The 65,936-nt window shown below is 33.3% G+C and overlaps 2 protein-coding genes across 10 annotated transcripts; both read right to left on the bottom strand.

Moving 5' to 3' along the window:
* Window positions 1-11,899: 11,899 nt before the first annotated feature.
* Window positions 11,900-12,370, bottom strand: LOC108364889 (lysozyme P). The gene has a single exon (XM_017618758.1). The coding sequence runs from the start codon at window positions 12,368-12,370 to the stop codon at window positions 11,900-11,902; it is 471 nt and encodes a 156-aa protein (XP_017474247.1).
* Window positions 12,371-25,072: 12,702 nt separating this feature from the next.
* LOC108364886 (major facilitator superfamily domain-containing protein 6) lies at window positions 25,073-55,090 on the bottom strand. 9 transcript variants are annotated; one of them, XM_017618755.1, is made up of 7 exons: window positions 49,107-49,117; window positions 41,863-41,869; window positions 38,003-38,068; window positions 37,536-37,905; window positions 37,317-37,462; window positions 37,076-37,240; window positions 25,073-26,475 (listed from the first exon to the last, which is right to left on the bottom strand). In XM_017618755.1, the coding sequence occupies exons 4-7, from the start codon at window positions 37,594-37,596 to the stop codon at window positions 25,198-25,200; spliced, it is 1,650 nt and encodes a 549-aa protein (XP_017474244.1). In that variant the 5' UTR covers window positions 37,597-37,905; window positions 38,003-38,068; window positions 41,863-41,869; window positions 49,107-49,117; the 3' UTR covers window positions 25,073-25,197. The 9 variants fall into 9 exon arrangements, with proteins under 9 accessions (XP_017474244.1, XP_017474243.1, XP_017474240.1 ...); XM_017618754.1 differs by lacking the exons at window positions 41,863-41,869; window positions 49,107-49,117 and adding an exon at window positions 54,992-55,090; XM_017618751.1 differs by lacking the exons at window positions 41,863-41,869; window positions 49,107-49,117 and adding an exon at window positions 54,903-55,083.
* Window positions 55,091-65,936: the final 10,846 nt, after the last annotated feature.

Below are 65,936 nucleotides of genomic sequence, written 5' to 3'. Positions count from 1 at the left end.
ATTTTCAGTCAAAAAGGTTTATAATAACGATCGGTTAGACAAAAGTGTCCATCATATAATTATCTATTAAAACTGTTATGACAATTTCTTCCGAAGAATTAGCATTTCTGAGATATAGCGATTAAAAAAGTTGTTCTCCATAATATGTACAATTTCTACTATTCGTGAGGTAGTATACTTGGCGGCTTTTTATAACATGGTTTCCCCGGTAGGCCTATTATTGTAGCCCTGTTTAACTAAGATTGAATGAATAAAAATATTACCATTGGAAGTGATGAAAGCGGTGTAAATCAAAAGTAATTGGAGAAAACTCTTCTTTACTATAGTTTACAAGAACATCACTTGGTATCTATAATATTCAGCTTAATTCGAATATGTACTCAAAATATAAGAAACGAGTATATTTTTTGAGATATAGCCAACTTTCGGTTTTTTGTGTTGTGAAATGTTTATTGCAGTTTGTTTTCAAATAGCTGGCTAGGCTCAAACTTCTTTTTACAAACGGAAGCTTATTAAATTTGCTATCATCTATGCCAGGGATGGGCAAAGGGACTCCCAGTAGCTTTTTGCACTTAGGAGCTGGCATGGCTCATTTAGGTGCTAGATGAGGGGTGACATCAAGGGCCAGCATGAAGGGGGAAGAAGAGCGTTATACAATTTATTGTACTTTTACACCCATATTACACTGAGAACTGCTTACTTCTTCCGCAGCACTTGTCGGCTGTTTGACTGCTTTAAGAGCCAAAAATCTGCGCATCCCTGATCTTCGCAAACGATATCCTCCAACCGGGTTACTGGTTTAGGAGCTTATTATTGATTATCGACAATTTTGCATAATTAAAAAAAGAAAAAATATATAAACAAAATTTACTTCGGTATATATTAGGGATGTTAACTTTTCAGCTTTTTCCGATCCCGGGATTTTCGGTATGTCGTTATCACAATCCCGGGATCCCGGGATTTAGATATTCATAACTTTTCAACAATCTAAATCGAAAAAATGTTTCTATATTGTTTGAGAAGCTCTCCTACCATAAAATAAATAAGAAATAAATGGGTTTGATACCTACTTTTTATTTAAAGTGGCGTTTTTATTTTTTCTCTCTAACGTCAGGATTTATTTTAAAGGACTTTGTAATTTCAAAGATATGATTAATTCCAAAAATTATAAAAAAAATTCCATGCAGTGTAGAATAAAAATATGGGTACCAAATGCAGGAGGAAATTTCTTTAGAATTTAAAAAAAATAAAATTTTTTGGATTCACAAGGACGAATAGGTAATTTTTTAAGCTGATAAAGTTAGAAGGACGAAATCGAGTTTATATAAGTCCGTAACATATAACTTTTTCATAAACAAATATTGCAAAATTTCAAGGATAAAATTTTAAAAGGACATTTTCAATACTTACCAGTCTTTCTGAACCAAAAACTTGAATCTGTTTAAATTCTACAGAATTTCCTCTTTAATTTGATACCCATACTTCTTCTCTAAACACATTTCTCTGAATGTTTTAAATCATTTTTGCATTACTGACGTAATAGTGAAAAACTAAAGGCGCCATTTTACTATATTTGGCCCACCGTTTCTCGAATATATTGATATTTATGTGTAAAGTATGCTATCGCACGGTTTTATATGTATAATGAGCTAGGCATCTATAAAAAAAAATGAATTATTAAAAAAAAAAGAAATATAGCCAATACTGGTCAAGAATTATTGCCACCGGCTGCCTAGGCCCTTTATAGGTATTTAGGGAGCCCTTACAAAAATGGAAAAAACACAACTTTTACTTGCGTTTCGCTTGTTTTGAGTAGATGAAGGCAATGACTTGAGCCTTTCCGTGTTGCCGATGAAGACGGGCCGCCTAGGGTATATAACATTTCTGGCGCATAAAGGTGAAGACCCCAGGCTAGGGGGCTTCCTTTGAAAAAAATGTATTTCTGCGTTTGCGGCTTTCGGCGGCGATGAGGGATTATAACCCTTACTAAATAGAATTCTAATTTCTGTGTTGTTTGAGAATCTATTGTATTGTATCGCAATTAATGGCAATTCAACTTACTATTTTTATAAAATTAGTTATAAACAAAAGTGTGATCATGTTATAAACATTAGTGTGGGCGTAGCAATAAACATTAATTTCGGTCCACCCATTCCGACGTAGTAAGTGAAACAAAATCGGCCTTAAAGGAAAGCCAACCCATACATTTTTTTGCATATGTCGAACCGATGAGAAATTTTCACATCTCATTTATAATGGTGTTCACAACATTCGTATAATTTTCAGCTCTATGCTAATTATTATAAGCTTGCCCCTATTTTTTAGCTAACTGGACTGGGCTAAAAGCTGACAATTAAAAATTATTTTGTTATATACGAATACCTCGTTAGATTTGGAGCCGCGTACTAACTGCCGTGTTACTGATCCCAAGTTATTTACGTTTACTCCCACCCGGTCGCAAAGCCGTTTCTTGCTGTCACTAAAGAGATGGCGTGCTGAGCTACTTGAAGCTGAAGCCATCTACAGATATTAAAAAATAATAAGATTTAATAGTTTTGTATTTGTATAACTTTGTACATACTTATATCTAAACTTAAGATTTTTCAGTCAATGGCCATGTTGAGCATGTTAAAGCTTAAACAGACGTCAGCGTTGATCCGAATTAACTTGGCCTTGATCCGTATCAACTGCAGTTAATTCCCAAGTTGATCCGGATCAACGCTGCCGTTTGTTTATGGTTTTAGCCAAGTACTATCCCAGTGGGAATTAGGAGCACGTAATAATACCTTATTAGCAACTTACTCTTCACCTGGCAGTCATTACCATTTCCCTGCCGAACGTCCCTTACTTTTACAAAGGCATGGCCGCCTTATGTAAGTAGGAATTTAGAATGTACATTTGGTATCAGACATACTTCTGAGCCGCTTTACAAAGTAAGTTACGTGTAATGCAGAGAAGTCGCTCGGAGTAGTTCGGCGCTTGGAGATAACTTCGGCTGCACGTTACTTTGCAACTGACGTAACTGTGTCGTTGGAGGTGTTCATTTTGTGCTTTACTAGTAGATGACATTGGCCATGATGACAATTTTGGTACTAAAAACTGAAAGAAAACATGGCTTACCTCGTAAGGTGCTTACCTATTTTCCCAGTGGGATAGTTCAGATATCAAATTATACTTTTTAGTGTGGTAGTAGTGCACTTTACGGGAACCAGGTCAAAATGGACGCAACAAATCGAGAGTGGTATCAATCGACGCGTTTTAGCTCGAACAATAACAATCCGGGGGGGGAATTAAGATGTTTAATTAATTTAAGAGTTATTCGCAAAAAACACTTGCACTTTGCACTTTTCGCACCATGTTTTGTTGAATTTGATGCAATTAAATGGAGTAAATGAAAGTTTTTCTCTGCAAAAGGTTTTCAGCCCCCCTTCTTTGGCAACACAGAAAGGAGAATTCTACTGCCTGAGGGTTATAATCCCTAAGTGCGGCCGAAGGCCACATACGCAAAAAGGTGTTCTCTGCAAAAGGTGTTCAAGCGCCCCTTTTTGGCAACACAGAAAGGCGAATTCTACTGCCTGAGGGTTATAATCCCTAAGTGCGGCCGAAGGCCACATACGCAAAAAGGTGTTCTCTGCAAAAGGTGTTCAAGCGCCCCTTTTTGGCAACACAGAAAGGCGAATTCTACTGCCTGAGGGTTATAATCCCTAAGTGCGGCCGAAAGGCCGCCAACGCAAAAAGGAGTTGGACGCCTGGTTCCGCTAAAGTGCACTTCTACCTTTAGTGTTACACAAGTACGCCCAATACAAATTGGAAGAGAAGCTCGAACAAGAGGGGATTGTTTGGAGGCTTATATCCTGTATTTTAATACATGTTCTTTTGTAGTAATTTTTTAAACGCAGCTTTATATTTAAGACTGGTTAATGTTGTAGCAGTTGTTTTTACTTTTAGTTATCTTTGGAAGATATATGATTTACATGTATTTGTACACACATAAGGCATCATAACTTTATTTCAGGTAGGTAACATGAACTAAACTTGAAAATTTCAAAAACGTTGTACCAANTAAGGCATCATAACTTTATTCCAGGTAGGTAACATGAACTAAACTTGAAAATTTCAAAAACGTTGTACCAAATATATTTAATCATTCCAAACTGAACTAAAACACTTAATTCATATATACTCACTATTATTTGATGAATATCAAAACAATTCGAAAAATAATCACAAATTTTCAGTAGTAAACAAATCAGCTGTCAGTGTAACAGCTGTTTCGGTCCAACTGCACATAGCGCCACCTATTTGTCATTTACCGACGTACTGAATTGTCTTTACCAAATATTCGATACCCAATATTAAAAAAAATTCCGGTACCCGACACCGATTCGCTACATTAAACCTTCCCCTAATACCTACTCATCGCCTGGGTATAAGATTGTCGTATGTTAAATTCGGCAGCTTGTGGGAAATCGCGATTGAAGTTTGGATTGCAATTTCTCAAAAACGCGAAGGTAGATTTTCTCCAAGGTCTCTGAAAATGTTACTAGTTCACAAAATTCTTAAATAATTTAATTTTTAATGTTTATTGTTAATTTGTTTTGAGTTTATGAAGGGCTTTCTTTAGTAAAATTTTGTCGTAAGCGTCATTTGTCCACAATTTGGCAGCCACTGTGTATGAAATACGACAAAATGTGATCAAAATTTCTACTAAATTAACGACACTATTTACTCAATATCTCGGAAACTAAAGGAGATATACAAAAATGGCGAACACAATTTTTAAGATATTGATTAGTTTAATATGACTGCATCACCAACTAAATTTTTACTAAATTATCGAAAAAGTTGTAGTCAATATTTCGGAGACTAAAGGAGATATCTGATAACACCAATCGAAAGGCCTTATTTCAAAATATATAACTGCATATAGAACTAAAAATCATCAAAATGGCGCTAACGACAATCTTTTACCCAGGCGACGTACTGTAAATTTAAGTATGGAAAAAACGTATTTCATTGCTATTTTATACCATATCGCCTAAAAAGCATAATGCCGTTTTCCCAAAGGTGTAAATTTTTGTATCTTAAAAACGCAAGTCTGAAATGTTTACTTTGCAGACTGGTGTTCAGGAAAAATATCGTCGAAATTATATTCTTTTACAGTAGACAGCATGATACAAAACCGAAGGTAGTTTCATTACTACTATTTTTTTATTATAAAGCAGATTTTTTACATTTCTCAAAATTTTAACATTAAGCATAGCTTTGCCACATTGGAATTTTATGAGAAGGGAGATTTTTTTTAATATTTGGGATTCAATACAAGAGTAAAAAAGGCAAGTTGATGTGATCGATAATCAAATTTCGACGTTTTTCTCAAGCGTAAAAATTATTTTTGAAGAATGTCGATGTGCAGAGGATGAGGAAATAAAATAAAATCGAGTTTTTATACAATTACTTATTGTAAACCAACTAAACAAATTTACACATCGTCACCTGAAATGCAAAATGGGAAGTTGTAATTTGACGAAATCCATTATACCTAGCAATCAAAAAGTGAATTTAGAATTTTTTATAAGTTACGACTTTTTGCAGTTCAGTGACGATGATGTTACATTATTTTGCATTTCAGGTGACGATTTGTAACATGTAACAAAACATTAATCTATGTTGTAATTTTCTTAATTTCTTTGCTGAAGTTTTGCATCAGTCCTCTTTCGGATATATGTATTTGTAAACTACCTTCTTTTTTGTATTATGGTAGACAGATATTCGGAACAAAGAAAATTTATTGTATTTTGTACTGTGGAGTTTGGAATTTTTTCTGTTATTTTCAGGTATTTTTATATTTTCAGTTTTTAAAACAAGTACCTAATTTTTAAGCAAAAAACAAATCCGATTTAAGAGTACCATTAATTTCTTCATGATCCAACGATCGGCTCTAAACCAAATTGGTATGGGACGACCAAACATAGATACCTATAAAAATATGTTCCAACGAATTGATAACCTTCTCTTTTTTTGAAGTCGGTTAATAAAAAATAATAATATATAAAATAAAAAATAAAATAAAAAGTAAAAAAACTACAAATAAATCCTAAGTCTACAAATTCGTCTGTCCTGTAAGTAATATTATTCATTAGTAGGGCCCCGAATCTCATGCACTATAAAATCGAAAATATGCGCTATAAATAAGGAATATATGCAATTATATTATTTTCGTAATATTTTATTGCTGGAACAAAAAAAAAAAAAACACGCTAAAATAAGCAATAAAATATCGAAAAATATTCACTTTAAAAAGCAATTCACTTCAAATTGCAATACGTATTTATTTATGTACAAAATTTGTTTATAATCAAATATAAACATTGATAGTACAATAGTGGTTCATATGAATGGGTGGTGGGCTTAAGTGGATTGTCACCCTGGTGACAAGCAATTAGTAAGTTTGCCGATTTGATTTCCGCAACTCGTGCAACCTACAGCAATTTGGCTGCTTTAATGAATTTCAGTACGTCATACAGAGAGAATCAGTTGCACTCTGAAACATTCTCAAGGAGCGTCTTTAGCATCATCCTTGGGAGGACTGGACTAGAGTCCGACCGATCGGCATCGGGATCGGCTAATATCGGCCTTTTCTTAGCAACTTTTTTTACTTTTTCCGTTCTTCATTTCATTTTATTTACTTTTTTAATTCCTATAAAGTTTAAAATATTAATGCATTTTAGTTCCCGTCATAAATGTGCTCTCATGTTTTGTTTCCATGATGTACGTAGGAAAGACACATTTTAGAAATTATTTGCTATATTTTTTTATGAAAATATTGCTTACTTTTTAAAAAATCCGCAAATTAAAATTTCAAACTTTGTAGAACATTTCTAAAAATTCGACGAATTTTAACAAATGTTCATCAAAATTTGAATCTGTTTACTCAGATTTTTTAGAATTCTTTGATAAAGTGCAAGTTTGAAGTAGCTAGGACTCACCGTTGATTTTTGGCAATTTTTTGTTCACGCATTTTCTTCCAAACAAAGTATGTTCGACATTTTTTTTGTGTGGAGAAAATCAGCAACACCTTCCAGAAAAAAATGCCAAAAAGCCAATAGTAAGTCCTAGCTACTTAAGATTTGCACTTCCTTTAAATAAAATTGAATGGGATACAAAGCTGCATACTCCAAGAGTTTAAAGAAAATGTTTGAAATTTTTACTTACATGGTTTTTGTTAGATAACGAGCCACACTTTCATAAATAACAAATAATAAACATTAAATAAACGAAATGGAAGTAGCCAAAGAATGCTACAATTTCGTCACTGTACGTACAGTTATCCTTGAACTAATCTAGAGCACTTTGCAAGTGGACTACTCATATATGAAAACAATCGCACACTCATGGAGAAGAATTGCGGTTATTGGAAAAGCATATCTCTGGAAGTGTTCATGATAGAGCACTGGCACTTTTTATGGAGGTATCCCACACAAACCGGATTTTTCATACTGCATTTCTCCGGAAGTGTTCATGGTAGAGTACTGGAACTTGGTATTCATATACATATAAAATGAATCCGTAATTGTTCATGGTAGAGCACTCGAACATGGTATGGAGATATATGAAATCAATCACATACTCTTAGAGAAAATTGGGGCTATGTGAAAAGGGGGCATGACACCTTTCAAAGCGCTGAAACTATTACTAATCTTTGTAGGCATATATACGTTTGGTAGGTTATTTAAGACGGCAATGGAAATATGCCTTCTGATAACCACCAACCCGTAATATTAGAAGATAAATGCGTTACGGAAAATCATGAACATGAATTGTTGGTGAAAATGTTGGACCAAAATATTTCAAAACAAAAAATTTATTTATTTATTTTGAGCGGGACGAAGTTCCCCGGGTCTGATAGTTTTTCATGAAAAATAATAAATATTATTTTTTTCATAAAATTATGTGGGAGTTGTAATTCGATGAAATCCATCATATAAATCAAAAAGTGAATTTTAAATTTTTTATTAGTTATGACCAGGGAACAGATTTTATGAAAATTGCCTTTTTTCTGCTAAAGAGATAGACTACATTCGATTAAGAATTTCCATGATTTAGCTTTCCCTGATTTTTTTGCCTTTTTCAAGATATTTGCCTTTTTTTGCCTTTTATGGGCAAGGAAGAAGCCCTTATTCGTTATAATATGAAAGTCTTAAACGTTTCTTATTTATGTAAATTGGGTGCCACTTGTATCAACTCACGTCGAGCGCACGTTTAGTACATGCAAGGCATTTATTCGCAAAACTCGAATGAAAATGCTGCCAGAAAACTTCAAAACGCATATTGTGGTTCAATGTTACTACAACTATAGACGTTAAAGTTTTGTGAGTTAAAAACTCGAAAGGAGAAAATAGTCAAAGCTTCAAAGTACAAATTTTTCATATAAGTGAAACTAACACATAGCTTTTCTCTTTTTCTAGCTTTGTTCTTTTCAAAAATCAATATATTTTTTGATTATTTTTCGGCAAAATAAATATAAGCTTGTAAAATTAGGATAAGTGTAGAGTTAGTGCAGGTGAACGTAATACTTTCTTTGATCATGGATAATAGTTGCACAATTTAGGTATCATAGGTATTTAGGTAGGCAGGTATCGCTAATGTGTAGGTATGTTGAATGCATCTATCGGAGCAGTTTCCTTATATATGTATGTATGTTAAAAATAATGCCGCTGATGCGCATTTTGGGGTAGTTATCTTAAATGTGCACTTAAGCATAAAGCCAGCAAAGCAAAATATACTGTCGTTCGCTCTATTTTAAAAAGAGAGGTGCCAAATGACAGGCTTGGACCGAAGATGTGCAATAAAGTTGTATATAAAAAAAAAATTAACCTTTATTTCAAATCTACAGGTCAAGCTTTTTAATCTGACACCTCGTTTTTTTAAATCGAAGGATTCGTGCGTATATGATGGCACTGACAAGAAAAGAAAAGATAATTTACGCATTAGCAAAAAACGCATTATTTCAAAAAATGCAAAAAATGGGCAAGTTTTTTATTTTCTATTTTGGAAGCTAAAAAACCGTACTATTGAATAAAGTAATAAAAAAAACCCATATTTACATATGGGAGGTTCCATGGGAAACTGAACCCCAGTGCAAAAAATGGGCTAATTTCACCACTCACGTACCAGCATGCTGGTACAATCATAAAATTTTCAAATGGTTTATGAAGTCGCATCAGCAGCTGGTACAATCACACTACAAGAACATAAACGGTCAATCGACCACGGGCCATTTAACAAATTAAGCATATATAAAAACGTATGGAACATACAATACATATATGTATATATCAGTCTTTCTTAGTTTAAAAATTAATCTCTTACATAAATGAAAAAAAATGAAATCAAATTAAGCATATACAACTTTTTCATGCCAAGTATGAATAAATTCTCCAAAGGGCTAAAAAAGAGATAGGGGCAATTTTAAATTTATGTGGCCAAATAAAGGATGTGGTAGCTAAATCTAGCCACCATAGGACTAAAACGGCAACACTGGTCAAAACTCCTTGGACACTACTATTCACACACACGAAATAATAGCAATATTTTTCTTGACCATTTTCTTAAAACGTCCGTACTTAGCTTTATAAATTGAAATAAGCAAAATAAGCATGATCGTTAAAATTAAGCTTGNAGATAGGGGCAATTTTAAATTTATGTGGCCAAATAAAGGATGTGGTAGCTAAATCTAGCCACCATAGGACTAAAACGGCAACACTGGTCAAAACTCCTTGGACACTACTATTCACACACACGAAATAATAGCAATATTTTTCTTGACCATTTTCTTAAAACGTCCGTACTTAGCTTTATAAATTGAAATAAGCAAAATAAGCATGATCGTTAAAATTAAGCTTGGAAGCCCTGAATAAGCAAAATAAGCAATTCCAAGCAAAAGCTTATAATACAGATAACTTTTATTAATTAATAAATTTGTATGAAATAAATTATAGAACCAATGTGGTTGTTCACGCTTGCCTGGTTATCAGGTTATCTGGTTAAAAATAATTTTTGTGTAGTATATTTTATTGTGGTACAACAACAAAATGCACTGCAGAAAAATTATTTTAACCAGATAAGCTGATAACGTGGCAAGCGTGAACGACCACATTGTTTTTATCCTAATCGCTTTCTCTTTCTACAAAACAAATATTTATGTTTGTATAACAAATAAAATATATACATCAAATAGAAGCGAATTCTGTTAACAAAATTCTGGGACTTTTTAAAAAACAACTTATTGGACTTTGTACTTTTTTATTGGTTTTTGGGAGGCCATCCTAGTAAAATATATTTTAAAACTAAAAAGATCAAGTACCATTCATTTGAAATCAAAAATCATAGTCACATAAAATATTTTGACAAAATTCATAGATACATATGTGTTAGCGGTTTTTATACAAACAATTCTTATATAGGAACAAATATCGATATAAGTAGGTATCGATACTTTTAGTCCGATACTTAGAAGGTATAGATTATTTCTTTCCATGCTACTTCCAAGTACATACTCCCATGGTATCGTTTTATCCCTAGTCACACTTTTAGTGAATTACAAAATACAATAATAAAAGGCACAGATACAAAATTGAAACTTTTAATAGACAAAAGAACTAAAAGCTTGTGTGTTCCCTGTCCGATATCTTTTCACCTTCAAAATCGACGAAAAAACCCAAGTTGGCGGCGGTTGCTCCCGGCTGAATTAAGTATTGTAATATGTTGCACCATGACGTGAATTAGATTGCTGTTACACTACCTAGTTACCGACAGTTACGTTATAAAAAAAAATACTGTTACTTTACCTGTGCACTATACTTGTAGATTATAATTAGGTTTTTAAATGGCTTGTAATCTGTTTTATGCAATATGTAACATGAATTCAGTAGACTCACGATTTGACATGAAATTTAGAACATGATTATTATGAATACAGATTTGAAAGTTTATTTTGCTGTGCAGGTGTAGATCGTTTCAGAAATAATTTTCTGCGAAGAACTTGAGCTCGAGCTTAGTACTGCCCCAAGATATTCTATTTTACGATTTTTGCTTCAGAAACTATGGCCATTGGGACGTAATGAGTTAGAAAGCATATGTCGACGTTAGATCCGAGGACGCGGCAGTTAAAGTGGCCGTGACTCTTGAAGGAGAAATAGTATAGCACCATTCGAGAGTGCATTTGGATAATAAAAATCGATGAAAGGTTCCTTTGACCAAACCTAGTCTGTTATATGTTTTTGGGGTCGCTGGATTTTTTTCTAACCTCAAAAAACATCTCGGATTTTACGTGACAGAGAAAACCTGGAGAACCTGGACCTGTGTAGTTGATAACACAGCTGTATGAACACCGCTTGCAGCCGCACCTACTGGTAAACAGACGTTGCAGACTTCAGTGAGCCCTTGAATCGAATAAGTCGTGTGGCCCCACTCAAGCTCCATCTCTGGCTCCACTCGGATTTTTTACCGCATCTCGCATATAGGTTGCTAACGTTGCCCAGAGTGCGGGAACGAGAGCGCAAGAGTCGGGATTGAGTATAGCCGAGCAACTGTAACTACATACCCAGCACAACGAATATACCCCATTGCAATCCACTATGTATGTACATATTTAAACTAATTTGATTTAAAATAGAACATGAACTTGTTTAAAATTTTTGTTATTACAAGCTTTTATTATATTTCAACTGTGTGTAGTAAAATCTTACAATCAGTTCTTTTACCACTAATTGAAAAAATAATTACACTTTTTTCTTAGTGCATGAGGTATCTAACCTTTACTAGTATTTATGATTAGTATTGCATTTATGGATTTAATATTATCGCTATAAAGAACAGTATTCTAGATATATTAATTTTAATACGGTCCACTGTGCACGAAACAATCTTTTACACTTGGTTTATGACCTTGACATCGATTATTCCAAGCAACCCATGCGCTGAAGCCTTGTATGCGACGGATATACTTTGCACATGCTACCGAGAATCGGATATCGTTGCTCAACAACAGCCTACAAGGAAGACGACACGAATCAATAGATGGGCGCCCATCAGACGGTTTGCACCAGTAACGATCGTTGATTTGAAAAAGTCCCCAATCGACCGAACCATCCACGTTCGATGGATTTATAGCTTTAGTGTTGAAAGAGCTCTCGCCTTCGACCAGGCACATCCAATCGTCTAGTTCGTGCAAGGGCATCCCCAGGCGATAAAGTTTACGGGCCAATATACATTTTTTATAAATACGAGCTTGAGTTTCTGAGAAAAAACTATCAAATATGACTATAATTGTGATACAATTTACAAAAATTTTGTTACGAAAGTGCATCGTTCTGTTAAAATTTACTTAAATTAACAGACACTCAGTTAGACAGAAATGTTTTGCCCGACTTCACAGGATTGGATAATATATTTCACTGTAAGTTATATTAATGCCATTTACTTTTTATACTAATGCGTGAAAATTAATTATTTACTATTTGAATTGAAGTTCAATAAACATGATTGGCATCTTCAACATCCACGCGCCAGATTTGATACACTTAAGTTGTGAATGTGCCGTGTAGGAAAATCTAAACTGAAGTAATTGACGGTCGCAGTCTTTTAATGTTATCTTTGAAAATTTTTCTCTCTAGCGAGTATCAATGAAGTGCAAAATCAAAAAAAAATATATTAGGGCTATTCGCGATCCGGTGCAAATGGCCTAGCATCATTGCATTGCAAATTTGTATTGCAAATTNCAAAAATATAGTGTATTGCTCTAAAATTATGTCTCAAGGAGCATTACTTTATTGCTCATTTTGGATGCATAATTGTTTTTTTCTAAACTAGTAATAGTGGAGTATAAAACCGAAAAATCTCGGCTACTGCTACGAGATCATGTTGAAGAGAGTATTCTTTTGTTCCTCAATTTGAGAGATATCTCTTCAAGTTCTAGTGGGTAGTTCCAGTACTGGTGCGCTTCTAGTACATTTAGACCCAGTACTGGTTCGCGATAAATCTCTTTTGCATGCAAACAACTGGCGAATTTAACATGGCGATGTCCTAGGAATTGCCAATTGCCCCCGGCTGCATCCCTTTTTCGATAGTCCTAAATTCTATAGTTCCGAACCAGTTTTAAAATCAACAAGACGAAAGAAAAAAGTATCACGATTTTTCAATATTTTCGGTTCTTCCGAGTGTGCGATTTTATGTAAATTATTTTCGAAGAAATGTGTTTTCAATTTTAGCCCAGTAAAATAAGACTTTTTCTTAAGAAAAATTTTTGATGCAGTTTACTTCTATTTGACACGTAGATCATGGATCCACAGTCTTGCCCCTAAATTTCATTTGGCCGCCATCATGGATTTAAGTTTTTTTTGTTTTGGTTTTTTGCGATTTGCAAGCTTATTTTGCATTTACCGTAAAAAATGGTTAAATACAAATATGTAGAGAATTTAATTACCCACATTTGTTATATAGAAGGTTGTTTAAAAGTAGATTTTTTTTATTGTAAAAACTTAACAAAAACTGCAAAAAAATTTTACATTGTCACGGTTTTTGCCATTTTTTTTACAATTTCTGTTGAAAGTTCATAGCATATTGAAATTCAAAAGCTGTAGAGAATTTAATTTTTCACAACTTTTACACCTACACTTTGTTTGTGCCAAACATAGCGATTAGTCCAGTAAAATTAGATAAATTTGGTAGGAAAAAAATTAAAAATTTGTAACAGCGATTTTTTGATGCAGTTTACTTCTATTTGACACGTAGGATTCACAGTTTCGCCCCTAAATTTCATTTGGCAACATTCTGCCATCTTGGATTTTATTTTTTTGGGGTTTCTTGCAATTTGCAAGCTTATTTTGCATTTTTCGTAAAAATAGTTAAATACAAATATGTAGAGAAATGAGTTTTACGGTATATTCCGTGCAACGCTATGTTTATCGCGTTCCCGGCCGTGATCCAAGCGTCGTATAAAACAAATGTAGGTACATGGAGAATGAAATTCTCTATAACTTAGGAATTTCAATATGCTGTGTAGTTTCAACAGAAATTGTCAAAAAATTACAAAAACCGTGACCATGTAAATTTTTTTCGCAGTTTTTGCTAATTTTTTTTACAAAAAATGTCTTTTTTAAAAAACCTTCTACATAAAAAATGTGGGAAATGAAATTCTCTACAAAATGCAAAATAAGCTTGCAAATTTCAAAAAACCCCAAAATGAAAATAAGGGGCGAAACTGTGGATCCATAATCTACGTGCCAAATAGAGGTAAACTGCATCAAAAAATCACTCTTACAATTTTTTTTTAAATTTCCTACCAAATTGACTTAATTTTACCGGGCTATTTGAAATTAAATTTTTGTTCAATGATTGTAAGAAGTGTACGTTTACATACCATTGGCTGTAGCTGAGTTTGCAAAGGTGCTTGCTACTGGTGTTATTACGTACGTTCCGAACTAGTTCCAAATAAGTGAAATAAAATTGTTTTTTTTTAAGTACCATATTTCGCTGATTTTGAACTTGTGGGGATCTAGTTACTATCGGGATATCACGTTTTTGGCGTTAAAGATCTAGTGCGGAACTAGAAATTTCACTAGTTCGCGGTTTCCCTGCACGGTACATATTGTCGTTTAAAGTACAAAACCGCGTATCAACAAAATGCAAAACCACATATCAAGATAATGCAAAACCGCGTATGTGAAATTGCATACACTTTTTTCTAGAGAGTAAAAACACTCATATTTCAAAATGGTCCTCTTTTTGTATAAAGCACTCGCATTTCTGGCTAGTATATTTCAGGACGAATGGATAAGGACTGAGCCAAGAGCTTGTGTGAGCAAACTCAATTTTTGGCAGGAAATGTCAGTTACGCGGTTTTGTACTTTAAACGACGATATGTATGTCTTTGTTTGTTGTCTTTGCAAAATACCCAAATGATATTTCTAATTTTTGCAGAATAATAAACCAAATATTCAGGATGATAAATGAAATATTCATATGAAGCGGCTTAGAAAAATTTCAAAAAAAAAACTGAAATATGCTACATCCCGCATTTTGTACAGTGATTACGATATTTTGTTCTAAGTCGTAATTCAATTTTTCGCCTTAACGCATGAAAAAGATATTGCATATTGTACACGCCATTTAATTATTTATCATTTTTCTACAGTGCCTTTAATAAAAAAAATCCTATCAAAAGAGTTAATTGATCCAATCGTGGTGATTTAAAATTAGTGTCTACTTGAACTGTACTTGAAAACTGAAGATGTTTCTAAGAACCTGTACACTTTCAATTTCGACAAATCTTCTTTAACCCATGCTGAAAAGAATATACATGTGGATATGTATACATAACTATGTATGTACCCTGTGGGGAAAATCTCTAGTTCTGAACTGGTGCGCTACTAGTACATTTAGACCCAGTACTGGTTCGCGATAAATCTCTTTTGCATGCAAGCAACTGGCGAATTAAACATGGCGATTTCCTAGGAAGTGTCAATTGCAGAATAGAAGCGTATTTGAACGATAAAGCCGCCGAACAACCACACCCTTTTTCTTTAGTTCCGAACCAGTTCTAAACTCGTCACTTTAGAAATAGATTTCTAGTGAAAAAAACCGAAAAAATTAGTTTTTTAAAAGTACCTTTCTTCGCACATTTTGGACTGGAGGGGATCTAGATCCTATCGGACTAGTTCCTTTTTGGCGATAAAGACCTAGTACGGTGTTTTTGTAGAAAGTTGCCGTAATAGTTGTCTCTACGCTTGCCTCGTGTGTGTTCAACAACAAAATTACGTTGGCTCAACACGTTGCTTCAACGATTGCCCCGTGTGTAGTCAGCACAAGGATTTATTCTGAAATTCGATGTTCCATATATTTTTTTATTGCTGTATGAAGACGATAAACCAAGCCGACTTTGGTTGAGAAGTTGCTATCGGTATTATTATCGCTTTTGTTATCGATATTTTTTCTTAGCGTGTGCTTTTGTTTTTGACTTGGATATGCTCTTAACCATACCACGTATTCTACGTTTAAATTTAGCGGCTGTATCTCCGATACAGCCTGCAGACCAAGACGAAAGCGCCGGACTGTTCCTTTTTTATATTTTTATTTATTTACTTATTTTATTACATTACATATTTGATTATGTGTTTACATGTTGTTTTGTAGGTGGTCTCATATTTGAATTCGCTTAGACATAATATCAAAATAATAATATAAAATTTCGACCGGCTCCACGTCATTTTACACAGCCGTATGAGTTTTGAGGAGATGCCAAATTCAGACAAAGCGGCGTGTAGGCAACTCCTTTTAGTGCTGTCAAAAGCGGCTTTAAAGTCGACAAACAGGTAGTGAGTGTCGATCCTTTTCTCGCGAGTCTTTTCCAAGATTTGGTGTATTGTGAATACCTGGTCTATGGTGGATTTGCCAGGTCTAAAGCCACACTGATACGGCCCAATCAGTTCATTGACAGTGGGATTCAGTCTTTCACACAAAAAAAAGAAGGCTGATCCCGCGGTAGTTGGCGCGAATGGCGGTGTCACCTTTCTTGTGTATTGGACACAGCACACTTAAATTCGAGTCGTCGGGCATGCGTTCATCTGACCATATTCTGACCAAGAGTTGATGCAAGTACCTCATCAACTCCTCGCCATCGTCCGTGAATAGCTCAGCTGGCAGGCTGTCAGCTTCAGCAGTTTTTTTTTTGTTTTTCAGCCGCGTTATTGCTAATCGTACCTCGTCATAATCAGGCGGTGAAACGTCGACTCCGTCATCATCGACTGCGGGCTCGGGTTCTTCTTCTCTACAACTTTTCGTGCTGCTACCATTCAGTAGGGCGGAGAAGTGTTCCCTCCATAATCTAAGTACGCTCTGAACATCGAAACCTTCCGCAAGTCGCCTAGCTCTTTGGTAAAATTTTCGGGCATTCTTCCTGTAGGCCAGCATTTCAAGCTCTTCGCACTCACGTATTTCGGCCTCTCTCTTCTTATTGCGGCAAATACGTCTCGCTTCCCTCTTCAGTTCCCTATTTTACGGCGAATAAACAGGATAAAGACTTGATAAATTGCTACAAATAAGTATTTCGGCTGAAATAAGTCTATGTATATTAGATTTCTGTGGACTAATGATACTCGCCCATTTTGAAATTGCCACAAACTATACTATACAGATTCAAGGACGATTCACCATCGGACCAGATAATTGTTGCCACAAGAACTTCTTCTGTCTTCTGACGACCACAAAACCAAACGTGAACGTGAATTGTTGGTAAGAACGTTGGACCAAATGTCTAAATAAAAAATTAATTTTGGGCGGGACGAGGTCCGCATGTCTGCTACACGGTTAAAAATTTCGGTTTTAATTTTAAACTTTTTGGACTACATATATGACCAAACTAAATTCAGTTTCAAATACAAACCTTCCAAGTTTAAAAAAAGAGAGCACATACGTTGAGTTTAGAATTTCAACAGTTTAAATTTTAAACCCAAATATTTTCATAATTAAGAATAAAAAAAATCTTAAATTTCATGCTCCGTCTGATGGGATTGAACTCGGACAACCTTGATAGCAACCAATTGTGTCAAGCATCTTTGCACACTTAGCTACAGCCACGCATGCAAATGTGCTTTCATATGTTGAGTTTGAATCAACACCACATTTCGCTGTGAAAACATTTTCTATTTCGGTTTAGATTTTAAACCAAATTTTCTATATATATGACCTAGAAACTAGAATTAAAACATTTTGGTTTGATTTTTAAACCAAAAACTTTTTGGACTAAAATTTAAACCAGAATATATTAAAAATTGCTCAAAACTATTGACTGGTTTAAAAAGTAGACTATAAAAGATTAAAAAAGGCAGTAGCCCCAGCCAGCGTGGTTTAAAAATTAAGCCCAAATTTTTGACCGTGCAGTAATAACATAAAAATCGATTTGGTTTTTTTTTTAACTCGTAACTTCAATTCCAGTTCTGCCTAGATACAAAAATTTAAAGCCAAAGGTTTTTCTCTACGGAAAGGCATTGTGTTATTGAAGAGCTTAAAATTATTAACTCACATGGAGGATAACAAATATTAACACCACTGGAAATATGAAAATTTCGAATTCCGTCCAATCCTTGAAATAAACTGAATTAAAAAAAAAACATTAAACGGTTCTTAGACTTTTTGTTGTTTTTCGAGCATATTTGGAAGCACATTTACTAATTGTTAAATGTTTATCTAAGCGCTTAAAATTCCTTTTTTATACCCGAGCGCACTTGTGCACAAGGGTATATTAATTTTGTTCACATAACGGTTGTTTGTAACAGCCAAAACGAATCGAGATAGATATAGACAAATGTATACATAAATGATCAGGATGAAAAAAGAAATCGATTAAGCCATGTCTGTCTGTCCGTCCGTCTGTCCGTCTGTCNCTCAAAATTGATACACCTCGGCTTACCATCTAGCGGAAGGTTTCGGAAGGGTGAAAAAACATATATTTAATACTTGCGCCGGGTATTTAATGTTCGGCTCCGCCCGAACTTAGACTTTCTTACTTGTTTGTGCTTATTTTCTTCGGTCCTGCTCATCACGCATGACTTTAACTGTAACACCACTTTGGAGTTTCCAGAATACTGGTTAGAAGAAGAAGAAATGCAAAAAGTTCAAATTTTGTGTGCGTGGTTTGCTAAAAAAAAAATAAAGTTGTAGGTATTGAAGTAAAATTGTTTTGAAATTGCTCTTATAAAGGTTGCAATGTTTTGTTTTAGAGACTTGCATTAATCAAGGAATTGCACGTATTGAGGGTTGGGGTTACTGTGTAGGTACTATATATATTTTTCATCGGATAAACAGAAATTAAGTTATGAACCATTATAAGCCTCAAACTACGAAAAACGCATTTTTATACCTTAAGTCCAGATTGTGAGGGGTATTCAAAATTCTAAGTATGCATATTTTTGTTTTCATAATATATTATTATTATTATAATATTGTAATCATAATATTTTTAGGATTACAATTAAAGTATTCGTAATCGTAGTTTTCATGATTACAATAACTGTAATTGTAATCTAAAATTTTTAGGATTACAATTACGGTATTCGTAACCATGTATTTCATGATTACCATTACAGTAATCTTAGTCCTAAAATTTTTAAGATTACAATTATTATTATCATAATGGTAACATATATGATTACAATTAAAGTAATCGTAATCGTATATAATTAAACGATTACGATTAAGCAATCGTAATTAAAATGTAATCGTAATCAAAAATTACCCAGCTCTGAGTTTACATATGAATTTTTGTCATGATATAAAAAAAGAAGTTAGTTTCACTTTGAAATTTTTTGCATAAACTGTGCTTATGACGTTTACACTTTTCGTAAATTGCTCAAGTAGCACCACCCCAACAAATTATGGTTTTGGAAATTTTAATATGTTGTAAGGAATGTTTTTATGCATTACAAAATAATGGCTGCGTTTCTTTATACATTCCGGATAATCCCATTTCACAGCCGGAATAAACAGAATGCTTTTGAAATATACGTTAACATATCATCAGGAACGTTCTAAAGAATAAGTAAACAAAAAAGTTTATTCCAAACGTTCAGAATGAATAAAGAAATTCAGCCAATAAGTCGCAAGGAAAATTTCCTTATTTCATAGTATTAGCAGAGCTGTTAATAAGTGTGTATAGATTTGAAATTCCTTAAATTACCTTACGACAAAAAAATTTGGGATTATCTGCAGTGTTACATGAAATGTTATCTGGTTCTTTAAGAAATTTAGATATTAGGATATTGCTTTAATTCCGATCTTTTTTTAGTGGAAATATGAACAATGGAGTGGTTAAAAAGTAGCTTACCGTCAATGAAAGCACAACGGAAGCATAAACTTATTTTTGATAACGCATGATGTAGTCATGAAGAGGGAGGTAAAAAAGTGTCCAAGTTCTTATAGCTCCTTGTTATAGTTTATAGACAGATAAACTACTCGCTCTACTGCTGCTGGTGCCGCGTGTCTCTTCAATTGGGCACATCCGTCCCAAAGCTGAAAATTTTCTGTAGAAAAGTGGTTGGAACAAAAAGAAAACACCTTTGTGAAATTACCATTCACATGGCCATCCCGAAACATGCAGGTGATCAAAGCCGGGGGTATTCTTGGACACACTTTTATTTTGGTCGAAAGCTCGCAAAAACTTGCTTTTTCTAAAAATGTTGTAGCTTGGTTTTCTAGTGCGAGAAATAATCTTCCTTTTGCTATTAGCAGTTTGATCAAATTGTATTAAATTATGCAAGTTATGTCAGTTGGGAAAATATTGTGTTTTCGCACTTTTGTAAAATCACATCACAATGGATCCTAAGCTTAATTTTAATCTTCATCTTAATGTGACAGTCAACAAGGCTAAAGGTGTACTTGCATTTGTGAAACGATGGTCAAAATAATTTTGTGACCCTTATATCACTAAAACCCTGTTTACAACATTAGTTAGGCCAATTCTGGAATACGGTTCAGTGGTTTGGAATCCAAGGTATAAAATTTACTCAGACAAGATAGAATCAATTCAAAAACAATTCCTACTTTTTGCTTTAAGAAATTCCCGTTGGGATTCTCGATATAACCTTCCATCTTATACGAGCCGATTAAAACTTATTAATCTTCCTACAATTTCCAGTTGCAGGCTAATGCTTGGTACAATTTTTATAGTTAAATTACTAAAGGGCCATTTACATAAGACTTTCCTCGCTTTGCTTGACAGTTCAAACTTTGACAACAAAGCGTGAAACGCAGAAGGTATGCTACAATAAACGCTTTGACAGCTTTTGCGTTCTCCTTTTCCTCCATATTTTTCATCTGTAAAATAGATAACAATATAATAATATACATTAATAATAGCAATAATAATTCCTATTTACCCTATTTTGGTCATTAAATACAAATGCAAGCGCACGAGAAAAGATACATATAGACAGCTGATTGCCAAAGCAGGCAAAAGTTGAGAGTTGCCCAAGATTTTGCTTCGTTTGGGTATCAATACACTTTTGTCCCCTATTTCTGAAAGCTTGTAAAACTAATTTTGAATTGCACGACCCACTCCGTTGCTTATGCCAGGATTTTAACTCTCATTCCAGCACGTTTGATATATCAGATCCGCTTTTCAGCATTAAGAAATCGAGACTGTCCTCTCTCAATAAATGAATCAATAAAATAAAGACATAAAAGCGGCTGATGAATTTAGTTCTGTAGCTGTACGTCATGCGGATTGTGCCTCTCGTGCGGATGGGCGGGAATGGAGGGTAAAACCCGTTGGGATTATTATTTATTCTTATCCAAATCTCAAATTTTAAACATTAATTATTACTTTTATAAATTTTTAAAAATAATAGACTGAAATTTATTATAGGAAAACTTTTATTTTTATTTTAGATCACTCAAAAATGAGCTAAAGTATTCATTTTATTTTTAACTAAAATGTTTTCTTTCGCATATTCAATATTATTAAAAAAGATAAAAATAAGGTATTTATTATACCTGAAACCTTCTACTTTTAATAACATTTAATGAAAAATACATACAAATTTATATTCGAAAGTTTGAAATATCTATGTGTTTATTTTTGCTTTTAATTAATTCTCAAAAAATTTAACACTAATTATTGGCAAATATAAGGCTACTACATAAAAATGTGTAATATATTAAAATGTGCTTAAAAGTTTTTTATTGTTTATTCATGAATTCATTTTATTTTTTTACTCGCAAAGTATTGGTATCGGTCCATAATTAGACTAGTATTTTTCTGTCTATTTTGAACTAGTATGAGACTGGTATATTTCTGACCGAAATCTGATAATTGCCATCTTGCATGGAAACAAGATAGTTGGCTGACTAGTAGGGCATGCGGTTCATACTAGTTGTGAGGTAGTTTACAACTAGTTCATTTGACTACAGGGATATTTCCCCTTTTATATAAAAAAGGTTTTTGGTTGGATAAAATATTAGCTTTTTTTCCAGAGTTCACTGTTTTTCTATACCATTACTTATTGAAGATGTTTTCGTGTATACTTATATATGTATATGTAAGTAAAAAATTTTAGCTACCATTTTTAGCCACAACGACTTTTTTAGCCCTTTTGTAAAGGAATTTGGCTACCACTAAAAATGATTGGCGGCAACACTGATTGTCAATGGATATGTAAAAATACCACTGCTGATTGGAAATAAAATATCACATAATTGAAGTTGTTTTTGTCCAAAAAATAAATGGAGTATTAGAAATAATAAAATTATTCAGGTAACAAGAAAACGACTCCGACTTTGTTTCCGAGAGCGACACGTTTTCTTATTACCGGCAACAAAAATTGTTTGGTGGGTACCTTTAAATATTTATTGGTTCAAAAATGGTGGTAAGGCTCTGTGTCCAATGGTAAAGTTCGTTAGCATAGTTGTAAGCCATGCAGAGTCCGCAAAATGCTCCGGAAGCAGTGTCCGGAGGATGCATCAGACTAGGCCGAGCATACTTTGAAGTGCCATCTTATTAAAACTTAAGAAAGTTCAATTACATAAAAGTTGAGAAGTTCATGTGCAAACATTTCCTAAATTGCATAAAGGAAGTTTTTGCACATGCAGCAGTACATAGCATGTATTTAGGCGCCTGGTGTTAGCAGACGCTCCTTAACACGATTTTTCTTATCTTAAATGTATGTACCCAACGGGGCCAGAAGTGCTCCATTAGTTCTATTGGAGCGCTCCATATTCAGCCGTAAGCGCTCTCTTCCTAATTTCACACTTCATTGTCATGATTCAATAATACAAGCAGCGTCGCCACGTTGACGTTTTTAACGTCATTCGGACGTTTTTTTGTTTTTTAACTTCCCAGTAACTTCTTAATAAATCTTTACAAGTTTTGTGTTTTGAAACAGCTGCTTCAAAAGATATTTATTCTTTGGACACAGATGACTTAAATACGATGCAAACCAAGCGTACGCGCATTTCTTTTGGATTCTTGGACTAAAGATCCCGTGTTCAAAGGCTGGTTGTGTAAACTCTTGAGGTTACGAGGCTTATTGTACTTGTAATGTTTGCAATTGCACATTAAAAGCCAAATCAGGAAGAGCCGATCTATTGCAACACGCACGTTCGCAAAAGCATCAAAAAAGCTTCGCAGCATAAAAAGTCAGAAAAAAGTAGGCAACTTTTTTAAAAAAATATTAAAAATCAATGCGATTATTTAGCCCATTTAAACTTGCACATTATTGCCCTGAAATTTAATGGGCTATCACTGCATACCCAAAAAAAATCTAAAAAATGTGAATAAAAAGTTAAAAATCTAGCTACAACTTTGCCGATTTTTTATAATTTTTGCACAAAGTTTGAAATGTGGATTTTATATATACATATATTGAGCTTGGTTTTTATGGAAAAATAATAAACATTAAATAATCAAAAGAGAAACAGCCAAAATCGGTCAAAATGTTGATGACTTAATCAGCTGATCACAAGTGTATGTATAAAATGATTTTTATATTAACGAATGAATGAATTTTAAATGTGCTTTGTCGAAGTGACATTTTAATATACCTTAAGTACATATGTACCTTTGTATACAATACAAGTTTAATAAAAACAACTTTCTGTACATTCATTTGAAAAAGACGTTTTTGGTAGGAAATTACGTTTTTTTAGACCAAGAGGGACGTTTTCTCATGCCGAAGACCTGGCAACACTGAATACAAATTTCGATAAACTGACAGTTGTCGTGTTGCTTCTTTGCAAATTTACTTGGAAAAAGTGTAGCTTTGCTGCATATGAAGCACATTTAAGTGATGAAAACATAAATTGTTTTTAAATTGGATGTTTACATAAATCCCACAGTAGTTTTGATTTAGTTTTGAGTCCTTTTACAGTTTTTATACAGCTAAATAGCACATAAATTGCATATTTCACGTGGATATATTAATATTTCGTTCAATATTTCCTTTAAAATGCCAGATTTCCTGCGAATACATTAGAATTTACAAAAGGAATTTCACTACTAATTGTCTACTTTGCGTACTTTTCTACTACCATTTTCGCAACAAGGGATTGCATTCTTCCCCTTTCTCTGTCCTTCGTGTATGCCACCTTTTGTAAGGGAGTGTCAAACCGCGGCTGTCAATAATTATCTAACCTTATATTAAAAAAATAGCAAAATGTATTCAACAAAGTGTGATTGAATTTGACTTTGCTCTCAGAAGAACCATCCTATAAAGTCAAATTGAAAAAATTAATCATGAATTTTGAATCGATTGTTTATATTTTTTGGCATAATAGTACCTTAAAAAAGAGAGCCTACCTGAGTTGTCAATCACACCTTTTTTAATACAGTTTGAAAAATAGGAAGGTAGAACCGCTGAGAGGAATTTTTCAAATTATTGACGTTTGCAAGCAATTTAATTTTAAAATTTAATCACAAACTCACACACACATTCTCATTTTCAATCTCAAACAACAACAACTTTGAACAATTCCCTTTTTTTACTCTCAATGTTATACGATTTTAAAATGTTGGCAAACTTAAAAAAAAAAAATCATGGCCGACGCATTGAGAGAACGGTTTTACCTTACTATGCTTTTATAATGATTTTAACATTGTGTGTCATTACTAATGACTCATTAGAAAGAAGCGCTTCCTTGCTGCTCCCACAGAAGCCCTTAGTGAGCGCTTCAACTAAAGCATTTAAAAAGCGATGCATGCAAATTTTAATTTTTATCTAATATTTTTGTTTTAATAAAATAATGGCGTTTTTTGTAAACCAGTTGATGGCTTTATTAAGTGTACTTATTGTTTTCTTTTCTATGCGGTATACATACGAAAATAGATACATACACACATACATACATGTTTGTACATAAATTAACTTTTTTTCAAAAGAAAATATGTTATGTTACTACTCAAAATGATATTTATTTCTGAGCATTGTTAGAATTTAAAAAAATTATTTTTTACTTTGTTTTTGTACTGCTCCGTACTTGCTCCTTTGGGGAGCAGCTAACTTTCAGTCCCGTTGGGTATGTATATACATATGTATATGTACATATGTATGTATATGTATCAAAAATAACAAAATATTAGTTTTAAAAATAAGTTTTAAAATTTCAAACAGTAATCGTTGCAAAAACAGTTCACATTTCCAGTCTTAATCACGCCTTATTTGGCTCACCCACAGTCAACGGGTCGATAGTCACCTGCTCTGTAGGTACTTGATAACCACTCTTTGGCAAGTATTGCTTTTTACGCGATCGCGGCCGTACCAACATGTGAAGCACACACGCCGTAAACGCAACTATCGCGAAGTAGAAAAAGCTCTGTCGACCTCCGTAGCGTTTGAAAACTAAGCCACCTACTAGTGACCCGATAGAGAAGCCAAGACCATCATCCATGCCAGCCATTAGGCCCTGTACTGTAGCCGATGTGCCAAGTGGCGCCACAGCCGATGCATAGGCCACAATGCAAGTGTAACACAGCGCGTAGGTACTGCCTTGGAAGAACAATTCTACACCCACTAAGTACCAGGGATTTGGTATCCAAGAAATGAGTGCAAGACGCATTGCATAGAAGAAGAAGCACATGGTCATACAATGTATATAGCCCAGCTTTTTGATTATTTTGCCACTGTAGAAAAAGAAAGGCACTTCTCCGGCGAGACATTCGGCAGCAACAACGCAGCCTTCGATAAGTTTAATCTGAGACATATAGCCCGTTTCAGCGGCTACCTCTTCGAGATGCCAGAACATAAAGTATATGATGAATGAATCAATTATGCCGGCAATTGTAGCAAACACCAAAAATATAGCAATAGCGGGATGGCTGATCAAGTTCCAAACGTCCTTAAAAATAGACTCCGACGAAGATAGCTTTGGTAATTTTAGCTTTGAAACGCTTATCAAATCGAAGCCACTGAAGATGAGCATGACGACCAATGCAGGAGTGAAACTCTTAAACGCCTCTGTGGTCCAAAGATTTACGGCAATCCCAGCTAACAGGGCAGAGGCACCAAAACCTATGGTGCCCCAAACTCGTTGAGCTCCATACTTGCCCTCTTCCGACTCGCCAAGCATATCAAAGCATATGGCATCCGAAATCGAATTGACTACATTAAAACCAATCGTTCCTAAGCACATAAAGGTAACAAACAGCCAAAAGGTGGGGGTTGAATAAATGCAGTCCGTTTGTAAACTCTCCTCGAAATGGCACAAAATGTTGGAATTGGGTTTGATGTTTGCTGCTTTGTTGTTAGTAGATGAAGCAAGGCACATATGAGAATCGACTGGTGCTATCACATTGCTGGACAAATTTAGCTGGCGAGCAAACTTCGTTGAAGTAGCCGTAAAATGCGCACCAAATTCGGTACTGTTGGCCGATTCAAAAGAACAGCGGGCTGTGCGAGATGCGGAACACAGCGCAAAAGACGTCAATACCTATGGAGGAAGAGAGGAAAAGTCGTTTAATGACTAAATTGTAAATAAACGAGTATGTATGTATATGTATATATGTGCATATAAAGACGAATTTTCTTTGTATTATGTATGCATTTCTAATTGATGTTTTATTATTCTTAATTAGTTTTGGAAGTTAAGCTTTAAGTACCAGGTTGACCGAGCTTTGCCCGGAATGCATATACTCGCTAAAGTTTTCAAGGTTTGGATATCAATATCAATATTTCGGTAGCTTTAAAAAATATTTTTGAAAGAAACAAAAAAAAATTTGGATTTCGATATCTATTAAGTGCAGTTCTTACTCCAAAATTTATGTTGCTACCCTATTCCGAAATACGCTGGAATGAAAAGTACATATCTTGAGCGTATATATACTGTGTTTACTTAATTCGTAACTAATTTCAAATAGGTGGCAACCTTATACGAGTCTTCTCAGAGATAATGCCTATTCAGATAACCTTAGAATACAAAACATTATCTGTGTACAAAATTTCATAAAAATAGTTAGAGCCGTTTCCGCGAACCCCATGGATATATATATCGTCGTTTAAAGTGCAAAACCGCGTATTAGCGAAATGCAAAACCGCGTATGTGAAGTTGTAGAAATTATTTTCTAGAGCGTAAAAACACTCATATTTCAAAATGGTTCTCTTTTTTATAAAGCAATCGCATTTCTGGCTAGTATATTTCAGGACGAATGGATAAGGATTGAGCCAAGAGCTTGTGTGTGCAAATCCAATTTTTGGCAGCCAATGTCAGTTACGCGGTTTTGCAGAATGACGATACGCGGTTTTGTACTTTAAACGACGATATATATACCAGTGAGCCCTTATGGCGTTAAGACGCCAAAATTCAATTTAACTTTTTAAACAGATGGCAACACTATTCAAAAACCTTAATAAATATTGCAAATGTTTCAAGTAAATTCGTCCAGCCCTTTCTGAGCGAAGAGGGGTCTCACATGGCGTCGGTTTTTCATTTCCTCAAAATTCAAACCACCCTGTACCGCCACAAAAGTCGCAACTTTAAAAAATAAATCCTTTATGCACAATTAGAATGGCGATGCTGATCTGATGACGAACACATAAAAGATCCATAACAAAAAAATTATTTATTTAAAAAAAAATAACTTAAACTATTTTTTTCGGTTTATTCGAAAGAACAAATATTCCCATTAGTTATGGAACACGATTTCATCATGGGACTGTCTTCGCAGCAGCGCATCCTGTTAACCCAGTTTTCCAAGACCTTGATGACGGTCACAATGGCACAAAAAAGTCCAGGGGCGTGAAATCGCGGCTCCGAGAGGGCCAATTAACTTCACCGAGACGGCTGATAACACAATTATCGAACTTTATCGTTAAATAAAAATCGAAAAGAATAGGCAACCCGAACAAAAAATATTTTCAAACTAAAGTTTTATTTAAACTCTTTCATTTGCCACTCATATTTTAATATTTCATTAAAATTATGTAAAAGCTAAATAAATTAGGCTTTTCAAACCGCTGATTTAGTTTTTGAAATGAATTGAATCTAATTTTTTAAAAGAGGCAACTCTTTTCATTACACATCTGCAACCAAGCCTTTTAATTTGACACCTCATTTTTGAAAATCGAGCGAAGGATGGGGATATGATGGCATTGATATATAAATAATTTCAACTTGATTTTTTAAAAGAGTACCACTCCTTTCGGAAAAGTAAAACCCTATTGCACATCTACACAGCAAGCCCTTTAATTTAATACCTCACTTTTGAAAATCGTACAAACGGTTCAGATCTGATGACCTGGACAAAAAGTCTTTTCGCGTATTATATATATATAGATATAGTTAAGTTCGACTTTTTCAAAAAGCGGCAGCCCTCTTTAAAAGTAGTTTCACGCTAAGATATTCTTAAATATTCTTTGTCTAACATTGCTATACATATTTTAATTAACTGATGAATTAAGTTGAATTTTATTGATTAAACATGTGGCAACCCTAGTAAATGTAGTCCATTCGATTGAGACTCATATTTTAATAATTCATTTCACTTATTTAATAATTTGAATATAATTTTTAAACAGGTGGTAACCCTCTTCCCACACCTCAAAAATATTTTAATAATTCTTTTAACTTAGTTAATAATTTGAATTTAATTTTTAAACAGGTCTTCCAACACCTCAAAAATATTTTTTGTGTTCAAACTGATGTCTTTTTAACATTCCTTCGTTTGACATCATTATTTAGACATTTCATATAACTTGTGGATAAGTTAACTAAAAACGACATTGCAAGCCACCTGCAACCAACCCTCTTCAAAATATTTTCAAACGGCTACCTTCTGAAGCCCCTTTGGTTATGCATCCATATGTTGAAACATATTTCTCCTAACTACTTTCCTTAATTCAAATTGAATTTAATTTTTTAAACAGGTGGCAACCAGTGATCGGATTTTAAAAAAATTATGTGTGGAATCAGGAAAAAAATGTGGCAGATTTCAAAAAAATTTGGTATATCTCAGGCTTTGGATCAAACTTTGTACTAAAATTGAAGAAATTCCGTAAGGTTTCACCTAAATTCCAAACTTTTTAATTAGACTCTAAAAAAACTAGTTTTAGTATCACAAAGTGCAAGATTGAAGTTGCTAAAATTGCGTTGAGTTTTGGCAATTTTTTTCCTTGACAGTGTAAAGCAGGTTCCCTTCATATTAAGATATTTTTCGAACATATTTTAAAAGATATCTGCAACCTTGCGGAGTGCTGCCAACTTGTCTTTTTATCACAGCTAATTAGGATTTGCCGACTTTGACAATTCTCAAGTAAAAGTAAACAAGGCCTCAGAAACCTTAGATGCACTTAAATTTGCTTATACTTTCACAAAAATCGCCGTTTTTTAACATTTTCTCTATTAATTCTTTTTATAAATCATATATTTTGCAGTTTAACACAATAAAACCACGTTTCTTGTCGAAAAATTGATTACTGAGAAAATTTACTACTTTACAGCTTATTTTGTTCGGCTTTGTTTACTTTTACTTGAGAAATCTATATCGTCGCCGGGAATGCGGAATCTTGTATTATATCTTGCTTGTTACCATAAAAGTGTTTAGTGTTGGACCATTTTTGCTCTTAAAATTACGAAAATTATGTCAAGCAAAAATAAAACTACTGAAAAACGCGAATATGTGGTAGATTTCAGACCTTGAGTGGTAGATGTGGTAGATGCTCAAAAAAGTGGCAGATCTACCACAATGTGGTAGAAGTCCGATGCGGTGCGGTTATGATGGCATTATTTATTAAATAGTTTATATTCAATTGTTCTACAGGTGGCAACTCTGTTCGAAAAAATAAAACCAGTTTATACATCTACAGGCCAATAGCTTTAGTTTAACACCCCATTTTTGAAAATCGAGCGAACGGTGCAGATCTTTTATCCGGAACAAAAAATCCCTTCGCGTATTATATATATAGATATATATGGGTCATTCCATACAATATTTACACATCAGTGTTAATTGTTTGCAGTTAATAAACTATTTGTCGGAGAACATAAGTTAACGTATCAAAATGTGCGTCATTACCTCGTCTTTCCATGAGAGTGTGAGATAGATTAAAATAAAAACATTTTTGCAATAAAAATTGGCATTTTTTTATTTTTTATTTTTTTTATTAACTTCATCATGCTTGATTTTTATTTTGTTCAACCTGAATAGTTGTCAAACTTTATGGAGTAAGTTGTAAAAATTTGAGAATGGAAACACCAAAACTGTATAAGGTACGATTTTTTTCATACCTGCGTACATAAACTTTAGTATAAACTTTATGTACGCAGGAATGAAAAAACTCGTAACTTCTACAGTTTTGGGGTTTCCATTCTCAAATTTTTGCAGCTTACTCCATAAAGTTTGACAACTATTCTGGTTGAAAAAAATAAAAATCAAACANGCAGCTTACTCCATAAAGTTTGACAGCTATTAATGTTGAACAAAATGTTCCAACTGGCGGCAATTGGAAATGTCACATGAAGCCAGGTGCTTTTCCTCTTGGCCTTGCTAACGTAGAGATCATACAGCTCATGGTTCTATCGTCTGTGATACTCGCCGTCTCCACCGCGCAAAGGCCTGTAAATCTTACGCAAAATATTTCCCTCGAATACTCCAAGAACAGCCTCATCGGATGTTGTCATTGTCCATGCTTCTGCGCCATATATGTGACTTATAGAGTGCTGTTTTTATACGTAGAGAAATAACTTTACTTCTCATTTGCCCACTCAGTACAAAGAAGAACTTGTTGGCAAGAGTGATTCTGCGCTGCATTTCTGGTTGACATTGTTATCGGTGTTAATGCTGGTTCCCAAACTAACGACATTCTCTCCTTTTTCGAAATTATAACTATCAGCAGATACGAGTACGTCGTCTTGTCCTCATTTACTACCAGAAACCTTCGCTTTGCTTCCATATCTAACCTATAAAAGACAGAACAGTCTACGGAATTTTTGTTACCGATGAAGTCGATCAGCCTCAGTCGGTTATTTCGACATTTCGTGTGGAGGCTGAGTTTACTGAGTTGTGGCCCACCCTGGCACTGAAATCTGCAAGTACGATTTTTATATCATGACGGAGGCTAATATGTGTGCTCCAAACGCTCATAGAAGAGATCCCTGAATGTCTCGTCCTTCTCTTCTCGTCCACCGGAGTGAACGGCGGTACTCTGTGACGGAGTCTACGCTTACGTGACAGCTGTGGTAGACGTCCCAAGGTCACATGCACTTATTTGCCTTGCCCCGCCCCCCGCATTTCTTGGATAGCGGTGAGGTCAGACTTTTTAAAAATTTTAAAAAGTGTACATATTATACGACCCTTATTAATTTAAAGAAGGCTGAGATGTCTACATACATATCTGTCTACATGTATATGTATATGCATGAATATACGCTAGCGGGTTATAAACGTTTTCTATGTGTTCATATGCTTGTTTATTCGGCTAATCTTCAGCTAATTTTCGTTTAGAAATTTAACTCTGACAAATTTTTATTTTTTATTTTTTAAGAATAATGCCAATTTAATATAGAATAGAAATTATCTTTATAATTTAGGTTTAATTTAGCTATTAAGAATTATTCTACAGGAAATGCTCATTTAAATATAATATGTATGGTTTTGTTGTGCATATGAAGTTTAGGTTATCTAAAAATTTCGGACCACTATCTTGTTACAGTCAAGATACTACGCATCCGCCTTTGTGCAGCAAAAAATGTGCGCCCAACAATGCACAGTGGTTCGAATAGAACAAGCTAGCTGGAAAAAATCACTTAGCCAGATTTTCTGACTAACATGGCTGTATGTAATCACATGATGTAGATTTTGCCCAATAAAATTGTAATCGGAGCTTATCATCTAATTAAAAACGTATATACATATAAGGTCGTATTTAAGGGGGGTTATTTAAATTTGGTTATTTTTTTCTTTGTTTAATTGCATAAATTTTTAAGGCACTCGATTGCTACATTTGTACAGATTTGTGCATTTTTATATTGGGCTATTAATAGAACTTGAAGGGAGATCTCCCTGTGCGAGGAATAAAAGAGTACTCCCCTTAACCTGATTTCTGAGCAATATGAGAGATGTGTCGGTTTTGTACTCCTTTATTACTCGTTTAGGAGTCAAATAAGAGATCTCCTAATCTAGCGACGAAATAATGCTCCCTGAGGCATGATTTGGGAGCAATAAGCGAGATTTGTCGGTTTTGTACTCCTTTATTACTCGTTTAGGAGTCAAATAAGAGATCTCCTAATCTAGCGACGAAATAATGCTCCCTGAGGCATGATTTGGGAGCAATAAGCGAGATTTGTCGGTTTTGTACTCCTTTATTACTCGTTTAGGAGTCAAATAAGAGATCTCCTAATCTAGCGACGAAATAATGCTCCCTGAGGCATGATTTGGGAGCAATAAGCGAGATTTGTCGGTTTTGTACTCCGTTATTACTCGCTTAGGATCAAAAAGTGATGTCTCCTAAGCGAAAAATCCAAGAGTATTCTTTTTAATTGATAGGAGAGCAATACGCACCTCGCTCAAAAGAAATTTGTGTTTTCGAAAAAATGTATCATACAAAAAAAAACAACAGAAAATATTTCTTATAGAAGCATAAGGAGCACACAGAAGCAGAAGCATAGCACACAGATTTTAATAAAAGTCCGTTGGTAGGTACTTCAACTTTTGTTTAAATATATTAAGTATTGTATTACTTATAAATGTACCGTTAAATACTTTTCAGATTGAGCAAATTAGTGTCGGCATTTAAGTATGAGCCCCGGGTTTAAACATCGCATGGGTGACAAAGATGTCAGATAAGCAAAGTCGCGTATATGTGCATATACTCGTAGGTGCATATATTTCAAATCTTATCTTAAAGTTTTATTATTATTATGTTTTACTGTCATATGATTTCTCTGCAATATAATTCTAAAATTAAGAAATTATGTAAGACGTATCATTTATATTTTATCTGATCTCATACTTATATCTGCTAAGATATTATAATATTGCACAAATGCACGTGATTAAAAAGTTAAATAAAAAATTTAATAAATAGCAAATCTGTTTGGCTAATGTAAAATCTTCGTTATCATTGCTCTTTTATTACTCTTACAGGAGTCTTTCGGTTTGCCTCTAATTGGAGCACTCCCTTATTGCTCGTTCGGGAGGNCTTCGTTATCATTGCTCTTTTATTACTCTTACAGGAGGCTTTCGGTTTGCCTCTAATTGGAGCACTCCCTTATTGCTCGTTCGGGAGGAATATGGAATGTTTTTCTATGTTCACTCCATTATTGTCTTTTGGGAGGTTTCTGGGAGGCTACTGTGGAGTACTCCCGTATTGCTTCTTTGGGAGGTTTACGGGATGCTAGTTTTGTGTGTGCTCCTCTATTGCTCGTTTAGGAGGTAAAAGGGATTACTCGCCCTCCTAGGACATACAATGTTAAAGGGAGTATACAAAATTACATGCTTATACACAGAAGCATAGGGAGCAATGGCGAGTATTCGTATACTCCCAATGGAGTACTCACCGAGCAATCGTACGATGCACCCATGTTCTACTGGGTTGGTACAAAATAAAAATAAAAAATGGGACAATACAGAAATCTGGTATGTATTGAACATTTTCAACAAATTATTTTTCGTGATTGGGATAAAGAAAAATTTGGGTATTCACACAATTGGGATACGATTAGCACCAAATTTCAGCAAATTCCCAATCGTGTGACACTGCCTTTAAACTTGTATTTGTACGGATGTACAGATTAAACGTTTTTTTAATAAATTTATATATTGCTAACTACAGTCCTTAACATATAACTTTGTCAAAAACAAATATTGCGAAATTTCAAGGATACAATTTTAAAAGTACATTTTCAATACTTACCAGTCCTTCCGCGCCAAAAACCTGAATTTGTTTAAATTCTACAGGATTTCCGCGCTAATTTGATACCCATACTTCTTCGCTAAACACATTTCTCTGAATTTTTTAAATCATTTTTGAATTACTGACGTCAAAGTGAAAAACTAAAAACGCCCATGGTTTCGCGAATATATTGACATACATATGTGCTTAAAATTTCTTATCGCGCGGTATTATGAGTATAATGAGCTAGACATTTATAAAAAAAAATTATCTTTGTTTTTACTTGAATTTAGGTTTAGGTATGCTTAGCGTTCACAGAGGTTATGTAGAAAAACAAAAATGAAATCTTCACTTAAACAATTTATCGATTTGTAGAAGACACTCGAATACTATTGTTTAAATAAACAACTAATTTTTTTAGCAAATTCAATTCTCATGTAAAACTTCAAGATTACCGTTCATTTCTTCATGATTCAATAATGGGATCTAAACTAAATTAGGATGAGACCACCTCTGAGGTACCACCTTTCCTTTAAAAAAGAATAATCGAAATCGGTTATGCGATAACATATGTACATAAAAAAAAATATTCCAACGGATGGATGACTTCCTCCTTTTTTGAAGTCGGTTAAAAGTAATGAAAAAATTACGGTTTTGGTGTAAAGACGAAGTCGTATTTTAAAATTTGCATGCAATTAAGGCACTAACAAATTTGTATTTTAACTCTTCATTAAGCTCATAACAAATTTTATGCAATATAAATTCCTCTGTAGGGCTCGGTACAACTAAATTGTTACAATTAAAATTAATATTTTAAGCAAAAAACACAACCGACTTCCATTCGCATAGAAAAATTTAGAAGTATCGTTAATTTCTTCATGATCCAATGATCGGATCTAAACCAAACTAGTAAGGGACCTCCGCTGAGGCAACAGAAAAATAATTAATGAATTGATAACCTCCTTATTTTTTTTGAAGTCGGTTAAAAAGATAAAAATTAATGAGGTAAATTATTATAAATGTTTAATGACTATCTTTTAACATTTCTAATAAAATTTACATACAAAAAATCTCAGCCCCCCTAAATTATGCTCCGCGTACGCCCATAAATGTGTGTACGTTTTCAAAGACTCCGAAACCGCTGATGAATATGATTTTGATGTTATTAACAGAAATACTCTGGCGTAGTCTGGAGATGGTTCCTGTGAAGTTTAGCCCCTATTGGCCTCAAAGTAAAAGAGTTGCCACCAAGGTTTATATACGAGGTACTAAAAAATATATCAGTAATCAGTTGCATGGGAGCTATAAGCTATAGTAAACCGATTTCGGTGATTTTCAGAAATAGTAATATTAAAAAAAAGTCACGTACAAAATTTTAGAAATATAACTTTAAGGAGTTATTTAAAACAACTTAAAATTTTCAATTACCATTAACTTGGAAATGGGATCCAATCCAGCAAAACGGGCACACCATTGAATTTAAAAGGCCCCAATTAAGTACGATGAACTATCAAAACCTGTACTCAAGATAAAAAAGTTAAAGATCCGAGCACAGTGTTATTATATATAAAAAACAAGAGAGATTGCATACATACCACAGATTTCGAGGATTGCTCTTTATAAATGGAGATACAGAAGATTAAATCTTCCACCATCCATTCATTGTTATTAAAATGAATTCTCCCCGCTTTTCCCACTTTTCTTCTAGCTTCAATGAAAATCTGATAAAAAGTTTTATCCCTTTTGGTGACTTTTCGGTGATCTCAGAAAAATCGTGTTTTAAGGTCAAAACTTTACACAGCATGCTATTTTTGCAATTTGTTTTTAATTTAAAATGTTGTACAGAATTGTGCAGATAAAAACTGTCATATTTAGAACCTATAGGGCCACAGCTATGGTATATATAAATTTTACGCATGGGAAATACTACTTTCACACTAATAAATACAAATAGTTGCAACAATTTCAGATTTTGATATTTATTCTTCCCTTGCACCCTTGCATTCATTCACTTTGTTCTCTATCTTCAGTTTTTCGCAATGAGTTGAAAATTCATACAAAGTTTTACGAAAATAAAAACGGTACTGTCTTGGTTAACACAACTAAATCAAAATAAAATTTTCTTTCAATTTTCCGTAGGCATTTCGAGGGGGGTTTGAACCCCCAAAACCTCTGCCTGCGTTCGCCCCTGCTTTGTATATACAGCCACCAAACTCTGAAGCCCGATCAAAAAATAATTTTACGCGACCAAATAAAAATGAAAACATTCTCTATTTATCAAGGCACAGAACCGGGCTGCAAATCTTACAAAAAACGTCTAAACATGCTTATTTAATTGTTTTCCCTTATTATTACGCAGTTGGTTTCTTTTAAATGTAAGAGAACGTATTTAAAATTCAATGCGCACCGTTAACAGGAAGAACTCTAAATATTAAAAAAATATATATATGTATATATAATTTTGCACATAATTATGTATGTATGTACACATTTCAAGGAACCACTTAGGGCGAGTTGTTCAATGTCTGGTTATCACTACTTGCCGGTTAAACATCATTATCGACGATTTCGACATCATGCATATAACATGTGAATGATAAAGCAGTCGTTGCATTTGTGTTAACCAGACATTGAACAACCGGCTCTTATTCTATCTTTTACGGAGCAGCAAAATATCATATCGTCCCCTTATGTCAGAAACATGAAATGAAAATGTGAGGAAATGGAGTTTGACATTTTTTTTTATGAGACTTAATTCTACATTCAAGTAATTTTCATTGTAAAATATGTGGTTTCCGTGTACGCAGTGTATTCTAGGTTTTGGTATAACATAGAACATCCAAAGGTTAATCAAGTCAACCCAATAATTCAAAATTGGTAAATTTGCCCATGCATGCTTCTGGCATAAGGGGGACGATATATCGACAAAGCTAAATATACAGTTAATACATATTTTATGTTTGCAGTATAGATCGTGAAAGGGTTAAACAAATTTTTTGGACGCAAGAGTTAGTCTCCGTTACGCCATACTTAAGATTTTTGGTTCAAATAGTACGATTTTGAAGCCCTCTTTAATTTCCACAAAAAAAAAGTTATCCCTTGACATTTTGTGAATTGAGCGACGTTAAGAAAAATTCAACCTGATCCACAACAGAATCCCTAATATATTTAATCAATTCAAATGTCTGCACAATCATACATACCTCTGGATCACAGTCGGTTAGATTTGAAGCTACTAAACTGACATTCCAAATATCAGTTACATCCAAAGCGATTGCATGCGAATTTGATGTTGGTACAAAATAGAAGGCGGCATAAGAAAGCGTCATCAAGAAGATTAGCACAGCGAAAATAAATTTACGGAAGTGCTAAAATGAATAAAATTGGCGGGCTTACTCCTTTAACCGTTTTGTGAATATTTTAATTTTAATCACAAAAAGTTACCGAAAAATAGTCAGCAATATAGCCCACAATCGGTTTCGCTATGACATACATTATAGGTAGGACTGAAGTAATATAACCCATAATATCCGGTGTAATGCCCAACTGTTTTCCATAAACCGATAGCTGTGGTAGAATAGGTCCCATCGCTGACAGCAACAATTGAAGAAATTTGAATTCAAATTAACGAACGTTAAAATAATATAGCCGCATAAAGCTTACCCGCCATAAAGAAGAAGAAATGCGCCTTTATTGGCAATAGTCGTTTGTTAACTTTTACCATTTTTGCTACACTTTATAAATATTTAGCAGAGGGGGAAATATGCGCGTAACTTTAGTAAATTGTCGGTAAAAATCTACAGCTCAATAACGCCATCCATACGCGTTGCCGATTATTTACTATCTGCATATCCAGTTTCATCTGTCGGTAGTATGTACCCTGTCGTAGACTATCTCAGATTTTAATCGTCTTCGCCTCGATTCTTCAAGTATTCATCCGAAAAATTTGAAACTTTTCTGTAATCTTTTTTTATTGGTATATGTACATAGTCCGATAGCCATGTGTCTGCTCCGTCGCTTCTCAACTTTTCAACTAAAATATTGAGTAAGTTAGATAGTCCGTTTAGTTCGTATTCAAGTATGTAGTATTAATACATACGTTATAGTATTTGCACGGAGTACTTATTTACCTGTATTCTCAGACTCTTGCTATTTGCACTCGTATTATTGCCCTCTGATAGTTGTTAGTTTGAAACCTAAATTATAAATAAATAAACTTATTTAATATTGCATTGTTTTGAACCCAATTAGCAGTTACATACATATGTATGCGTGTATTTACGTAGAAACAGAACAAAAGTTATACATATGAAACCAAAAACACTTAATTTTTCCTGATATCAGGCTTTTATGGAGTTTTTGCCTCAGAGAATTCTTAGCGTAATAAATTCAAATCTAATCACAGATACATATGTATGCAGAAATTGCCTTAAAATTTACTAATACTAAATATATTTGTATAACACTAAATACAATTGTATGTATGTGAATTAAAATATTGCATAGATTGTTGTGAACATGCTAGCATAGACATTTGATTTCAAATATGTAACAATATACATATGTACAATGAAATACAGTTGCGTTCTCAAAGAAAAATTATCTCTTAGGCTTAGGGTATATTACTAAACTTGTTAATATAAAACGTACTAGCATACGCGGTGAACTTCGTCCCGCCCAAAATTAATTTTTTATTGAAACATTTGGGCCCGACATTTTCACCAACAATTCACGTTTTCTACGTGGTAAGTGCTGTTCCATTATTTGGTTACATAGGGGTTCGGATACTTTCCTCATTGAAGTAGTAAGAAAATTCGCTTAAGTGCTTTTTCGGTTAAGTGCACAAGTTTTTCGTGCAAAGAAGGATGGGCAGCTAAGCAAAATATACTGTATATATTTTTTTTGTGTGTATGTTACCTACCGCATAACTTTGGTAACCGATTTCAATGCTATCGAAAAGGTAGTGTCTCACAGGTGGTCCCATGCTAATTTGATTAAGATCCGGTCATTGCATCATGAAAAATCAATGGTACTCCTAAATGTTTATATGAGAATTGAAGTCGGTTGTAGTTTTGCTTAAAAATATATAATATGTATAGATATACATATGTACATATCGTAATTTAAAGTACAAAAACGCGTATCAAGAAAATGCAAAACCTCGTATGTGAGCTTGTCTTAATTTTATAGGAGATAATAAAACTTGTCTTATTTCTCTCTTTTATCCCTAGTTATCTTTTTCTTGTCTCTAAGTATCGATATTTTAGTATGAATAGATAAGGGCTTAGTGGCAAGAGCTTCCGGTGACAAAATATCTTTTTTGGCACAAATGTCAGTTACGGGGCTTTCCAGAACCATGATATGCGGTTTTGGCCTTTAACCAACGATATGTTTATTTGAAAACCACAGTAAATATATAAAAATGTCAATTTTGTGTATAAGTTATATAATAAAGTTGTATACATTATCAGTTTCATATTAAACTAATATCTGTCTTCAAGTGTTAACTTTTGAAATTTTTGGAATTAATGCTTCAAGAGAAATTACTTCAAGATTGAGCAAAAACGAGTTAAAATGTCCAACCGGTTTTGTTAGAATGCGCCATAGCCTTTTCTTGTAAGCAAGAAAAAGCAATAAGGGTATTCACGATCCGGTGCAAACTGTCTAGCATGGTGCATAGATATCATAAATAACATGATTAGCAATTTTTCTCGTTGTTTGACAGTATGCACCGGTTCGCGAATACCTGTAATTATTTTCTGGTAATGTACATTCATTAGACCATGGCGCAATAAACAGGTGAAGTAATAAAACAGCTTTCTCTCTTTATTTGCTAACATTCGGCTGCCTTACAGGCTTACCTAATATTCACGCACGCCGCCAATTTACTGTCAAAAATTTCTCGTGCACATACAGCTTGTACGGGACCAACCGAAATTGAACGGCGTGCGTATGAAGCTAACTCAATTTCCAATTTACAAAATATACTTAATTTTTTTGATATATTTTTATGTTATCATTTTTATGCTAACAGCAAACGTCTCGGATTTTCAACAAATTTTTCGATTGTTTCCTTCTGAATCATCTCGCGGTTTTCGGTAGCGAGTTTTCTATGGTCGATCATAAGGCATAGTCCAGAAAGCTTTCCTCTCCTGTTGTGCTTCTGAGCCAGGTTTTGACTCTACGAAGTGTACTAAACGATCGCTCAATAGTCACTGTTGTGCATGGAAAGGCGTTCAAAATGGAAATACACTTATTTATCGCTTGTAGAAATTCGTTTTTTCCCTTTAAATAGATCTACAACTTCAACATCCCTCTTCTCTTCTTCGGACCGAAAAACGTCGGTGGTAAAAACGCTGCCGCCGCAATTATGGACCACTCCACATGCCTTTGTGAGTTTTAATTTTGACAGCGGTTAACCATCGACCGCTTTACCGTCGCCCGCTGCAATTCTGAGTAGAGCTTTAGTCGAATACAATGGGTGCAATCTAGACAGTAAAAAAACCTGGAGTATTTTCATTGGAAAAGCGTTGTTGTAAAGAGGCTGTTAGTGAATCCAGATACGGTTTTATTATAGACCGTCGCCAACTCCTATATCGGCTGTAATCATACGGGATTTTTTAATTAACTCCGTAGTGACTCCTTCTGCATTCTTGCGATCATTCTTAACCACCTCTAAAATATTTTCAATATGCTGACCAACGGCGATGAGGTCTAGTTAATGTCTTCATTTGCAAATTGTTTGCTGTAGGTTCCAGCAACGTTGAATATTTAGAAATTATCATTAAAGCAATGATGAACATCGGCCTAGTTATAGCAGCACACAATTGCCACGCAGGCTTTCTTGTGGAAAAGTTTCCCTGAATTGACAACTATTCTAAAGCTTCCACAACTTCAGGACAATTTCCTGATAGCCTTATATTTTTCCGACCATCTTGTTTCACACAAACGCGGTAAATTAGGATCTTAATTCTTGCGTGTCGTCGATTCGCGAAAAAAAGTTTGTTACATCTTTTAGGGTAGAAATATTAGGTTCATTCCTTATCTTTTTGGACTAAAATCTGAAAAGTGTCAAAATGCCAGAGCGTACACAAAATGCGCTCACTAAAAGAGAATAACAGGAAAAGTAAAGGAACGCAAAAAACCAAATTTTTAGTCCAAAGAATGGCAACAACAAAACTAACGTCAAATAAGAACAGAAATGTATGTACAAAACACATTCACACAAGCACAAGCACAATAAACACTTGCTATATCAATTATTTTTTGCCTCCTTCCAATTTCAATTCATTTCTTTTACTTTTTAGATTATTCTCACTTTTTGCGTATTCTTTAATTTCCGTTAATTTAAATTCAGTTGAGTTTGACACTTTTCAGGATTTTGCCAGAAAAAATTCTTCTGACTAAATCTGACTACTTCGGACTGATGAGAGTCACTCTCACTGACTGTTGCTCTCTCATTTTTGCTGTCATTTCCGAGTTAAGGAACGCTTTTTGGACTAAATCTGACTACTTCGGACTTTTTCTGACTATTTCTGGGAGATAAGGAACGCTCCTAGTATTTCTTATTTCTGGAACCTCGTTTAAGTCATTCACAACAAGATTTAACGGAAGAGGAAATGGTTTTCTCGTTGGGTTTTCCATCCTGTTCGTCACAGAATGGTAAGAGAAACTCAAATGGGTGTTTCCTTCAATTCTGTACCAATTCAATGCTTAACGCTGTCCTTACTTCATTGGATTCATGATTAAAAACGCAGGCTTTTGTCGAAATTGAGAGCATAATTACGAATTTGATTACGCATAAAATGTTGTATTTTTTATTTATTGATTTTTGAAATTTTCTCCTTCGTTATAAAGTTGTAAGGGGGGCAGGGGGCAGCTGTCCAACTAAATATGATCTGGGAAGAGGATATATAGGCCATTAAAATGGTATACATATAATAATCTAGGCTTGTTGGGATTTTTTATCGGGTAAATTAAAAAAAAGAACCATTTTTCTCTTAATTTTTAAATTTTGACCATCGATAATTTCTACAATTTCAAAATATGTAGTACTATCTAAAATTAAATCTATTTTCAAATAAAATGAGACCTCATTTATTGCAATTTAGGCGACTTTTCTTAAATATGGCCATGAATTTATATGTGAGTATGTAAGGAATTTATCAATATTTATTAATATTTATTCAAAATTGATATATACAATCGCTCTTTAGCAAAAAAGTAGCTTTTCAAGAAATTTTAGGTACCGCCCACTTATCACGGCAACCTGAAAACAATTTCAATCCTCAAGTTACTTCCCTTCGCCGATTCCTGTTGCTACTATTTCGGGGGACCTCATAGAACATTTTCCAAAAAAAGAGCAAAATCAGTCGGGCGCTTTTTGTCTATGGTAACTTTTGCCAATGCAAATATTACACAGGCCAACAAAAATTGGAAAAAAATTGGTTTCCTAAAATTTTAAAGTTGTTTTTTTTAGACTTTTTTGTGCTGATTACGAATCTGTAAGTACGAATTTTGCAACAGCTTTAAGCTGCAAATTAAAGAGGAAATCCTGTAGAAATTAAACAGATTCAAGTTTTTGGTTCAGAGGGACTGGTAAATATCTATTGAAAATGTCCTTTTAAAATTTTATCCTTGAAATTTTGCAATATTTGTTTTTGAAAAAGTTTTATGTTAAGGACTTATATAAACTCGATAACATCCTCGAATTTCGTCCTTCTAACTTTATCAGATTAAAAAATTACAAATTCGTCCCTGTGAATCCAAAAAATTTTAATCTTTTTTTTTAATTCTAAAGAAATTTCCTCTTGCATTTGGAACCCATATTTTTTTTTACATTCCGTTGAATTTTTTGAATAATTTTTGGAATTAATCATATCTTTAAAATTACAAAGTCCTTTAAAATAAATCTTGACGTCAGAGGAAAAAAACGCCACTTTAAATAAAAAGTAGGTTTCAAAGCCATTTATTAATTATTTATTTTATGGTAGGAGAGCTTTTCAAACAATATAGAAGCATTGTTTCCATTTAAGTTGTTGAAAAGTAATAAATATCTAAATCCCGGGACTAACCCCGGGATCCCGGAATTATGATAACGGCGTCCCGAAAATCCCGGGATCGGAAAAGCTGAAAAATTAACATCCCTATCTGACACCCATCTAGTGATATCTTATTCACTTATCAAAACCCTTTAATTAAAATTGAATTACATTTTGTGGCATACCTTCTACACGTTGTTAATATATAAAGCTTTTTCAAAACCATTTCGGTTGATATCCATATTGTAACAATTTAATTAACTTTTTAAATAATTTGAGCCTAATTTCTTAACTGGTGGCAACTCTTTTCAAAAAGTAAAACCTTATTGAACATCCGCACCTTAGCCCTTTAATTTGACACCTCACTTTTGATAATCGAACGAATGGTGCGGATCTGAGGGTATTTATTATTAAATAACTTGAGTGTAATTATTTAACAGGTGGTAACTCTTTTCGAAAAACTAAAACCACTTTACACATCTACAGACCAAGCAGTTTAATTTGACATCTCTTTTGAAAATCAGGCGAACGGTACAGATCTTTTATGCTGAACAAAAAATCCCTTCGCTTATTATATATGTATACAGATTCCTCAGTCACACTGCTCAAAAAATCTGAACGTCCGGTACATGAACAATATAAATTCAAGGCCGTGTTTAAGAAAAGTCGCCTAACTTTGACAATTTTTATGCGATTGCAATAAATGAGCCATCAGTTTATTAAAAAAATAATAATTTTAGATAGTACTACATATTTTGAAATTGTGGAAATTATGGATGGTCAAAATTAAAAAAAAAAATAAGAGAAACATGATTATTTTCTCAATTTACCCGAAAAAAGATCCCAACAAGCCAAGTCCGACAATAGATTATTATATATACCTACGGTGACCATCCGTCCTTTATTTCAAAGGACAGTCCTTTATTTTAGCTATCTGTCCTTTATAATTTTTTTCAAAATAAAGGACGCATTTTGTCCTTTATTTCTTAATCTGTCCTTTAAATCAGTTCTGGATTTTTCAAAATGTCCCTTATAAAATAGAATGAAAACCTTCGCCGGTTTTTTCGCACCTTTTTTAAGGGTTGCTATTTAATCGATAATCTTCGTGCAATCTATAAATCACGAATCATTGCTAATACTGATAGAAAAATTAATATACATACTTTGAGTAAAATTCTCAAAAGAAAGGGGAAAGTTGGGCCCAGTACGTGTTGCACGCTGAGTTTCAAAACTGGCATTTAGTGTTCATAATTCACGGGAGACTTAATTTTTCACTCATTTGGTTAATTTTTTGAATGAAAGCTTATAAAGCTTGCAAGTGTTCAGTGGAGCCTTATTTGTGAATTTTTTATTTAAAATTTTTTAGTGCAAAGTGCAGAAAAAGTAGCAATTTTGAAGAAAATGTATTCTACTTTTCCGTTAATAAATTTTACATAATAAAAACCAGTTGAAAGCAATTGTTTGGTTCTTCCAAAATGAAAAAACACCCAAAAATTTGAAATGTTATAAAAAATGTTCACCAAAATAATTTTCTTTTTGTTTTTATTAAAAATTGGTATATGCAGTTTAATATATCATTAAATTTTATAAGAGCAAGGTGCAAGTGTCTAAGAGTTCCCGTTGATTTTTAAAATTAAAACAAACGCATTTATTTCCCATTTCGCATGCAGGTGTGCTCGAAGTGTTATCGAAAAAAAAAGATTAAAAATCAACGCAATCTCTTAGCTACCTGCAACTTGCATTTATTATACTACAATTTAATGATCTATAAAACTGCATACCCAAAATTTTTCTAAAAACTCAAATTTTTTTTTTTAATTTTGGTGAAATTTTTTTTATAACATTTCAAATTTTTCTTCTGAAATTATTCTTAATTTCGGAGGAAACCTACAATCGCTTTCAATTAGGTTTTATTATGTAACATTTATTAACTGGAACAGGAGAATCGATATTCTTCAAAATTGCTACTTTTTCTGCACTTTCAAAATTCGTGCTCAACTGGTCTCTTACTAGGTTTATAAGCTTTCATAACAAAATAATAATCCAAGCGTCTTTAAAAAATTGAAACTTGTACAATTAGATAATATAATGTACTAGTAAATGTTTGATTTAAATTACTATACTTTTATCATTTTGAACAAATTTTCCTTTATTTTACGTTGGTTAATATGGTCGCCATATGTATACCATTTAAAAGGCCTATATATCCTCTTCCCAGATCATGTTTGACCTTTGAAATCGAATTAAAAATAGTAATTCAAAACTCATAAATCTACAAAATCGTATTTTCTGACCTAAATCGACAAGTCGAGACCTTTAAATGACCTTTAAAAAATCTATAAAAATAGTAAATAATATTTCTCATAAAAATGAATAAAATTAGGGGATAGGGTCTTGGAATTAAAAAAAAAAACATTTTCGATGGGCACCCTAGTGTATATACTAGATTTGACCCAAAAAGGACAAGGATAATTTAGGAATTTAAATAATCTGAGTCTGCATAATACTTAAATGGCATGTAATCAATGTACTCTTATAGTTTCGAGTGTTTTTGCATTGGCCCTAGAAAATTATATTGACCTCAAAAGGAAAGGACTAATTTTCTTACGTGTAATTCCTATGGGAAAACTAAAGGCTCGCGGCGGCACTTCTTACAATTGTCCTAGGTAGGTATGAAACGATATCATGCAGGTATCGATACCTTTACTTGGAAGTAGTATCGTAAGAAAGTATCGATACCCGAAAAAGATCGGATCTAAAGTATCGATACCTACTCGCATCGGTACTTCTAGCTATGAAGTTATTCCGTATGAACTGGATTAAATTTAATTTTTTAAGTAGTAAATTAATCCTCCTCGGCGAATCCTAAACTCCGAANAAATTAAATTTTTTAAGTAGTAAATTAATCCTCCTCGGCGAATCCTAAACTCCGAAAAATAAAAGTTAATAACGTAGGAACTGAAAATAAATAAAACAACATAACTTAGCAAAACCATATGTCTAATGATGAACGGTATTTAACAGATAAAATACCTTGGAAAAGTTTACAAGCAGTTATTCTCGTTTAACCTTACAACCGTGAGTTGATATTCACTTAAGATGCTGAATTTCGGGGGTTTGGGAAGTCCAATTTGATTTTTATCGTAGGCATACATATTGTACTTTCGTTTATGAATTGACAAAATTCCAGGTGTATATCTCTTATAGTAAAAATGTAACGCATTTTTTATGGTGAGTTCTTAGAAAGCTTCAATTTCCACACGAAATTTCTGGGCTGGGCTACGGTAAACAGTTTAGTTTTTTATTTTTGTCTGTTTTTTTTTTTGTCATCTACGCTTTGTTACCTACTTTTTTCTCCTTTGCTTATTTTTTTCATTCATGTTTTCAGCGCGAAGAATAATAGAGTTACTCTGTACGTTGGGCCGTGTATACGCCACACAGTGTTCTATTTTTGAATAAAGGGACCAAATCAAACAAGAAGAGATAGCGAAATAAACTTAACGGTACTTTAAAGCTTTTGAAATGGGGAAGTCAAGAAAAATAGTCTCGTTTGGTAGAATAATTATTTTGACCTATAAAATTACTTTCAACAATAGATGGTTTACATTTTTTCCTTTTTTGGCCTGTAACCAGTATGCAATGAAGTTGTTAAAAAGGTTTAAACCTATATTTTTGCTGTTCGTACATCAAGGAATCCATTTCCTGTGTCGCAAGAATCAAAAAAAAGATATTTCATTTTAAAGTGTTTTTAAAAAGTTTATTACCACCTTTTTTTAGGTAAAAAAGACAAAACATCAAAAAACTTAACTTTTGAAAGTAATTTTAAACGTCTGATTAAATGAAAAATTACCTTGACCTTAAAAGAGAAGAAAATTTTTGGGATTTTTATTCTTTTGACTTAAGAACAGCGTTCAATGAACTTAAAATAATTATTTTAAATGGATTTTTTGGTTTTTGTTACCGTGGAAATGCATTCCCTGATGCAAAAACAGAAAAAATATCTGTTAAAAAATTTCATTGCATACCGCTTTTACCTCTATATTTTTATTTTGAAATCAAAAAATATTTAGAGGTCGCTCAAAGCGCTCAAAGTTGTCCATGTATTTTTATATGAAAAAAAAACGTTTCGTAGAAATGGTATAGAATTCTTGAAAATAAATATTTTTCGATCGGAAAACTCTATCGCTTTGAGCGACCTCTAAATATTTTTTGAATTTAAAATAAAAAAATAGGGATATATTTTTTCGGTATAGAACAAGCTTAGGGGGTGAGAGCAAAAAATGCCGACTTAACTGTAAGTTAACTGTATGTATTTAAAGTGTAAAATTCCCACCAAACAATTTTTGTTGCCGGAAATAAGAAAACGTGTCGCCTCGGAAACAAATTTTATCGCCATCGTATCTTATTCCTGCTCGCTCTAAAGGTCAGCCGAAGGCAACTCGCCTAGAGATGGAAACTTTTGAAAAATAATCGATTCTCGATTCTCGAATCTTATCGATTCTTGGAATCGGGTAATCGACGGCGAGGTTCGAATTGTTTGACTCTAATCGATTCTTTATATCAATCTTTCTTTCAGTTCTATAAAAACGGCCATCAATCATAGCTAGTAATGCTATTAAATATAATGAACCTATTAATGTTATTATATTAAGAGTTTTAATATTAAATTTTAACAATAAATTTGTGAAAAAACTGCTTCATTTGCTATAAAATGTGTAATTGACACATATTCACGGTACTGATTGATATGAAAAATAAATAAATTTGAATCCCCTCCGTATAATTGTTCTTTCCATAAATTAATTTCTACCATATCTATGAATATGCGTCAATTAGTCTTACTTAACCCTTCTGCAATGTTTGGGCCAAAATGACCCAATTTTCATGAACAAATCTTTAATTACGGAGGTAGGCAATTTCAAATAAGCTGCGACGTTGTTTATTCGTTAAAAGCGTAATCAGCTATGGTTTTGCAAAAACCCAGCTGAAGCTAGCTAGAAGGCAACATACTTTTTCCATACACCTACAGTATTTCTGGGTCATTTTGACCCAGATTATTACTTAGTATTTAAGGGCAACTTTGAACCGGTAAGAATAAAACACTTGCCGATAAAGTGTATGCCTATGATAAATAAAATATTAACTGAATAAAATCTTTTTTTTTCTTAAAATTTACTAATTTTTATTATTGGGTCAAAATGACCCAAAACATTATAGGAAGAGGTAAATTCCAAACACTGAAGAAGGATTAACATTAATTAGTCATGCCAGCAATTTCACAAGTCTAACAACTGACGCGTATCTAAAGATGTATGAAAAATAAAAGGATCCGAAATCTCTGAATCGATTCTCAATCGATTCTGAAAATTTAGAATCGGTTCTCTAAAATCGAGTATTTCGAGAAAATCTTCGATTCGATCGTTTCCGGCGACATTTGGAGTATTTTTTTTTGTTTTTAACACTTCATTTATTTTTTGTATACAAAAATGGAACTTAGAAATGGATTGGATTCTTTCTTTCGCTATGGGGCTTCCTATTTTTTAAATCCTGACTATGGTATAAATTAGATAATACTGTTTGGACAATACTGTTGACGTGAAATTTTTAATTTGTTAGTTGTGCCGGCTTAAGTAATAAAAAGGTCGCCAAAACCAGCATCGTGAAATTTTTAAGTTTGGAAATTTTTGATAACCTGTTTATTCCAAAATTGACATTAAAGAAATGAATTTGGCGATTTGTCACCATGGCAAAAAATCGGTGAGTCGGCATTTGTTGCCATTGACGATTGTTGCCTATTTCTCATGTTTTGCATGGTGGGTTGTGACCAAATTATTTTACTTCAACTAAAACTAACGCATACGTAATTACGTATCAATATATTTACATACATATGTAATACCTAATATGTACATATGTATATGTTTATGTACATACTTTTGTATAGCTATAAAATGACTCATTGAAAAAATACAGAATGTCAAAATTCCCCATCTGCTTAAATGCAACTAGTTACTTAAGTACATACTCTGAATTGCAATTTAATTTACATACATTTCGCATGCTGATGAGAAAATGTTAAGTAAATATCTACATAAATATGTACATATGTACATACATACGTCTGAATATGTATGTACGTTAAAATGAAATGTTTTGCTGCGTAACGAAAAAGTTTATTACTGACGTCACTGACTCACTGGTGTACCAGGGCTGTTGAAAAACGTGTGCTCATAGCGAGGTTCTAAATAGGTGGATATGGCAAATAAATGAAATGAAATTTTCGAACAAAATTCTGTTTTCAAAGTCGTGCCTACCAGCCGAATCGGATCAGAATCTTCTTATTTTGTTTAAAAGGCACTCCGTTTTTTATAAGCGTTTTAATTATTGGAATCAAGGATGATGAGGGTTTCTCCGAGCTGCTTAGTTCCCGGGTCGCTTCTTCAAAGCTTGTAATTAGTTTTCTTATTTGCTGATTCCGACTTTTCCTAGTTGCAGGCAGTCACAATTAAGTACTCGCCGTTGTCGGTCCCATAAGCTATCAAATCCGTTTTGTTGTTCCATTCTAAGAAAAAGTAGAAAAAACTAACGATGCATCCAGTTTTTTCAACTGATCTTTGGCAAATAATATTCGATAGTTATGCAAGTAATTATTACCTAATTAAAGGTTAGACCTACAGCTTTTTAATTATTTGAGCATCGATTCTCTTTACGTATAACTAGGCGTTGAACATTTCTGCTGGAAATCCCTATTGAGGGTTCTACTCTTTGGCTTTAAATGGCATTAAAAATTTAGTGCAGCGTACCCAACCCTGATGTAGTATATATCGTCACTAGACACGAATTAAGGTGCGAGCTCAACAGGTGACCGCGAAAAAAGACGCATAAAAAAGCTTCAGCGAAGAAAGACTCTTAACATAGTTGACGGCGAAGAAAGACGCGTTAAAATTTTTGACGGCGTTAGAAAGACTTATTTTCGCGGTCGACTATATTTGCGGGTGTAACAGTATGTAAATTCCCCAAAGAGTTTTTAGGTAATGATGCTGAAGGGACAGTCCTTGGCCAGGTATAAATCTATGTTTACGCATCTTTCTTCGCCTTCAACTAAGTTTCACCGAAGTTTTCCTTAAGCGTCTTTTTTCGTAAGATTTTTTTTTTACACGTCTTCCTTCGCCGGCAAAACACTAGCGCGCCTTTATTCGTGTGCAGTGACGATATACAGCGACTTAAACAAGTGGCCACGTGTTGATTTTTGACGTAGAATACGTCTTACGTTTCGATATTGAGACCATGCTCAATTGTTATAGTTGTAATTTTTAGAGCTTCACGAAAGTGCTTATTGCTCGAGAAACAATGAAGCGATTTTAAAGGAAAGTGTGGCGTTTCAAAGATAAAATTCCAAACCTATCTAAAGGTTAATTTTTGTTAGCAACCAATTCGGTTTCTGTCGTAGAAACAACGGTGAATATTGGCCTATTTTTGGGTCAAGTTTGAGTCTTCAAAGTTCTCTGGCAATTTATGATTTACAGATATAACTTTCATTTTCGGGATATAGGTTCTCTGGAGCAATGAAAATATTATCGTATAAATTCAACAAATATTGAACATTCTTTATTACCAAAATTCTCGAAAACTGCTCGAATGATTTTGTTTTTGTTTTCTTTAATCAAAAATTTAAGTTTATTCCTTTCGTTTGGTATATTGGAAGTATTGGTTCATATTTTCTAAGTATGTTTATTTTATTTAAATATATGGGCATATATGATTTTCCATACAAAATCATACCGCGCGGTTAGTATGGATATGTTTTTCTTTCAGCAGTCTACGTACATATGTATGTATGTACTAGGGATGTTGCGAATGTGGAATTTTAAACATCCGCGGATGCGAATGCGGATGCGGATGTGTAAAAGCTATCATCCGCGGATGCGAATGTGCATGCCAAGTATTTTTAAGAAATAATTTAGGTAGTTAGTTGATTTAGTCAAATAAAAAATGGAAATGTTAGTAATTTTTAATAATGTTTTTTTTTAATACTTGAATTTAAAAATTGGAAAATTCTTCGTCTTCACAATCTAGCATCATGGCAAGATGGTTGTTTTAACACCGTTGTTTTCCAAAGAATTCTTCATTCTCATTCTTTTGGTTGTTTCTGAATTTAGAGAACTTGTAACGTCAAAAGCGTTTTTCGTTTTAAGTTTTTGTAATTCATTTTTAATCCTTTGTTCTGTGACTGGCCAGATATACGTTTTATCAGTGCACTTGCACAATATTCCAAAAACCAAAAGTAACAGTTATTTTTTTACGAGTTAAACTTGGCCTAATATTTTTTATTCCGAAAAAAAGTCCTTTCCGGATAATAAACAAACAGCTTATCAAAATTTAATAAATTTGGTATCATATGGAGAGGACTGAAATAGCTTTTAAACAGAAGCGAACGAAGGTTACCGCCTCTATTTATATATATCGCTAGCTTAGAAAGAAAAGTTGCTAAGTCCCATTTTAAAAATTTTACAGGAGAGAAATCTTCCTATAGCCATTTTCTTTAACTATTTCGCAAGACTTTGAATCAAACATTTTGCGCCTTTAAAGCAAAGCAAAACTCCATAAGAATCAGAAGGATTCGATATTTATTAAAAGATGTCGTATTATTTTGGCCTTATCGGATTTGTGGTGCTTCTTTTGGACTTAGCAAATTTTCCTTTTATTGCTTATGAAGAGGAAAAAATAAAACAAGTACCTTTATAATTTTCGAAACGATGCGTATTCAATTTCTCTATCCTCCTATATCAAAATATGAGTTTTCATAAAAAGTGGACTTAGCAACTTCCCTGCAGGGAAAGCTACCAGTTGTGAACCAGAATGCTACCAGTTTGCGTTTCAGCCCAACTAGTTCACGTTGTATCCTTTTTCGATGTTAGCGATTGGTAAATATTTTTAACATGGCGGTGTCATGGGAGATGTCAATTGTCCGCTCCTGCATCAGCACGCTACCAGTAGAAATACTAGTAGCATCATACCATTTGGGATAGACTGCCTATTCATCCCCCGTGAAAAGCATAAGTATGTCATTTTGCTCGCGGCGGTGCAAATCAAGAGATCCGAGTTCGAATCTCAGTGAGCGAATCTTTTTTAATTTTTATTTTTTTATTTATATCTCTTGTGTAATTTTTAAATTTAGTGTTTTAAAAAGAACAAAAAATTATTTATTTTCATTTTTTATAGTTTTTTTCCAAATCAAATTANGTGCAAATCAAGAGATCCGAGTTCGAATCTCAGTGAGCGAATCTTTTTTTATTTTTATTTTTTTATTTATATCTCTTGTGTAATTTTTAAATTTAGTGTTTTAAAAAGAACAAAAAATTATTTATTTTCATTTTTTATAGTTTTTTTCCAAATCAAATCAAATTTATGTGCAATTTTTAATTTATATTTAAATTGAAATTTTAATTTTAATTGAAATAATTATTTAAATTAATTTACTTACTTTTCTTTAACAACCTCCACGCGCACTCGAACCTGAGATCTCAGAACCAGAATCGGTAGTCTTCACTCGACGCCACAGCCGACATTTGTGATGGAAGCAATTAACCAGGTTTTAGTTTTGGTTATGCCTATTCAAAGACAGATGTTGCTGATCGCATAAGTTGTTCGAAATCGCCGAAATGGTAGGCCGTCGCTTTAGCGCATACTGGTATAATTATGGTTCATAACGAACTGGTATGATTTTTATCCTTAAATAATAGTTCATGAACTGGAATTTGTCCATACTGGTTTAGCTTTTCACTGCAGGGGATTTTTTCGCTCTTTTTTAAACTAATTTGAAATTTTAAAAATTGCCTACACATCAGCATCAAAATACCTTTCTAATGATATATAATTGTTTATACCTTAGAAGTATAGTTTAGCCGTAAAAAGGGTGTAAAGGAAACATGATTGCCTATTTATATAATTGATATATAACCTGTTATGTAAAAAATCAAAAACCATGGTGTTTTTATATTTATGTATATATGCCTTAGACATATGTTACATACACTTTTGCTTTATTTTTAACAGGGCTGTGGGTAAACAAGAACGAATTAACGCTAAAACATTATTAATTATTTGTTTTCGTTAAATATGGTATTCAATTGTATTACTAATTAGTAATTATTTTGTAAAGTTTTTTTTTATAAAAAAAAAATTGGTATTTTTGCCATTTAGTGTTTTTCTCAAATGTTTATTAGATGAAAAGGGGTTTAATCGTCATAACAACGATGCCAATTTTTTTAAAATTTATGAGTAATTTTTTTGTTTAAAATATTTTTTTTGTAAAAAAAGTTATTTCTTCCTTTTAAGTGTTTTTTCTCAAATTTTTATTCACGGAGTATACAAATATGCATATCAGAAGAAAGAGGGTTTAATCGGCTTTACAACGATACGAATTTTTTAAAGATTCGGTTATTATTCTTTTTTAATATTTTTTTATACAAAAAAAGGAACTTTTTCCTGTAAATGTGTTTTTTCACCAATTTTTATCTACGAAGTATACAAATTTTCATATCACAAGAAAGGGGGTTAAATCGCCTTTACAACGATATATTTTATAAATCAGTTCCAAATTTTCTGAAATATTAAGTTTTTAATTTTTCGAAGAACTGAGCTTTGACCCGTTATAGCACCTGTAATATAAGTTTTCATAAAAAATGTTATATACCATATAAATAAGAGCAAACAGCGGAGCACGTCTGTGTTTTTCCTTTTTTTTTGCTTTTTACATGCAATAATTAAAAATAATTTTTTACCAAAGGCCAAAATTCGAACTTCGAAGGCCCATATCTCGATTTCGGAGGCTAGTTTCGAAAAACGGAGAAGTTACTGTTTTATTTATGACTCAATCTCTTAAGAAAAGTTGGTTTGGTCCAATACCTAGCCGAGTGCTGTACAGTGTAATTATTAATATTTTGCAATTCATATTGATTTATTAAATTTAATTCAATACAACCAAAACGAATATTTCATGTACCGATTTTAACTTGAGTGTGATCTTAATGATATCACGTATTCTACGTTTAAGTTTAGCGGCTGTGGCTCCGACACTGCCAGCAGGTTAAGACGAAGGCGCTGGACTGATCCTTTTTTAATATTCACATTGTTTTTCAAGTGAAATTTTTTTGTAATTTTTCTATAAAAATATTGTCCAAGCTTAAACCAAAACCACATAAATAGTTTCAAACTTTATACAAAATTTAGGGAAATTCACCAAAATTTAAAACTTTTTAATCTGAATCTTTAAAGTTTTTGTTTAAAGCGCGTACAATTTTAGTTTTATGAAGTGCAAGTTTTAGCCGGCTAAAAAGTCGCGTTGATTTTGAATATTATTGTTTTTTTGCGACGGCTTTTTGCGGTGCAATTTATAAAAACTGGCGTTGATTTTTTTATTAATTTTGTTGCTAACGGTGTCTAGCATTTGTTTTTATAAGAAATTCAGGCTTATATGGAAAAAAATGGAAAAATCCGTCAGCAATAAAAAATTATTAAAAACAACGCGATTTTTCAGCTGCTTTAAACTTGCATTTCGTTCTACTAAAATTGTACGGGATATTAAACTCCATATTGATTCGGAATAAATAGTTTGCAATTTTGATGAAAATAACGAAACAAATTTAATTTGAAAAACATTGTAACTATTAAAAAACAAAAAGGTGGTCACTTGTTTGAGTCACTATATCTATGCATATTGGACCTTTAATTTTGACCTTTGCAATATTATCATATTACCAAAACGCACAACTTCATAACACGAAAAAAAGACACTCGATGTAAGCTGTTGAAAAATTACACTTGATTCGTACTTGTTGCTTCATTAGAGCATGACTAAGTATTAATAAGATAATACTGCCGACAATTACAACTATTAGCTATAATTATTATAATTGAATTCTCATAGCAAGAATCTTGTGATATTTTAAAATTATTTTATTTAAATATGTATGGGTAATCTCTTCACTGCTTTCTCACTATTGTTTAGACTTCATATTTGAAAATGTCGATGTTTCCTTCAATTGTTTTGATTTATTTGTTTTAATTAAATCATACTATGTATGTGAAGTGAAATCTCCCGCGCAAGTAGTGTACCCGCCAAACTTCCCGTCTCACTGAACGCGATCGAACGAATTTTCTGATTCCTCGTACAAAATTGCATACACGCTTGGAGGAAGCAGTTGTGACGATATGCCTACACTTTTTACTTTCAATTTTGAATACAATCTTAATAAAGTGAGTATAAAAATGAAAAAATAAATGAATGCAAAAGAAGACGTTTTATAATTCGTAAAAAAATTTTATTTATTGGTACACAAAATAACAACAAATCCAAGATAATCAATGTTGATGGTAAACAAGCATTGTGCACTAACAAAATATATATGTACATAACCTTTCCATACGATTGCATATTTCTATGTGTTCTCATGTTTACTTACCATTTTGATAAGAATTATAGATATTGCAAAGAGATTTCAATTATATACATATGTGCATAAGTACATATGTATTTCACAATCAGTAAAGAATTATTAAATATTCTTATGCACTGTGAAAAATTCCCGCTGACTATAATTATTTTGAGTTTTGTATGTAACCGATCCAATGTAATTTGCTTAGGACATGTACTATGGTTTGGAATGTTTCTAACAACTTTTTTGGTTTATTATTTCGTTAAGCTCCAAAATTAAAAAAAAATGCCCGTGGTCTAAAAAGTCGATGTTTTATTTGGTAATCAACTCCTAAGTAAAACTCATTTGAATGAGTAAACACCCTTATTCTAGAACTCGAATTTTCGTAATTCGTAATTCGTAGCTACGTTACGAAAAACAAAAAATCGACATACTGCAACCCTTGCGGAAAGGAATTAAAAAACACTCATCAAGTGCTTATTTATAGTAAAATTGTTTGATTTTAAATATTTTGCAGAAAATACTGCACTCTATTTCATTTGGAGTAGAGTAAAAGCGCGCTATGGAAATGAATTCACAAAGCTATGCGGAGCTGTCTGGCATAGTAACCAAGGACGCGTCTACATACATATGTATGTCAGTTTCTGGTTGAATTGTTGAACCACAAGCCATAACTCCTGTTATGCCTGAAGAACTGGTTCTCAATCCAGTTAATGCAATAGCCATTTAAAATATCGTCGTTTAAAGTACAAAACCGCGTATCAACAAAATAAAAACCGCGTAAGTGAGGTTGCATAAATTATTTTCTAGAGATTGAAAATACTCGTATTTCAAAATGGTTCTCTTTTTTATAAAACAATCGCATTTCTGGCTAGTATATTTCAGGACGAATGGATAAATAAGATGACTACTGGGAGAATGTTGTAAGAGTAAAGAAGTTCTCAAAGATGGAAGGCTACGATTTACATTTAGCCCGTTCCGGATTCTATTCACTACATACATTGCGCTTGGTCGAAATCCGGGTCTGAGAATAATCCGTTGAATACCACTCGTGTTTCAAAAGTAATCAGATATTTTCACCATGTTTGCTGCCTAGGAATGTTTGAAAAAAATTTTGCGGGGTTAACATCCGGAACACAAAGTACAAAGTTATGGAAAAATATTCTGTGTGATGTTATGGGCTGCTTTCACAAAATATCGGAAAAAATATGCCAATAATAAATCTAGAATCATTGATAAAGGTTTCCTTGTGGTAAAATATTAGCGAAATTATTTTTAGTCCCGTATTTGGCTGCTATAATTATGGTCACCGTACTTATAAGGCATATCTTCCTAAGAAAAAATATTTGTAATTCATACGATACGCAATTTACTGATTTCCTAATATCAACAAGAAGAACATACTTGAGGCTCCTGATAAGACTGCTAAGAGGGCATTGTTCGCTAATAGTGGCTGTTCAATTATAAGTAACATCCATTTAAGAGAATGGCTAAGTGAGAGCCTGTAAGTTACGTTGAGTTGAAATAATCAGACCATAATCAGTGCTGCCGTTGATAACTTTCAGAAAGTCGCATAAAAGGGGTCATTACATAAAACAGGGTTGCAAATATACACACAAATCTAGTTGCTGCTAGGAGAAGAGTTGCATTTCCTTTAAACGTTTTAAGTGATGCATTTTTTAGTAGTTTTAGGAGGAAATATGAATGGCTAAGTGAGAGCCTGTAAGTTACGTTGAGTTGAAATAATCAGACCATAATCAGTGTTGCCGTTGATAACTTTCAGAAAGTCGCATAAAAGGGGTCATTACATAAAACAGCGTTGCAAATATACACACAAATCTAGTTGCTGCTAGGAGAAGAGTTGCATTTCCTTTAAACGTTTTAAGTGATGCATCTTTTAGTAGTTTTAGGAGGAAATATTTTTTAATAGCATGGTTCTGTTAACAGTTCCTAAAAAAATCTCTGAAAGGGGGCAAAAGTCGCACATAATTTTGGAAAAAGGTCAAAATATCAAAATTTTCAAAAAGTCGGGTCAAAGGATATTGGCGCTTAAAAAGGATCAAATTACCCCTTTAGTCGCACAACGGCAACACTGACCATAATAGACGACAAAAAATGGTAGGAAATGTAAATATCACGGGGAAACCGTGAAGCATATAATTTCGCGTGTCCAGCCTTCAGCTGGCAGACTCGCGATACTTGGCAAGGTACAGCTGAAGAGCCTACAAGCAGCAATCGACAAGCAGCAATCGAGAGTGTTTATTAAAAGTCGCTAAAGGAACGACAATGTTCTTTAACATTGTGTGAAAGCATTTATTCATAGGTCGTAAACGTATCTGGCAACGAAATGGACGTTATATTCGTCTATGTGAGACCTCTTATGGTCAGCCAGCATAACCTAACCTAACCTAGAATGTTTCCAATAAACAATACCTATTAAAAATATACAGACGTACATATGTATATAGTTTGTTAATTCTTTTTGATCTTACTTATTTATATCATACAATATCTAATCGCACGTTTAATAATATGTATAACGAAGTATTTCAAAATTTAAGTTTTATGGGAAAACGCAATCAAAGTTTTATCATTTCGCCATATTTGGGAAGTTTGGTTATCTGTTAGACTGAAAATATACTGCTTATTAAGCTTATTCAAATCATAATGAAATCTCCAAAAACCAAAATATTGAGTTACATCTCTATATTATGAAATGTTCGTTACGATCATTGTATCATGCTCTTCATCAAAAGTGTGTAAATGTGTCACTACAATTTAAAAAAATGGAAGAAAAACTTATTGAATTTTTTCGGGTTTAGATACCGCAATAAGCGCACTTTATTATTTTCGAAAGCAAATCAAAGCAGATCGAAATTTATAGTAAATCTGCTACGACCGCAAGAAAGTTTCAACACTGGTTTACAAAAAAAAAAGTTTCTGGATATTGAACCAAACCTCTATATTCCTATGCAAATCCTAGGGCTGGTAGCCTGCATCACGTCAGGTTCGTCATTTGAAGGTCAAGTAGGGAAAAATTCATTGAATAAACCTAAAAATTCTATACAATTCTTCTGAATTCGACCTTGGGATTACCTTGGCATGACATCTAGGTGACTTTGAAGAATCAAGGGACCCCCATATTCGGATTTAGCGACAACAAAAACAAAATTTTTATTTTCATTTCTATTGAATAAATTCTTTGTCCTATTTGACTCTCAAATGACCTCGAAGCAGACATTATTGAGATAAACGGACCTCGAATTCGGGTTCAGCGAGTCTAAAACCCCATATATATGAATTTTCAGATTTATTTATTCGCATTCGGAGGTTTGGCTCAATATGCAGAACCTTTTTTTGTAAATTTGTCTAATTAAACACAATTCTGAGAGTAGTGTAAACAAATCCTTTCTCGCTTTTAGCTCATGTATTTATTGTAAATTGCCTCAAAAGGGAAAAAATCGGTCCATGTGGCATTACTGTCAACAAATTTAATAAAGAGTCTAAGTAAGATATTGAAAATCTCCAAAATCAGACAAAAATCGAAATACGGAATAACAACAAAGTTCAAATACGAGCACGGTATACATACGTATACTAAGTAGTATACGCTTGGCGCATAAAGGCGAACCTCCATAGTATGCGTATACGTATACGTACGTCCCACAAAAAAATACGATTACTACAGAAATAAAAAGGGAATCGAATTAGACGATAGGAATCGCTTACCCTTTCGCTTCCAGAAGGCATTATTCTAACATGGGCATGTTATTGGCCGTAAGCCTTTACCCGCAGCGTTACCTTACCCAGATAAGTATAATTTTTCACGGAAAGTAACGGTAGAAAGAAACTTTCGGTATTCATTCTATTTTTCAGCTGACTATGGTGAAGCATTCTACTTTGCATTCCCCGTAATGAATCAAAGCAGCGAAATTAGGGATGTCAGTGGCAAAAATACATCGATGTTATTCCTCGCATCGATGCATCGAAACTTACATCGATATTTGAGAGTTTTCCTCCACTATGGAAATAACACATTAAGAACCTTTTTCGGTATGTACTAGTTTTATAGCTCATAAAATTTTAGTATAACAAAGCGCAAGTCAGCCAAAAAAAATATTAAAAATTAAAGCAATTGAAACTTGCCCTTTATTATACTAACATTTTATGAGCTATAAAACTGCATCTTCCTCTCTATGAACTTCAGACAAAGCGAGGTTCGGCCATTCGATGTACTTGAGAGGTCAGTTTACAGAAAACATCGATGCATCGACGCCTCGATTCATCGACTATTTATACATCGAGTGGAAAATTTTCGATGCATCGAAGCGATACGTCGATATTTTCGATATTTTTTCGGCATCCCTAAGCGAAATTAATAAAATATTGTAGAACTTTCTGCTATGCATTACCGGCAACGTCTAAATGAAGCGAAAAAATTAGAAGACATTGTAAGGCTATGCGTTCCAGAAGACACTACCACTAAAAGCGATTACCGATTTTTTGCTGGGGTTTAACATAAATGTATGAATGTGAGTATGTTGTAGAAATTCTTATGGCAACACCTATGTGTGTACATAGCAACGCAATGTAATGAAAATTTAAGAAATTCGTCTGAATTTTTTACTTCCATGCTTAAATGTCAAACACACGCATGCTATGGAGGTCCGCATTAATACCTCGCATAGCTACACCAAATGAGCAAAGAAACTTGTTTTCTTCAAAACTTTTGAATAGTTTTCTAAATTTGAGCTTCTACTATGTATAAATAAAAAATTTGTGAAGTAGGCAAGCATTGAGGCACACAGTGCGGCCTAGATCCAAAAGTGCAGCCAAAACTCGAAGCTTTAAAGAAATGATTAGGCCGGTTTCGGGGTCGCTAATTACGAATCCGCTGTCACAATTGCAAAATTCAAAATGGCAGATCCAGTATGATGTCTGTCAAATTTCGAGCTTTTTAATTCGAGTTTTTTTTGTTGTTGACAGTGCAAGTCATTTTCCCCCATACGAAGTAATGGTACGAAGAAAATGAGCCACACCTTCAACAAAAAAAAAAATCCAAAAATCAACTGTAAGTCCCAGCTGCTTTAAACTTGCACTTTGTTATACCTAAATTAAATAAAAAAAACTGCATCAAAATCTTTCTAATAGATTTTATTAAGCATCTCGTATATAACTATTTTCAGAATAGCTTTCCCTGGCCATCTACTTTAGCACCAGGTTTAACTAAACTCTAATAAAATTTTTGACTTTGTTTTTTTGTCTTTGTTCTTGTAATTGATTGAGAATTTGGTAATACATATTAATGTTAGTTCCTACTTAATTTGTAATATAATGACAATTGTACTATAAAAGATGTAAAGCCTCATTGTACTAATGAAAAATGAATAAATGAAATGAAATTAAAACAAGCTCGACATTTTTACATATAGGGGAAGCTAATATGTATGTATATGCGTGTTAATAAAAAGTACATTAAAATTTTAGAGGCAGATTAGTCAGCTGAATTTTATTGTATTCAGTAGCTAATACTTTTCTAAGTAAGGTTTAAAGGCAGCATCCGACAGCGTGTTATTACTGTTTCTTTTAACAACGCAAATTTTGTTAAAAAAAATACCATTATATTTGTACTTCAATCAAAACTTGTGTTACAGCGTTTATATTTACAAAATTTTTTACATATTTTTCTAGCCTTCAGACGCAGATTTCATTTGGTTTTGTTGGATTTCCTTTACTGAAAGTACTTTTACACGTTTATAACTTTTCCCTTTGAACCTACCACAATGTTGTGCTTGGGCGAAGGCCTCATTCCGACTGAAAATAAAGAGAGAACTTGGGGTACAGGCAGCTACGTCGATATTGAGGGAGGAAAAATTATCATATGGCCCAAAACGCGGACTGTTACAATAAGTTTTGGTTCACAGTGCTTTTCAAATACAGCTAAAACTCCCTGAAATGCAACTTTCGGATAGTTTTTTTTTCTTTCATCTGAAAGCATAAGTATGTAGCAGTATTTAATATACGTATACCTAAAATATATTGTAACTCCTACATTACAATTTTTGGAAGTACTTTTTAAAGCTGCTTTATATTATCGAAAAAGTCTGCTCTCCTTATATAATGTTTTCAAAAGTTGGTACACAGTTTCTTATCTTAAGGATGGAACTAAAGATATACGTATTTATTGAACTGATAACATTAATTTTGAGGTCAATATTTGCAAAAAAAAATAGTCGGACTGTTACTTTACAGAAAAATACTGTTTCGTTACCTCGCGATATACGTGTAGCGATAAGATATATTTAGGTTTTAAATGGCTTTTAGTGTGTTTTATGCAATAAGTAGCATAAATTCAGTAGACTTGCGATTTGACATGTAATTCAAAGAAACTAAGAACATAATTACACTGTACAGCACTCGGCTGGGTATTGGATCAAACCAACTTTTTATAAGAGACTGAGTCATAAGTAAAAAAATAATTTCTCCGTTTTTCGAAGTTAGCCTCCGAAATCGAGATTTGGGCCTTCGAAGATCGAACTTGGAAAAAATTATTTTTAATTATTGCATATAAAAATCAAAAATGTAAATATACACACGTGGTCCGCCTTTTGCTCTTATTTATATTTATATTAAAATCTTAATATTTCAGAAAAGTTTTAACTAATTTCTAAGAAATTTGTATCGTTGTAAAGGCGATTTAACCCCCTTTCTTGTGATATGCATATTTGTATACTTCTATAAAAAAATTTTAGAAAAAACACATTTTAATGAAAAAAGTAAATTTTTTTTACATAAAAAATTATTTTTAACAAAAAAATTACTAACCGATTTTAAAAAAAATTGGTATCGTTGTAAAGGCGATTAAACCCCCTTTCTTCTTATATGAATATTGGTATACTTCGTGAATAAAAATTTGAGAAAAAACACTGAAGAGGAAAAAATAACGTTTTTTATCAAAAAAAATTTAAACAAAAAAATTACTCACCGATGTTTAAAAAATTGGCATCGTTGTTAAGGCGCTTAAACCCGTATAGTCTAATATGCATATTTGTATACTTCGTATAAAAAAATTTTAGAGAAAACACCTAAAAGGAAAAATAAATTCTTATGAAAAAAATTTACAGTAAAATTACTAATTAGTAATACAATTAAAAAAAAAATGGTTTGGTCCAATACCCAGATTGATTTTGTCGTACAGTGTTATAAATACAGATTTGAAAGTTTATGTTCCTGTGCAGCTGTAGGTCGTGTCAGAAGTAATTTTCTGCATAGAACTCGAGCTCGAGCTTACAACTGCGCCAAGATATTAAGGTTTTTCACGGTTAAGTACACAAAAAACGGCTTAATGGCCACTTTTGTTTGGTCTATGCGATTTAGTACTATTCTTACCCTAGTTAATGGAAGATTACGTAATGAGTGAGAAAGAATATGCTTGGTTTGAAGATGTTAGATATTCGAGGACAGGGCAATTAAAGTCACCGTAACTCTTGAAGGAAAAATCTTATAGCACCATTCGAAAGGGCTTTTTGAAGGCTAATAATAGTACTAGAACTTATATACTTGAAATAATTCCAATAGATTTTTATTATTTAATCAGAAAATCTTCTTTTTCAGCTCTTTATTTCGCTTCTTTTGACCTCGTTCCTTTTTAAAAAAATATAATTCTCGTGTTTGTTTTTAATTTTTGTACGTAATTTTTATTTTCTGAGCCTATTTGAGTTAGAAAGAATATAAATTTTAACTAGGGGTCAATAGCACGTTGAATAGCTTACAACATTGCTTTCAAAATGAGCCCTATCTCTAACTAAATAAAAAATAATTTTACCTGAAAATTCAATTAGTAAAAAAGACTCTAGCGTTACAAATAGTTTTCCACCGAAAACACATGGATAATGAAAAATATTGTCAACTTTATTTTCTTTTAGAAAGTTAATCGCTGATAATTTTGTCGAATACTTCAAAGTCATACAAGGCAAGTGAAGAGAAGCAAGTATAATGCAAGAAATGGTGGTCCTTAAATATAGACAACCCTTAACTTCGTGTTGTCCTTTTTCAATTTTCATTAATTTACATTTTAATGTGCGGCCGCTGTGGTGTAGTGCTAAGCCGTGCGCGCTTCCACTCCGCTGGTTCAAGCCCTGATCAAAGCAACATCGCAAAAAAAATACGGAGAAAAGGCATTTTTTCTTAACAGTGGTCACCCCTTGGCAGGCAAGGACAAACCTCCGAGTGTATTTCTGTCATGAAAAACAGCTTCTCATAAAAGTACAATCGCCGTTCGGAGTTGACGTAAGACTGTAGGTCCCTCCTCTTTGTGTGAAAACATCAAGGCTCGGCCAAACACTAACATATCGAGCCCTAACCGCCAAAATAACGTAAGCGACATTTATTTCAAATTTATTTTTTTTTGTGATGCAGAAATATTTCTAGAGCATCTAGATGCATTTCTGCAGCAAAAAGAAAATTTTGAAACTAATGTCGCTAAGTTATGTGTAAGCGCTAATCTTTGTGATATAGAAAAATATTAATTTTTAAGAATTATATGCCATTTCTATGAAAAGTTGTTTTTTCCCCATATAAAATACATGGAAAACTTTCGGGGTGAGAGCATAAAAATTCCGAGTTTACTTGCATGCATTTCACATGCATTTTTGGACCACCCTAGTGTGCATAGCTCATTGGTTAGCGCTTCTGACTTTGCACATCGATGATACGAGTTCGATCTCTGCTGAAGTCTAGAAATATAAGTCTGATGAGAAGATGTGGTGATCTCCGAAATAGCTGCTATAACTTCTACCGCTTCGACTTTGTTGTTTTTTCAATTTTTCATAATAAACAAAATCGTAGTACTAAGTTCAGTAACAAGAGATATTAAATTTACATATATATTGTCTGTAGCCTCAGAATATGTATGACCCAGATATAATAAAAAATCTGCGAAACCTGAGAAAAAATTGTTCGGCGATTTGGGCCATATGCTTTTAAATTAATACATATATGTGTATATTGTCCCGTGATTTTTTAGTCCTGGGCCCGAGTTTTTCTCGACGGCCCTGGGTAGAGGCCGTTACTGTAAACGGTTTTCGTTTCCTAGAGGATCTCTTTAGCTAACTTAATTATGGAAATGCCCTATCTAAAACCTTTATTTCCAATTTTGGCCGGACTTTTGAGTTTCGGCCAAACTGTGAGAAAAGGTAACTAAAATGAATTTTTCTCTGTGCCACCTCATACGTATGACAGATATGTGCCATAAAACTTAACAGTTTCCACCACTGATTTGTAATGTTGCCACACAGGTGAAGGGATTTACATACGGGTGTTATGTACATAATATCGTCGCTACCATGTCAAACTATCGAATGTGCGGAAATGCTTTTTCAATTACGATACCTTGCACATGCACTTAGGGGGATACGCAAATTGGAAAATCGTCAAATCTCGAGTCTTCTTAGAAGTAGAGGATACTGGCTTTAATAACTTTTTCTTAATAACAACATTTCTTTCTTCTTCTTTCTTTGCTTTCCTGAAAAGAACCCATTTTCACATTCGACAGTTTACCATGGTAGCGATGATATGTATGCATACGTTTATGCCGCACAGTGGTACAGCCCCATACATTAAAAAAAAAATAGAAGTAGTCGACTTAGGTCCTCAATTTTCCATATGCAATATTTATGAACATATCTATTCAAGTAAAAATTAAAAATCTAACCACAAAAACGCCTTAAAAATTCCATAAAAGCGGACCGATGAACATATTAAGATTCCGAAATTTTGCCTATATGTTATGGCGATTTCGTTTCTACAAAAAATTTAGCCTTCTCGGCATTATATTGTAACCAGGGAACGGAATTTTAGGACCTAAAAAACTATAAAAAAGTCAAAATAAAAAACCGAAATAGGCCAGAAAACGGCAAAATAAAATAATAAGATAAGTTCGAAAAGGCCCTAGAATACGCAAAAACGGTAAAAGAAGACACTAAAAAAGACAAAACCCGAAAAATATTCAAAAAATACATTTATTTTAAAAATGTTTATTTTACAAGTAAAAAGAAAAAAACTATGGACCAGTTTCTTTATATGAAAAACTTGTACTTTGAATCTTTGACTATTTTCTCTTTTCGAGTTTTGAACTCACAAAACGTTAATCTCTACAGTTGTAGTAACATTGAACCACAAGCTGCATTTTGAAGTTTTCTGGCAGCATTTTCATTCCATTTTTGCGAAGAAAAGCCTTGAATATACTAAACGTGCGCTCTACGTGGGTTGATACAAGTGGCGCCCAATTTAGATATGGAACGTTTAAAACTGTCCTATTACCAGGAATAAGGCCCCTTTCCTTGCCTTTTACAATTAAAGGTAGTAAAGGCAAATATCTGAAAAAAGGCAAAAAAAGGCAATATCAAATGAGTATATATGTAATCAGGGAAAGCTAAGTCGTGGACATTCTTAATCGAATATAATCTATCTCTTTAGCAGAAAAAAAGGCAATTTCCATAAAATCCGTTCCATGACTATAACTAATCATCCAAAATATTGGAGCAATTGGTTTGTTTTAACACATACCTCCCATGCAAACTTAACCT

Source organism: Rhagoletis zephyria, unplaced genomic scaffold, assembly GCF_001687245.7.
Source record: "Rhagoletis zephyria isolate East Lansing unplaced genomic scaffold, Rhagoletis_zephyria_1.1 Rzeph_scaffold_01700, whole genome shotgun sequence".
In the NCBI taxonomy this organism is placed as follows: Eukaryota; Metazoa; Arthropoda; class Insecta; order Diptera; family Tephritidae; genus Rhagoletis; species Rhagoletis zephyria.
Note: the sequence above shows the minus strand (reverse complement) of the source record. Positions and strands in the feature narration are given on the sequence as shown.

Excerpts from the sequence above, each read along its gene's own strand:
- LOC108364889 (XM_017618758.1), bottom strand. The coding sequence starts at position 12,370 with ATGCACTTTCGTAACAAAATTTTTGTAAATTGTATCACAATTATAGTC.
- LOC108364886 (XM_017618754.1), bottom strand. The coding sequence starts at position 37,596 with ATGGTAAAAGTTAACAAACGACTATTGCCAATAAAGGCGCATTTCTTC. Across the intron at positions 37,463-37,535 it reads TTTCTTCTTCTTTATGGCGG|CGATGGGACCTATTCTACCA; the intron begins GTAAGCTTTATG and ends TGTTGCTGTCAG. Across the intron at positions 26,476-37,075 it reads TAACCGACTGTGATCCAGAG|GTATTGACGTCTTTTGCGCT; the intron begins GTATGTATGATT and ends CTTCCTCCATAG.